Source organism: Bubalus kerabau, chromosome 13 (genome assembly GCF_029407905.1).
Source record: "Bubalus kerabau isolate K-KA32 ecotype Philippines breed swamp buffalo chromosome 13, PCC_UOA_SB_1v2, whole genome shotgun sequence".
Taxonomy (NCBI): domain Eukaryota; kingdom Metazoa; phylum Chordata; class Mammalia; order Artiodactyla; family Bovidae; genus Bubalus; species Bubalus kerabau.
The window spans coordinates 67,722,042-67,776,895 of NC_073636.1; the positions used below are offsets into that span (position 1 = coordinate 67,722,042).

The 54,854-nt window shown below is 46.7% G+C and overlaps 1 protein-coding gene across 1 annotated transcript; it reads left to right on the top strand.

The window, feature by feature from the left end:
* Positions 1-23,658: 23,658 nt before the first annotated feature.
* On the top strand, positions 23,659-52,776 carry BPI (bactericidal permeability increasing protein). Its single transcript, XM_055543237.1, has 15 exons — positions 23,659-23,785; positions 26,980-27,094; positions 28,361-28,489; positions 30,290-30,451; positions 31,903-31,966; positions 33,524-33,587; positions 35,026-35,117; positions 38,430-38,606; positions 39,623-39,682; positions 41,490-41,657; positions 42,711-42,778; positions 45,333-45,375; positions 49,449-49,512; positions 50,746-50,822; positions 52,440-52,776. The coding sequence occupies exons 1-15, from the start codon at positions 23,659-23,661 to the stop codon at positions 52,476-52,478; spliced, it is 1,449 nt and encodes a 482-aa protein (XP_055399212.1). The 3' UTR covers positions 52,479-52,776.
* Positions 52,777-54,854: the final 2,078 nt, after the last annotated feature.

Here is a 54,854-nt window from a genome sequence, read left to right on the forward strand (position 1 = left end):
CCTGTGGCCACTGCTGAGTTTTCCAAATTTGCTGGCATACTGAGTGCAGCACTTTCACAGCATCATCTTTTAAGATTTGAAATAACTCAACTGGAATTCCGTCACTTCCGCTAGTTTTGTTTGTAGTGATGCTTCCTAAGGCCCACTTGACTTTGCATTCCAGGATGTCTGGCTCTAGGTGAGTGATCACACTACCGTGATCATCTGGGTTATGAAGATCTTTTTTGTATAGTTCTTCCATGTATTCTTGCCACCTTTTCTTACTAGTCACCTAACTCAGGTGGAGACTCCATCTGAGAAAGGAGCACCACTTGCTGGGCTTGTCATGTTGCTAAGTGCTTTTGCATATTGCCCTCTCTGCAGTGTGTTGCCTGCGTAGCTAACCCAAAATGCCAAGGCTACTGTAATCATCCAAAAGGTCTCCCCAAAGCAGCATGATCAAGGCCATATGGTTTAAAGAGACAATTAGGCCACTAATTACAAAGGCTTTAATTGACTATAAATGTGCGTAAGGGCCTTCTACATCTCAAGGCTAAGAGGAGTTAAGGAGGAGGGGATTGGATCCCAGGGCTGTTGTCACTGCCCAGGGAGAGGCTCTGGGCTACATATACCAAGAAGAAGAGTCCCATAAGTAAGGGGGGCAGGGAAGGTGGGAAAACTCAGCCTGCATGGAGTCAGTAAGTTGTGCCTGGACTGCATGTCCTAATCCGGAAGTAAAATAGTCTCGGAACCAGAAACAAATGGCAACACCATAAGGAAAACGTAACGGGCCTACGGGCTCTGGGCCACCACTTCACCCACAATCATTATTCTTTGTTGCTCTTCTGTTTACTGTGGATTCAATTTCTGATATGATGTGGCTGGCAAAAGCCAATCCCTAAAAGTTCTCTTGGGACATGCTGGGGAAAAAATTGTTGCCACCTACAAAGAGGGCTCACAGTGACGTCATCCAAAATTTGCTGGTAGCAACACAGAAGATTAAAGTAACAGGAAAAATCATATAAAACTAGGGATTCCCTGACAGTCTCGTGGTTAGGAGTCTACACTTCCACTGCAGGGAGCATGGTTCAATCCTTGGTTAGGGAACTAATATTGAGAACTAAGATTCCAAGAGTTATGAGACACAGTCAAAAAAAAAAAAGAGAAGTAAAAACTGAAATCAGAAGCTATATTATTAAAATTCAAATCTTTCTTAAAGGTTTTATGCAACAGGAAGGAGGAAAAGGAACTAGGAACTCATTGACTATTGTGGGGTTTTATTTGTTTGAAGAGTCTTCCCAGGTGGCTCAGTGGTAAAGAATCAGCCTGCTAATGCAGGAGATGTAAGAGACATGGGCTTTGATCCCTGGGTCAAGAAGATCCACTGGAGGAGGAAATGGCAACCAGCTCAGTATTCTTGCCTGGAGAATCCCATGAACAGAGGAGCCTAGATGGGCTACAGTCCACCGGGTCGGAAAGGGTCAGACATGACTGAGCACATGCATTATAGATACTGAATTATTATTCTTGGCTTCCAAACACATTGATCAACGGGTATCTCTGAGGACCCCAAGTTTCATAAGTTCCATTAAGATCTATCCAGGCTACATGCTCATTGCCTTCAAGACACCAGAGATCCTAAGTCCCCTCATCTTTCCCTTGAATGGGACAAGATTAAAAAACACACCTCATGAGAAGTCCCTGCCACCAAGGGAAAAGCTGACGGGGTTTTTGAGGCCTTCAATGAGGATCACTGCTAAATATCTCAGTGAATGAAAAACGTTAAGATGAGACCCATCTCCCATTCCACAGAGTTGACCTGATCCAATGGGTTTATCTTTTCCATGACCACAGTGACCCAAAAGACCCCCTCCTCACTTCCACTCCTGAAGAGGCCCCATTTGACCTTGAATCCAAGGAATTATTTTAACAGAAAGTAAAAGTGTTAGTCGCTCAGTCATGTTGGGCTCTTTGCAAAACTATGGACTGTAGCCCTCCAGGCTCCTCTGTCCAAGGAATTCTCCAGGCAAGAATACTGGAGTGGGTAGCCATTCGCTTCTCCAGGGGATCTTCCCAACCCAGGGATCAAATCTGGGTCTCCTGCATTGCAGGCTGATTCTTTACCCTCTGAGCCACCAGGAAAGCCCTATTTTAACAGAGACCTCCCCTAATTTCAGGGCAATGCTACTACATTTTATTGGGACTGCTGAAATCATCCAAAGGGCATGAAAACTCCTAGGAGAAAACTTACATTCTTTCCCTGTCCCTTGAAGCTGTAATTCTTAACATGTCTTTGAACAAACAAATGGAGATAAAATTAAACACCCTAGGAGGTAACTTAAGATTATAAATGGATCCACAGAGTTCAAACTCATGTTGGTCAACTGAATTTTTTTTCTCACTACTGATCCCTCCAGCATTTAGAAACTCTTATTAAATATTCTTATGTTCACAGCAATATAATTATTTGCCTAAATTCAATAAGAATCTGTTCTCCTTGTGACAGGACACAATTGGAATCATTGGGCATATTACCAAGGGTTTGGCTGGGACATCATATTTGAGAATGTGCATAAACATACATACAACCAGGGTTAAAGAACTAAGGCTGACTCTGTGGAGCCAATAAAGCCAGAAACCAAGTTCCCTTAAAACCAAGTGCCCTTACTGAGTGTATGATTAATTTCTCTATCCAAAACTTTATTCCCTTGCTTGTCTCCTCTGACCTCAATCCCTTTTTGATCTCCTCTGACCTCAATCCTGTGCTGACTGAACACTAATCAACCAGAATCAGATGACTAAGATTGCTGTGGTGGATAACATCATTAATGTACTAAAATTGCCATTATTAGATATAATCATTCATATACAAATTCAAGTTGTTTCTCCAAGGCAAGATGACCTAAGAGACCCCCATTTTATGGACCACCTGGCCTGAGAATTGTAAACGGAAGAATTCCTACTCCCGAAACTATAATTAAGAAATGTCACAGAATTGCTTAGATGCAAGTGATTTTCTACATTCCAAAGAAGATCCCATTAAATCCAAGTTAACCCTTTATGTACTGATGCAAACATTAATTTCATTCCCGGATAATTGGTGGCTATTCACTCACATTCCTCTGTTAGAATCTAAAGAGGGTCAGGAGGGTCAGCTCACCCTGTCAGGTATATTATCTTCCTATTACCAAATTTTTTTGTATTGTATGATTTTGCTATAACCAAACTTATTGTAACTCTATGGTTATACAAATATTTTTCTTATCTCTGTTTAAAAAAATTAATTGTCAAAATAAAATAACAGATAACCTTTTTAAAATAAAATGTTTATTTTGAAACAAAAAAAAAAATAGAAATGTCACAGAAATGTCTCAAGATGATGATCACTCCCAATTCCTTTTTTCTTCCCTTTCAATACATCCCTAACTCAAAGACCAAGTTGGAGTGGATTCGAGACTTGTTTCTCACTCACTTGCTGGGTGTCCTGCAAATAAACCTTTACTTTGTTGCAAACATTGCCTGTTAGCATTTGGCTTTCTGCACTAGGGGTACATGAGCCCTTGCTCAGTAACAGCCACTTGGGAAAATCAGCCTGACACATATAGATTTCCCAGTAGCCTTACCAGATGAGTAAGAAAGGTCAGGCCCAGGAACCTCAGGGTATTTGGAAGACCTTGAGAAGAGAGGAATTCATCTAAATCTATAGGTACTGCAGGCAAAGTTTGATGGTAAGTGTTTGGCATTGCTTCCTAGATTCTTTTTTTTTTTTTGGCTGCACTTCAGGGCATATGAGATCTTAGTTCCCTAACTGGGGATTGAACCCACACTCCCTGCAGTGGAAACACAGTCCTAACCATTGGGTCACCAGAGAAATCTAGCCTTTAAAAGTTCAATCCGAGATTCCTTATGAAAAGTTTCAGCAAATCAGACATAAAAGAGTCTGTATGGTCAATCACTATTCTTACTGCATTTGTGTGAATAATAAGATCAAGTTTAATGAGACTAGATTTCTTTTGCAAACAAAGTAGTCTTACTTCGATTATCTCTGATAGAAAAGGGGTGACTATAGAGGGGAAAAAAAAAAAACTATGTTTCAGTAGAAACTATAATACACACTTGTGGATATTAGAGTCTAGCTCTGTTAGTGGTCTTTGTGGTTTTGTTTCCTACCTGTAAACTGGACTAGATATGAACTGTTTTCATTTTCTCTGCTCTCTGGCTCCAACTCTCCAAACTAATGTTTCCAATATCTCTCCTTCTTTCTTACTTGGAATCACTGAGAACTAAAACTGCCCTTTTCCCAAAGGCATGAAAGCTAAAGGGAAACAACTTGAAATAAACTTTAGAGAAATCACCACACCAGCTCATAAATGGAGGATCTTCATAGTTATTGCTGTGTGGGACCCTCAGAAAGATCACCAGTGGCATTCAAACTGCAAACAAGGAAATTCTATTAGATCATCACTGCCTGCCCTCACTCCATCTGAAGATACTTCAAGCGTGGCATCCAGAAATCTTCTCAACTGATTGCCTTCAAAACTCAGAATCTTTTGCTTCCATAGAAATGCCTCTTACTAAATAACCTGATGCCAATACATGCACTGTGTAGGCCTAACCTGGAGAGCTCACCTTCATTGTTCAGTTCAGTTCAGTCGCTCAGTTGTGTCTGATTCTTTGCAACCCCATGGACTGCAGCATGCCAGGCTTCCCTTTCCATCACCATCTCCCTGGAGCTTGCTCAAACTCATGTCCATCGAGTCGGTGATGCCATCCAATCAACTCATCTTCTGTTGTCCCCTTCTCCTCCTGCCTTCAATCTTTCTCAGCATCAGAGTCTTTTCCAATGAGTTAGTTGGTCAAAGTATTGGAGTTTCAGCTTCACTATCAATCCTTCCAATGAATAATCAGGACTGATTTCCTCAACTGAAATAAGACACAACCCTTTAACTAATGCAACTTGTCAGGATTAAGAGACCAATTCAATGACATATGGAGCAATCTACCAAATCAGAATAGATTCAAACATATTTATACCAAATGGCTGAAGATGTTAAAATATTTCATGCGTGCGTGTGTGCTAGGTCTCTTCAGTCTTGTCCGACTCTGTAACCCTATGCACTATAGCCTGTCTGGCTCCTCTGTCTGTGGGATTCTCCAGGCAAGAATACTGAAGTGGGTTGCCATGCCCTCCTCCAACAGATCTTCCTGGTCCCAGGATCGAACCCTACATCTCTTATGTCTCCTGCATTGACAGGCAGGTTCTTTACCACTAGCACCACCTGGAAAGCTCAAAAATATTTCATAATATGACTCTAATCTTTGAAGATATTGCTAGGGCTCCCAAATCACTGACTTGGTTTCATCATGAGGCCGTTCAAGTGTGAGACAATGGCCATGAAGTGGGTTTCAGACTATTGCCTATACAATTATTGTAGGCTCTGCTACTATGATCCTACTTAGGTGTGCAGTTTCTGGGTTACAACTTGACTTACCCTTAACTTTTAGCAACTGTCTACCCAGGCAATTAGTTGACTTACCTTTAATTCTGTTGCCTCCACATCACAGGGTAGATTGTAGTGTAAACCTTGACAGATGACTTTTCCTTTTGGAATGGAAGTGTTTGCCTTAAGCTTTGATTACCCAAGCACCCACTTCAATCAGGTCTATCTTGAAGAAGCAATTAGGTGAAGAATCAAGCCAGCTTTCCCTAATAAGGGACCTTTGTTTTAGAGATCTTGGTTGATTTTAATAAATGACCGTTTGGGCCACCTGTTTTTTCTCTTCCTGCACTTTAGATTCCAGCTGTTATATTTTAAATTTGCCAATAGAGAGAGAGCCCAGGAAACCCAAGAGCCTCACACTCTTCTCCAATAAAAGCAGCACCCCCAGCTCCACATGCATTCTCTCTTCTTTCTACTTGCAACCTTGCTGTGTGGCCTCAAGTGTGCTGTGTACTTTCCAGGACTTGTAAGTATTAAACTTTCATTTTTTTCAAAGTTTCCTAATGGCTATTGCTTAAGGGCATCTTGTAATCATAATAAGAACCACAAAGGCCGTTCCAACCACATTGCTTATTGATAGACTGAGATGAGCACAAAATGGGTGGAGTGTCTTTACTCATGTTTATGGATCATTTCTGCTTCCTTTTTGAAATTTCTGTTTGTATTTTTGCTCATTTTCTATTGTGTTATTTATTAGTCTGTTTTATTGATTCATAGGTGTTTGTTTACATATCTTAGAGCTCTTTGGTTAGTTCTATGTGTTACAAATATAGACAATTGTGACTTGTCTTTTCACTCTCTTCATAGGGCCTTTTGATGAATGGAAGTTCTCAGTTTTCAATTAGTCAAACTTATGTATTTCCTTTATGGTTTAAACCTTTTGTATCTTGCTCTTAAAAGCTTTGGTTAAAGGACTTTTCCATAAAGATGCTCTTCTACATTTTATTTTAAACTTATAAGATTTACCACTTACATTTAAATTCTCAATTCACCTGGAATGGGTTTTTAATATATGACATGAGATAGAGAATGGTTTTCGTTTTCTTCCTTATGAATAGACAGCTATTCTGGCAGTTTATTGGAAAGACCAATATTTCCATCTGCATTTGCAATGTAGGCTGTGTTATATACCAACTTTTCATATATGCATGAGGGAAAAAATATTAAGGAAAAGGTAGAATGAAATAAAGTGGCATGGAGGTCTTTGTCCAAGCAAGTCCGTGTCTATGTGTTTATCCTAAAGGAATACCTATAAATGCAAAAAAAAAAAAAAAACTTTTGGCTCAAGGATGTTGTTTATAAGATGTAAAAACAAAACAAAAAGTCTACTTATATATCCAACAAGAGGGGATTGTTTAAATAAATTATTGTACATCCATACAAAGGAACACTGTAATCTAAGAAGATGTAGTAGGTTTTAATGTGGTGACATATGGTGACTGAAAAAAAATGCACAACCTAAAAGCTGAGAATTCTGTTTTATTCAGCAGATTTGCTGAGGACTTAAGCCTGGGAGGCAGCCTGTCAGATAGTTCTGAGGGACTGCTCTGAAGAGGTAATGGAGAAACCAGGATATACAGGAATTTTTGCAACAAAAACCAGGTAGTCCGAACATCAAAAAATTACTGTTAATTAGAGAAAATGAAACATTTCAAGTTAATGAATTTAGCAGTTTATGTGTTTTGTTCACGTTTTTCATAGTGATATCAGAAAAACATAAATAAAACACAATTCGCTTTTCCTATGTTAAAAAATAAATAATATTGCATACATTAATGGGACCCAGAAATTCTACTCTTAGGTTCTTATCCAAGAGAAACAAAAACATAATTATGTGAATGTTTATAACAGATCTGCTCATAATGACCCCAAACTACAAACAATGCAGGTTACTTCATGTGGTGAATGACAAACTGTGGTGTTTCCACACAATAGAATATTACTCAGCAATAAAAAGACACTACAGATGGACGGATATGCCTCAGTGCTCTGTGCTCTAAAAGAAGCAAGACTCAAAAGGCTGTATACTCCATTGATATGACATTTGGGAAAAGGCAAACATACAGAAAAATAAAATATCATGGGTTGCCAGTGGTGGGGGTGGTGGGATCGGCTGACTACAAAAGAGGACAAAGAAGCTTTTGGGGTTGAAGGAATGTGTATGTTGATTACTGGGGTGATTAGACTATGGGTTTGTCAAAACTCAGATATAAACACTATAAAGTGTGACTGTATGCAAAGTGTTCCTATATGCAAACTACACCTCAATAAAAAAATGCAAAGTATAAAAGGTGTAATACCTTTACAAATTAAAGCAAGCCAACCGTGTGAAAGCTAGAGAAAAATATGCTAAGAATATTTAATGATATGGATAAACATTCCCAATATTGCCAAATGAATATCCATGCCACGCAACTGTGTAACAGACTTCATCTGCTTGTGTGTGTGTGTATATACACACATGTGCATGCACACACATACACACACACACTGGTAGGAAGACTCACTGCTAGCTAAACACCAGAAATGGTGTCTACATCTTTCTGAGTGGAGGGATCACAGCTGATCTTTATTTTCTTTTGCTCTTCTTTTGGTTGATTTTCCCACAAAGACCACACTTGGTCCTGGCTCCTTGGAACTGCTGGAGTCCAGGGCTGGCTCTGGGAGCCTGGGAGGAGGCCTCTACTCCACAGCTGGGAAAACAGCAGCCCCCAGATGAACCCTGAGCCCTGTCCCGTCAATGTTTATTTTTCCTCCCTGAGTAGACAGAGCAGGAGACTGCGAAACAGTGGGCAGGGGTGGGGGGGGTGCAGTAATTCAGACCCAGAAGCCCCCCTTCAGTTGCCACAAGGCAGCCTGACCATCTCAGAGGCAGTGGCTCACACCTGCTCACCCCTTCCCCATGACCTAGGCTGTAGTACATGAGGGGTATGGTCAAGAGGGTGTGCTCTGGTGCCCCCCACCCCAATTGATGCCCAATTAATCACTTATTAATTAATTAGTCACTTATTAATCACTGTGTCCCTGCATCAGGGACTCAGCCTCTCTGTGTCTCTGTGTCCTCCTCTGGTAACATGAGGATAAAGATGGAGGCTAGCTCATCAGGATGTCGTCTGTGTATATGAGCATGCCTGCCACCTAAGTGCTGGGACAGATGATTAGCAGCATTGCTGTGAAAATCCTGCTGATAGATGTATGAGCCTACTGGTCCCATCTCAGGGCAGGTGGCGCTCACAGGGTCACTGTCCTGACACCCCCCAAATAATTTTTAAACAACTCAAGTTCTTCACTTGTAATTTAGAGCATTCTGAAAGGAATAAGCACCACCTCCTGAGGCATTTCTTTATATATATATATAAAATTTCATTTATTTCTTTCTTATTTTTGGCCATGCTGGGTCTTCACTGCTGCTAGGGCTTTTCTCTAGTTGCAGTGAGCAGGGGCGACTCTCTAGTTGCAGTGCACGGGCTTCTCTTGCTTGGAGCACAGGCTCTGGGGTGTAGGGGCTCCAGTAGTTGCAGCCCGCAGGCTCTAGAATTAAGGTGCACAGGCTGAGTTGCTCCTCGGCATGTGGGAACCTCCTGGATCAGGGATGAAAGCCACCCCTCCTGCATTGGCAGGCAGATACTTTACCACCGAGCCAACAGGGAAGCCCGAGGTATTAATACTTCTCAATATTTCCCTGTCCTCAATTGTTCATATCCCTCACGACCATCACTATCAGCTTTTTGGAGGTCTCTCTTCTCCAAACTCCCTTAATTCAGCCAACAAGCACCTACTGTGTGCCAGAAGCCAACTGAGATACCTGGGAGCAAAACACAGAAGAAACTTCTTTATCCATATGTAGATTAAGAGCCAGCCCCCAAAGCTAGCCCTGCCCTAGAACCTCTATCATTTCCCTCTTTCTCCCCCCACCCTCCCTTCTTCATTGTTTTGCCACTCAGAACTCCCAAACACCTGCAGCCCTCTCCGTAGAGAGTGGGGGGACGGAATGAAGCTGAGCCAGACTCTCCTTAGTGGGCAGGACTGGGCACTTCCAGTCATCAACAGCCATGTACATTACAAATGGAGAGTTCCAGGTCCAGCCAACACAGGAGGGGCTTAGCCATGGTGGCCTCATTTTGCAAAGGTCATCTCAATCCCATTTGGATTGGCAGCAACTTCCAGGCAGCAACTTCCCCACTGTTGTTCACTCCTCAGGGAAGGTACAGCATTGGGCAAAATGTACAGTAGGCTCTTGGTGGCTAGTAGAGCCCCCGAAGATGCCCCCTGGACAGATCTCTTTCAGGGGCCGTGGATGGCCCACATCGGAATCCACTGATGTGCTGGGGCGGCGTGTGGAGCAGGGGTTTGCTGTGTCTTATAGAGATCAGTACCCCATGCTGGCAGAGCACTCCACCCCTTTTGAAGACCCCCAACTGGCCAATCTCCCACTCATTTTGAGCTCCAGGGGAAAGGCAATGGGTAACAGTGGGAGGGGGCCAGGGTTTGAACTTGTCCTCAGTTCCACCCCTTAGTAGCTCTGAAGCCTTGGCAGCCTTCCAGACTCTTGGACCCTCGGTGTCTTCTGTAAAAATACAAATGTTAACTCCTTCCTGAGTGGACAGGATTCATTGAAATGTAGTACCTGGAAGCATTTTGTTAATGCTTATCTGCCCTTTTCTCTGAGAAAAGAAGCCTCCACTTTCAGACTATCAGACACCTGGGAACAGAATCTGAGACACTGACTCATGTGGTTCTTATCACTGGGATCACTGCATATCTACACATGCAAGCTTGTGTACAACACACACACACACACACATGTATGGGTATTGTTCTAACCAGTGTTCCTAATGGCAGCAACAAAAGCAGCTGTGCTGATTGGAGCAGGAAAAGAAATGTACAGAAAAGAGAGAAGTTTGGCTTATGCAATCACAGGAATGTCTATGCCTTAACTCTGAAGGCAGAGTGAATTAATTAATTACAATTAATTGAGAGGCACACATAGTATTGGACTTCCCAGGTGACACTGAAAGAATGAACGTGAAAGTCGCTCAGTCCTGTCTGACTCTGCGACCCCATGGACTATACAGTCCACGGAATTCTCCAGGCCAGAAAACTGGAGTGGGTAGCCTTTCCCTTCTCCAGGGGATCTTCCCAACACAGGGATTGAACCCAGGTCTCCTGCATTGCAGGTGGCTTTTTTACCCTCTGAGCCACAAGGGAAGCCTGGTAAAGAACCCACCTGCCAATGCAAGAGACATGAGATGCAAGTTTGATCCCTGGGTCAGGAAGACCCCCTGGAGGAGGGCATGGCAGCCCACTCCAATATTCTTGCCTGGAGAGGCCCATGGACAGAGGAGCCTGGCGGGCTACAGTCCATAGGGTCACAAAGAGTCAGACACGGCTGAAGCGATTTAGCACACACACACAGTATTATGCCGCTCGCAGTGCTCCATAACGGCTAAGAGAAGAATAACCTTTTCATGTGACACCTCTGTTCAAAATCCTTTAATAGCTCCTGTCACCAACGTAGTCCTGGCCTCAGGCTGTGGTGGGTGGGGTGGAGGATCTGAATTCTTTCAAAGGATCTAGGAATCCAAATAGCTCAGGAAGGCTTGTCTGGAAGCCAGCACACATTCCCCAGGAGGGTAAGAAATGCTCTCAACCCCACCTGCTTCCCTGCTCTCACCATCCTTCTCCCCTCCCGCTGCTGCTGCTAAGTCGCTTCAGTCGTGTCCGACTCTGTGCGACCCCATAGACGGCAACCCATCAGGCTGCCCCGTCCCTGGGATTCTCCAGGCAAGAACACTGGAGTGGGTTGCCATTTCCTTCTCCAATGCATGAAAGCGAAAAGTGAAAGTGAAGTCGCGCAATCATATCCGACTCAGTGACCCCATGGACTGCAGCCCACCAGGCTCCTCCGTCCATGGGATTTTCCAGGCAAGAGTACTGACCCTCCCCCTAGGAATCTGGAATTGCTACTCCAATTGGCTGGATTCTAGAACGCTGATGGGTTCTTGTCTGATAGTGGGCAGGAGTTTCGGGGGGCTAAAGGGTACACATCCAGGTGCCCATTTTCAGTTCTTCTGCTCTGTGCTATGTGACCAGTAAGCCTAACCAAAGCTCACTCTGGTTTTCTCCCTCTCCCTCTCTCCACCCAAGCCAGCCATTGGGGTTTCACCCCCACGCATTCAGCCAAGGGCTGGGAGGGCATGAGACCTGCACCCCTACTCCCGCTTCTGTGTTCCAGGCCAGCCTCAGCCACTGGCCACTGGCCCAACTGACGATGAATCACTACTTTGCTTCCGAGTGTGACAGTCTGAGTTCAGTTCCCCAGGTGCAGAGGGGGCCAGGGGGCGGGGAACTGGCCGCGCAAGTTTTAGTCATTTAGAGGCCCCTTAGCCTAACTATCGGAGAAGGCAATGGCACCCCACTCCAGTACTCTTGCCTGGAAAATCCCATGGACAGAGGAGCCTGGTAGGCTGCAGTCCATGGGGTCGCTAAGAGTCGGACACGACTAAGCGACTTCACTTTCACTTTTCACTTTCATGCATTGGAGAAGGAAATGGCAACCCACTCCCGTGCTCTTGCCTGGAGAATCCCAGGGACAGGGGAGCCTGGTAGGCTGCCGTCTATGGGGTCACACAGAGTCGGACACGACTGAAGTGACTTAGCATAGCATAGCATAGCCTAACTATTAAATATCATCCAAATGTGCCCCTGCCTCTTCATCTCGAATGTCTCTAAATCCTGAGTTCGAAAAATGCAAATTCATTTAAAAAAGTCTCTAGATATGCAGTGGCTTTTTTTCAACTTACTGGATGCAAACTTAATTATTATCACATGAAGATTCTCATACTTGAAAAACTTAGGGGACACTGGGCTCTGAGAACAAGACCACAACATGCCTTTGCTTACCTCCACCTGGCCTACCCTTCCCCCCCACAATTCATGGAGGATGCCCAGGGGATGTGCTTCTGCAGAGTCCTGACATTTCAGAGTCAATTTCATCATGCAACCTAACAGGACGTGCTCCCTTCCCTCTTTTTGAGGTCCTCTATATCCACATGCCACTTCTCAGTTGTGTGGCCTTGGGGAAGCTACTTAATTTCTCTGAGCCTCAATTTTCTCATCTGTGAAATAGAGCCAATAATACCTACTTTCAGAGACAGGTGAGGATTATTAAAAGAGAATGTTAGCCAAGGGTTTGGCTTGGTTGTTGCCGAGGGATTCGTTTACACCCTCCAAAGACAGGGCTGCTCTTACAGATGAGGACTCTGAGACCCAGAAAGGTGCAAAGACTCGTCCAAGTTCACATAGCCGTGTAGAGGCAAAGCCAGGGCTAAAAGCCTGGCCCCGGTCCTCACTGGCCACCCCTGATCACCACCTGCCCAGGTCTCCAGCCCCGTGCTCTCACCACTACCAAGCAGGGCCAGGCTGGCAATGTTTCTTTCCTTACCAGCAGCAAACTCCAGGGCTGGCTGAGTACACACCTATTTCCCAACGTGGCTGGGGGGAAATGGCTCTGGGTGTTCCTTGGACATTTGGCAACTATGTGTTGCATTACTTCCTGTGATCGTCCCTGGGGCTGGAGGAGGCCCAGCCTGCTGGAGCCAACACTGTAACCCTGGCGAAGCGTTTCAGCTTCCAGAGAGAAATGAGAAGTGAGAGGGACACACTCCCTCCCCTGGGCTCCCTACCAGAACCTCTCTGCTTTCTGTTTCCCTTTCTCACGGCCTTCAGCTCTCTCCAGAAACTGTCCTTCCTGCAAAGCCAATACCTTCAGGCTCAGAAGTGGCCTGCTTCTCTCAACCCCAAGGCTGCCCCTCCAGGGCCAAGGTCAATTCTCACCTCCTCCAGGAAGCCTCTGGGGATTGTCAGGCTGCACTTGTCCTCCTTAGGCTCCAAACAACTTATTGTCTGGAATTTATGCTCTGGGCTCTGACTCTTCTTTCATTTATTGACAATATTTTTCTTTTAATTTAAATTAAAAAAATTGCTTGCAAGGATCTTAGTTCCCCTACCAGGCTTGAACTGGTAGTCCACGCTGAGTCCTGACTACTGGGCCATCAGGGAATTCTCCTAAACTTTCAATTTTTATAAAATTTTAAAGGTTGTGAAAGGTTGTTGCTGAGCCATGAAATATGCTGGGATTCTTGGCCTCCAGAGGAGAGGAATCCAATCTGGGGCCAGGCTTGATTGCTCAGAGCTTTTGTGTAATAAAGTTTTATTAAAGTATTAAAGAGATAGAGAAAGCTTCAGACATAGACATCAGAAGGGAGCAGAAAGAGTGCCCCCTGCTAGCCTTTCAGTTCAGTTCAGTTCAGTAGCTCAGTCGTGTCCGACTCTTTGCGACCCCATGAATCGCAGCACGCCAGGCTTCCCTGTCCATCACCAACTCCCGGAGTTCACCCAAAGTCAGTGATGCCATCCAGCCATCTCATCCTCTGTCATCCCCTTCTCCTCCTGCCCCCAATCCCTCCCAGCATCAGGGTCTTTTCCAATGAGTCTACTCTTCACATGAGGTGGCCAAAGTATTGGAGTTTCAGCCTCAGCATCAGTCCTTCCAATGAACACCCAGGACTGGTCTCCTTTAGGATGGACTGGTTGGATCTCCTTGCAGTCCAAGGGACTCTCAAGAGTGTTCTCCAACACCACAGATCAAAAGCATCAATTCTTCAGTGCTCAGCTTTCTTCACAGTCCAACTCTCACATCCATACATGACCACTGGAAAAACCATAGCCTTGAGTAGATGGACCTTTGTTGGCAAAATAATGTCTCTGCTTTTGAACATGCTATCTAGGTTGATCATAACTTTCCTTCCAAAGAGTAAGCGTCTTTTAATTTCATAGCTGCGATCACCATCTGCAGTGATTTTGGAGCCCCAAAAAATAAAGTCAGCCACTGTTTCCCCATCTATCTGCCATGAAGTGATGGGACCAGATACCATGATCTTCGTTTTCTGAATGTTGAGCTTTAAGCCAACTTTTTCACTCTCCTCTTTCACTTTCATCAAGAGGCTTTTTAGTTCCTCTTCACTTTCTGCCATAAGGGTGGTATCATCTGAGGTTATTGATATTTCTCCTTTAGCAGGATGTTATATATCTATCAGCAAGCTGTTAATTAGAGAAAGGAGATGTCTCAAAACTCAGAGTGGCACTAGGCCCTAAACCCACAACGTGGACTTTGAGATAACACTGGCACCAGGTGAGTCATCCCTGGCCTTAAAACGATTGACATAAATCTTGAAGAAAGGCAGGTTTCCAAGTAAATATGGAGATTCATTAACATAGATTAGGGGAACAATGTATGAGTAAAACAAACAGGTTTGTTGGGCCCTTATTGGTTGAACATTTCATACAAAGATGGGCACAATAAAGGACAGAAATGGTATGGACCTAACAGAAGCAGAAGATATTAAGAGGAGGTGGCAAGAATACACAGAAGAACTATACAAAAAAGATCTTCACAACCCAGATAACCATGATGGTGTGATCACTCACCTAGAGCCAGACAATCCTGGAATGCAGAGTCAATTGGGCTTTAGGAAGCATCACTATGACCAAAGCTAGAAGAGGTGATGGAATTCCAGTTGAGCTATTTCAAATCCTAGAAGATGATGCTGTGAAAGTGCTGCACTCCATATGCCAGCAAATTTGGAAAACTCAGCAGTGGTCACAGGACTGGAAAAGGTCAGTTTTCATTCCAATCCCAAAGAAAGGCAATGCCAAAGAATGTTCAAACCACCTCACAATTGCACTCATCTCACACACTAGCAAAGTAAGGCTCAAAATTCTCCAAGCCAGGCTTCAACAGTATGTGAATCGTGAACTTCCAGATGTTCAAGCTGGATTTAGAAAAGGCAGAAGAACCAGAGATCAAATTGTCAATATCTGTTGGATCATTGAAAAAGGAGAGTTCCAGAAAAACATCTACTTCTCCTTTATTGACTATGCCAAAGCCTTTGCTGTGTGGATCACAACAAACTGTGGAAAATTCTTCAAGAGATGGGAATACCAGACCACCTGCCCTGCCTCCTGAGAACTCTGTATGCAGATCAAGGAGCAAAGTTAGAACTGGACATGGAACCACAGATTGGTTCCAAATAGGAAAAGGAGTACATCAAGGCTGTATATTGTCACCCTGCTTATTTAACTTATATGCAGAGTACAACATGAGAAATGCTGGGCTGGATGAAGCCCAAGCTGTAATCAAGATTTCTGGGAAAAATATCAATAACCTCAGATATGCAGATGACACCACCCTCATGGCAGAAAGTGAAGAAGAACTAAAGAGCCTCTTGATGAAAGTGAAAGAGGAGAGTGAAAATGTTGGCTTAAAACTCAACATTCAGAAAACTAAGATCATGGTATCCAGTCCCATCACTTCATGGAAAATAGATGGGGAAACACTGGAAACAGTGACATACTTTATTTTGGGGGGCTCCAAAATCACTGCAGATGGCGACTGCAGCCATGAAATTAAAAGATGCTTACTCCTTGAAAGAAAGGCTATGACCAACCTAGGCAGCATATTAAAAAGCAGAGACAAAAGTCCATCTAGTTAAAGCTATGGTTTTTCCAGTAGTCATATATGGACATGAGAGTTGGACCATAAAGAAAGCTAAGCACCAAAGAATTGATGCTTTTGAACTGTGGTGTTGGAGAAGGCTCTTGAGAGTCCCTTGGACTGCAAGGAGATCAAACCAGTCCATCCTAAAGGAAATCAGTCCCGAATATTCATCGGAAGGACTGATGCTGAAGCTGAAACTCCAATACTTTGGCCACCTGATGCGAAGAACTGACTCATTGGAAAAGACCCTGATGCTGGGCAAGATTGAAGGCAGAAGGAGAACGGGACAACAGAGGATGAGATGGTTGGATGGCATCACCGACTTTATGGACGTGAGTTTGAGTGAGCTCCGGGAGCTGGTGATGGACAGGGACACCTGGTGTGCTTCAGTCCACGGGGTCACAGAGAGTCAGACATGACTGAGCGACTGAACTATCGGTTCTGTGGCTTCCCTTGTGGCTCAGCTGGTAAAGAATCCACCTGCAATGCAGAAGGCCTGGGTTCGATCCCTGGGTTGAGAAGATACCCTGGAGAAGGGAAAGGCTACCCACTAGTATTCTGGCCCAGAGAATTCCATGGGCTGTTGGTCCATGGAGTCTCAACGAGTTGGACGTGACTGAGCCACTTTCACTTCACTTCACTTATGGGTTCTGCATCTTAAGCGGAACTGACTTGGAGAAAGACAGAGTCTAGGGTAAATACATGCCCACTCCAGTGTTCTTGCCTGGAGAATCCCAGGGACAGGGGAGCCTGGTGGGCTGCCGTCTATGGGGTCACACAGAGTCGGACACGACTGAAGTGACTTAGCAGCAGCAGCAGCAGGGTAAATACCTAGTTCATTAACATAGATTTAAGACAAACATTTCCATAAGAAAGACACACATTGGTTAGCTCAAGGTTTGAGAAAAGTTAAGTTCAGGTGGAGCCAGGTATCATGGCAACACATATTTTAAGAGAAACCTCCTTTTAATTTTGTATAGAGAAGGGGAAAAAAAATCTGATATTTGTTTTTTTCCTCCTGCCGCCTGAGAGAGAGGTAAAAAATGTCTGACACTTGCAGCCTATGTCCTCTGTTTGGAGACCCCTGGGCTTCCTGCATGTTACCCTCTCAGTTGCTTTCCATTTACAGCTATGACAAAATATTGGCTAGATTTGCCATGTTGTTCAGCGCATCCTTGAACCCATCTTACACCCAGTAGTTTATGCCCCCCACTCCCCCACTCTCTATTACCCCTCCTCCCTTCCCACTGGTAACCACCAGTTTGTTCTCTATGAATCTGCTTCCTTTATATTATATTCACTAGTTTGTTGTATTCATTACTCACTACTGAATATATCTTGTGATCTACTCTAAGAACTGCACTAGTAATAAAATAATAAGAGAAAGATTTACACTCACCTCTAAGACAAGGTACCCAAAGGGGCCTTTTTATGAGACTCAAGGCTCTGGAAGAGACTTTTGTTAGCCTAACAAGATAGGGGAGACACCCGCTCAAAAGGTTGTTGTTGTTATTCGGTCGCTCAGTCATGTCCGATTCTTTGCAACCCCATGGACTGTAGCCTGCCAGGTTCCTCTATCCATGGGATTCTCCAGGCAAGAATACTGGAGTGGGTTGCCATGCCCTTCTCCAGCAACAGGTTATCGCCATAGTACAAAACATCTTTTTTTTCTTTTGGCTGCTCTGGGTCTTAGTTTGTCACGGTGCAAGGGCTTTCTCTAGCGGAGCACGGGCTCTAGAGAGCCCAGGCTCAGTAGCTGCAGTGCACAGATTTTAGATGCCCCTCAGCACATGGGATCTTAGTTCCCTAACCAGGTATCAAACCCCTGTCCTCTGCATAGGAAGGTGGATTCTTGACCACTAGGCCACCAGGGAAGTCCTATGATTGCCTTTTAGATACTACACACCCTAAGGCCTGATCTCCATGAAGCCCTATTCCTTACTTCCCCTCCACCCCCCAGGACCCTCCACGAACCCCTTCCTGTTCCTGCACCCCAAATCCAGGGTCAGTAAATAACTGACAACATACACGGGAAGCCAGACACCCAGAGGATGTGGGGCCAGGAGGGAAAGAGCTGGAGGATCAGGGGCAGAGGGGGAGGGAGTCGTTTCCGGGACTTCCACTAACCACAAGGGTGGCTTCATCCTAACACTGGGCGGGGCCTGAAGAAGAGCTGCCCCCGAGGATGGAGTGTGGGGACGGAGACAGGTGCAGCAAGGTTAAGCGACAAAGTCAAGCTCACAAAGCAAGTAAGTGGCAAGCTGGGATCTGTGCCCCGGTCCGTAAGGTTTCAGCCCACAGTCCTAACTGCCTTGCTGTGCTAGGAGGGAGCGTTCCTCCCCACAGTGCCTGGCTGAGTGGCAGCTTACAGAGGCCACGGGAGCACTAGACCTTTCCCTCTGCACAGGTCCAGCCCAGACCCAAAGACCTGACGACCGAGGGCTCAGTGCGTGGTGCCCTAGTGTGTTTTCCTGGGAACTCCAGGACTCTCCAACCAGCTGGCCATGATGGTTAAATTAGGACTATTTCTTGAGCACTTTCTCCATGCCAATCGATTCACACCTATTATTTAATCCCCAGAACAACCCCCATGTTGGGCATTGTTTCCCATATTTAAATGAGGAACCCAAATTTCAGAAGGGTCAAATAACTTGACCAGAGCAAATAACTTGGCTGGAACTATAAAATCAGGGCTCCAAGCCAAATGCACTTTTTTTTTGGAAAAAAAAATCAACATCCTAAGGAGCATGGATTAGAAAGGTGGAAAGAACCAGCCCATGAATCATCCACTCTTGACCCATCCCACCTCTAAATTTCTGCTGAGGTAGTGTATTTTCCTATGTTGTGAGTTGGGACAACAGGGCAGAGTTTGAATGGATGACAGAACTATTCTATATTCTTATGGTGATCCTGGTTATGCATAGCTGTACATGTATTAATGATTCATAGAGCTAAAAGAAACTATATGAAGTAAATATGGCATAATGTTAAGATTTTACAAATTTGGGTAGTCTGTTCTTACCTTTATATTTGAAAGATTTTACAATAGTAACAAAAAGGCCAAAAAAGAGGAAGAAGGAAAAGAAGAGGAGACGGAGGAGGAGACACTGGAAAAAGCCTGTTTAGGTGCAATGGCTGGAGCTGCTGCGGTCATCTTGCAACTGTCAATGAAAAATTACTCAGTCAATCTAAGAAAGAAATGAAATTTTTTATTTGCACCAAACAGAAGATTATAACCCAGGAATATGAGAAATTAATCTGTGAACTTAGTTCCCCCTTCTCCATCCATTCTTTGGCCACTGAATAAAACTTGTATTGTTTCAATCTCAAACAAAAACAGGAACAGCATCTCAGAAAGCTCCGAGGGCTGTTCTACCATGAGAAGTCAAGACACAGTTACATACGTTTTTTGAGACAGAGGACTGTAAATTACATGATGAATCACTGACATTTTACACAATCCAGATATGCAAGTACAAGGTGGTGATGTGATCCCCTTACAAGATCAAGAAGGAATGTTACCTTTCCATCAAGAAGAGTTGTCTTCTTGATGCTGGGAGAACGCTTCTCTTTAGGGCTGAGCTGGTATTTCTGCCAACAGCGAAGATTTAGTCGATGCCTAACACAGATACACAATGCACAGTAGAAGGGAGAGATGAAGCCAAAGGACAGAAATACATTTTTTATGTTTACATTTTTCTTGTCTTGCCATAAAATATGAATTTTATTTCACACAACCATGAAAGCAGCCAGTTTAAGGGTAAATCTGAGATACTAGGGTGGCAGAGCAGACAGGTGTGGAGAGATGGTAAATGTCTGTTAATTAATGAATTTTTTAAATTCGCATTTTTGTTGCAAATTTGGTGGGGTTTTTTTTCCTGGCCAAACAGCATGTGGGATCATAAAGGTGCCCCATCCAGGGATCAAATCCACAGCTCCTACAGTGAAAGTGCAGTCTTAAGCACTGGATGGCCAGGGAAGTCTTGTTAGCTGTTGAATTAATCAGATCCTCAAACCTGCTCTCTCTCTGGACTTCATCTCTGAGATATGGGTAGACTGTTGAAGCCAATGTGAGCTGGGGATTTCTGTTGCTTGGGTTGAAGACACTGTCACTCACACCAAGTAAAGAGTCAGGTCTGAGGCAGTGGGGCCCCACCATGGCCAGGGGCAGAACCAAAAAGGAGGTCAGAGGTTTGCTGATGGACTCATCTGGATTTGACTGAGCATAAGCATCAGAAGCCAGTGGGGCTGGCTTATTGCCAGTTGGTTTTAAGATTCTTACGTTGTGGCACTTTAAGTTATCATTCTGTGAGTTTCCTTGTAATACCCCTTTCCTGTCTGATATCCTCACAGAGGTACTATCTGCCTGGACCCAGCGAACTCTGGAATTTGGGGCAGTTAGAGCTGCAGGTATTCCAAACTGTGTAAGATAACTTTTCAAAAAATGGATTTTCTGACAAGTCATCAGTCTGTGTGTTTTGGCCTGTGTCTTCCTTGTATGGATACAGACACGGGAATATGGGGGCCCAGGAAGGCAGAGCTAGGGTGAAGACCCAGGGTGACAAGTTCTCTTAGAAACTACCCCAGGAAGAGAGGAGAATATTTCTCTCCATGAAAGGCACTGCGACCTTGACAGGGACATAATTGCCTTGTGACTCAGTTTCCTTATCTTCAAAATGGAGGATAATTATTCCTCTCTCACAGGTTATTTGGGGTTTCCCTGGTAGCTCAGATGGTAAAGAATCCACCTGCAATGCAGGAGACTCGGGTTTGATCCCTGGGTTGGGAAGATCCCCTGGAGCAGGGAATGGCAACCCACTCCAGTGTTCTTGGCTGAGAAATCCCATGGACAGAAGAGCCTGGCAGGCTACTATCCATGGGACACACTGAGGGATTAACAATTTCATCACTTTTCACTGGTTATTTAAAGGCTTGAAGACAATATATATAAAATGTCATAGTAGATGCTCTGTCCATAGCCACTGTTTTCATTCTACAGCAAGCCAGAAGGATTCTTGGTTGTGGTGGGTGGCGGCAGGAAGGGAGATCCTTTCAGAAACAGTGGAAAGAGAAGAAAGAAAAAAAACTCAGAAAGTCTCATGTCCTCCAGGCTCAATGGGCTTCATTAGATTTTCATCAAATCAGAGTCAGGGAGACAGGGCGTCAGGGGGCTGATGAGAACCCAGCAGGAGAGAAGCTGGCCTTCCTCTCTGCAGCCCCGCCCCTCCTCTCATCACCATGGAGATGGTGCCATGCTGCCTGGTGGGGTTCCCGCCCACACTGGGCCTGAGGCTGCTGCAAAGGGAGGGGCAGGGGCCTAGCAGACAGAATTCCATCTGGAAAGTTGGAGGGAGGGTGGGGAGTGTGTGTGCTGATGCCACCCCCACCCGCACCCCGCCCCAGCTCCCAAGATGCTGAAGGACTCAGGTTGGTGTGGGATGCGTCTGCGCTTGAATCCCAGCTCTGCTAGCAGCCTAGCTGCGTGACTGTGGAAAGAACACTTCCCCTCTCGAAGCCTCAGGCTTCACATATGTCAAAGGAAAGGGGAAAAGGTATAAGAACAAAAGCCTGGTGAAGAAAACTGTAGGGTAAGGAAGCAATGAAAAACAGAGAACCGCACATACTGTTCTTAAAAAAGGGAACTTCACAAAACCGGCGTTGATTACATATTTCTGTGTTGAAAGACACACCTAATCTACACTTACCAAAAGTGGGGAGCGAGGAGAGAAATACTCTAAAATACACTTCTGCTTGCCCTCTCTGGAACTGGGAATTGCACGTAATTTTCATTTATATTTTTTTTGGTTCTTTCTCAAATTTTGGCCCATGAACATGGATTGCTTTGAAAGTCAGATTGACAGTAATAGCTACCATTTGTGAGCATATTATGCATGGGGTATTGTGTTAAGTGCTTTACATGATTTAAAGCCCTTTATGTCTTCACAATAACCCGAGGTGGGGGGTGTACTCTGGTTATCATCACTTTACAAAGAGGAACTGAGGTTCAGAGAGGTTATGTGGCTTGACCAAAGTCAAACCACCACAAAGTAGCAAAGCTGAGCTTTAAAACCAGTTAAAATACCAGACTCAAAATTCAAGCATTTAATTATTACCACTATTGCCTCTCAGGACAAGAAAATGGTTCAGGCTCTGTTTCCTTAAAGGTTTTACTGTGGAAAATACCAAGGAAATCAAAAGTAGAAAGAAAAATACAATTCTCAGTTATAAAATGAGTAAGTTCTGGGGATCTAATGTATAGCATGATAATTGCAGTTAAGAATACTATATACTTGGAATTTGTTAAAAGAGTAAATCTTCATTCTCCCTACACACACCAAATGATAACCACGTGAAGAGAAAGATGAGCTAATTAGTTTGGTTGTGGCAATCACTTCACAATGTATACATATATTGAATTATCACATTGTACACTTTAAATGTACATTTGACCCTTAAACAATGCAGGGGCTAGGGGTGCTGACATCCCAAGCAGTCAAAAATTCGAGTATAATTTAGTGTCAGACCTCCATATACGCAGTTCCATCATATCCAAGTTCCCACATCTATGGATTCAACCACCCACAGGTGGTGCAGGACGGCAGTACATATTTATTGAAGGAAATCCATATACAAATGCACCTTCACAGTTCAAACCTGTGTTGTTCAAGCAGCAACTGTGTACAATTTTGCCAATTATACCTCAGTAGAGCATAAAAAAAGAAGACAAAAAATATAATCAACTCTGATATACCTACCACCCAGCTTCCAGGAAGTCCTTGGATGGAGGGATTTGGGTGGAGGGTTCAGGGAGGGGGGAAGGGGAGGGGAATGACGCTCAGAGCCAGGTCTTGACTTACACATACCACACACACCACACACACACACACACCACATATACATACATACACATACACCACACAGAACCACGCACCACACATACATACACATACACCATACCACACACACCCTAAACATATACACACACACCACATACAAACACATCACACATACATATATACAACATACCACACCACATATGCACACACACCAAACACAATCCCACACACAACACACATACATGCACACTGCACACCACACATACATACACATAGACCACACATACATACACATACACCACACATCATACACACATCACACATGCATACATACACACACCACAATACGTACACATATACCATACCACACACACCCCAAGCATACATACACACACACCCCACACACAAACACACCACACATGCATACACGCATCACACATACATACAACATACCACACCACACACACACACACCAAACGCAACCACACACACAACACACATACATACACACATGCCACACATACACACACACACAGCACATGCACACGCGCACACACACACACACAGGGCTCCCAGGCCCCACTGCTGCCTGTTCTGGGGCCGTGGCCCCACCACACGGTGGGGAACCGCAGGCAGGCAGCCGCCCACCCCCTCTTCCGCCCCTGCTCGTGTTCCTTCCTCCTTTCTCCATTCTCCTGACTTGCATTTCCACAGCTGCCTCCTTTATAGGTCCCTGGTTCCCCTCCAAGACCTCGAGGTTTTGGCAGCTCTGCAGGACGAAGACATGGCCAGAGGCCCTGACACCGCGCGGAGGTGGGCAACCCTGGTGGTGCTGGCCGCCGTGGGCACGGCTGTGACGACTACCAACCCTGGCATCGTGGTCAGGATCACCCAGAAGGGCCTGGACTATGGTAACTGGCTGCCTTCCTTTCCTTCTCTCCCATCACTGACTGAGCACCTGCCGTATGCAGCCCTTAAATCCAGGGTATGGCCTGCTCACTGCTCCTTCAAGGTGGCCCTCTCACCCCGTCTTACAGAGCAAGAAGCTGGGCCAGGGTGAGTTACCCAAGGTCACAGAGCTGGGAGGCCGCAGCGGGGGAGATGGAACCCTAGTCTGGAGGACTCTGAGTCCAGTGCTCAGGCCCCTCATGGTCCCCCTCCCTCTACCCAATAACCGATTCGGGCTTGGGCCCTTCACTTCCTTCCTAGCTGGTTCTCAGCCCTGATACTCGTCTGGCAGCCCCTGGCTCAGTCCTCAGCGTGGGCCGAGCTCAGGCTCTGTGAGGAGCGGTGGTGCTTGGCAGCCACACTCTGCACAGTAGCCACCCGGGTGCCACAGAGAGGATCCCCCCCCAGGCCACTCCCTCAGGCCCAGACACAGCAGAGAATGTTATGAAGCAGCCTCCTGACCTGCTCATATCGGTCTAGGCACTATGCTAAAAGCACAAAATGTTACTAGTGACCTTTACAGATGAGCAGACAGACTGGAAGGAGGGAAGGGGAAGGGGGTGGCCTGATCTGAGCTCTGGTCTGTGATGTATCGGCGTGGGGCTGCTCAATGCTGCCTCTCGGTGGCAGAGAGATGACCTGCAGAACAGTGGGGGACAGCCGGTGCCCGAGACATCAGACCCAGGAGACGGCAGGCTCTCAGGGGCGGTGGACCCCCGGAGGAATCAGGACATGACCGAAGTGAAGTGATAGTCGCTCAGTCATGTCCGACTCTTTACAACCCCATGGACTATACAGTCCATGGAATTCTCTAGGCCAGAATACTGGAGTGGGAAGTCTTTCCCTTCTCCAGAGGATCTTCCCAACCCAGGGATCGAACCCAGGACTCCTGCATTACAGGTGGATTCTTTACCAGCTGAGCCACAAGGGAAGCCCAAGAATACTGAAGTGGGTAGCCTATCCCTTCTCCAGAGGATCCTCCTGACCCAGGAGTCGAATCAGGGTCTCCTGGATTGCAGGTGGATTCTTTACCAATTGAGCTATCAGGGAAGCCCCGGACAGGACCAAGGAGACCTGGTATTCCATCCCTGAATTCCTACCCCAGCCCAGGCAGGATACCTGTGAATCCCAGGGTTGCAGATGGAAGGCTCCCTGTGAGCTAGGAGAAAGGATTATGCCCCTGCCCTGTACCCAGACCTGGGGTGCCTCTGGTCGCTTCCCGGGAGCAGAGACTTGGGCTCAGCCTTTAAGCCCAAACGTCTTCACATTCTGTCAGAGCAGCCTCGGTCCCTCCTTCTACTCACACCCCATTCAGCCATCAGTGAGTGTCCTGAGGTGCAGCATATTGGTTCAGGACCCTCATTACTGACACTATTCAGCGGCTCCCGAGTGCCTTCAGAAGGCGTCCTGGGCTTGGTATTAGAGACCCTTCGAGACCCAGCCCCTGCAGATCCACAGACGGTGGCCATCCCACATTTTAATTTCTCTCTGGGTAGTGCCAGTCTGTGCTTGGTTTACTTTTGGACCCCCAGAAGGGCTGTCCCAGGGCATGGGCTCTGGGAACAGAAGGCCTGAATTCAGATGCTGCCTCCCTCATCTGACAGCTGTGTGGTCACGTTTCTGAGTCTGTTTCCTCGTCTGTGAATTGGGAGGTGTAACAAGACCCACTGGGCTTCTTCCCTGGTGGCTCGGTTGGTAAAGACTTCCTGCAGTGTGGGAGACCCGGGTTCCAAATCAGTTCTTTTCAACAAGACCTACTACCCAGGATTGTTCAGATTCGCGTATGTTCAGTTACATGTATGTAACTTAATACATGCATGGAGCCCAGAACTGTGCCAGGAACAGAGTAAGAACCTGATAAATGTTGTTGTTGTTACTATTATTATTACTATTGTTATTATTAGTATGCTTAACTGGCTCTTGGAAAAACGCAAATCCTGGGATCCATCATTTTACTGCTTACTCTTCTCATTTAACGTGTTTGCCATCTAACTGGTTCTCTGACGCTGTTAACTATGTAATAACAGATGGCAGAATTCCTGATCCTGGGGACATTCATTTATTTAGTCATCCATCAGGTATTAGGTTCTAGTTCCTGAGGTAAATGTGGCGGATGTCTGTGACATCCGTCCCTGGCCTTGGGCGGCTTACATCTAGTAGGGGAGAGAGATATTAATCGGAAAATCACATGAATAGTTGCATAATTACAAAAGGTAATGCGAGCTCCAAAAGAGATACCCACAGCATTGTGAGAATGATAACAAGCAGGATCGCACTCTTCTGATAGACCAGAGAAAGTTCCTAGAAGAAATGATGACTAGAAGCTGACCAGGTGAAGATGAGAGGAAAAGGTTTCCCAGGCAGTGGGAAAGGTGCATGCAAAGATCCTGTGGCAAGAGAGTCCAAAACCCAGAGAGACGCAGTATCTGTGAAGGCAGAGCACAACGCAGATGATCAATAAACACCCATAGGATGCATGACTGGGTGTTTGAAGGGGGTGATATTTCAAACTAAGTGTTGGCAAACAATAGCCCGTAGGCCAAATCTGGGTCACCACATTTTTGTATGGCCCAGGGACTAAGCATGGCTTTTACATTTTTAAATGGCTGGAAAAAAAATCAAAAGGAGAATCTGGTCTCAGGCCGTGTGAAAATGATGTGTGTGCTGTGTATGCTAACTCACTTCAGTCTTCAGTGTCCAAGTCTTTGCGACCCCATGGACTTCAGCTAGCCAGACTCCTCTGTCCATGGGTTTCTCCAGGCAAGAATACTGGGGTGGGTAGCCATGCCCTCCTCCAGAGGATCTTCCTGACCTAGGGATCAAACCCATGTCTCTCATGTGTCTTGCATTGGCAGGCGGGTTCTTTACCACTAGTGACACTGATGTGAAATTCAAATTTCATTTTCTATCAGTAAAGTTTTATTGTAACAAAGCCATACCTATTCATTGACTTACTGTCTATGGCTGCTTTTGTACAATAACATCTGAGCTGAGTGGTTGTGACAGAGACAGTAAGATCTAAAAAGCAGAAAATATTTACTATCGGGGCATTGACAAGAGCCCTTAACTGAGCCCTGCTATAGACCCTCCAATCCCACCGTCTCTGCTATGAACCAGCTACATGCCTCTGACCTCTGCCTCCTCTCTCTCCTCTCAGCCTGCCAGCAGGGAGTGCTTACTCTGCAGAAGGAGTTGGAGAAGATAACAATTCCCAATTTCTCAGGAAACTTAAAGATAAAATACCTCGGGAAAGGGCAATACAGCTTCTTCAGGTAAGCCCTGTCCTGCTCAGTCCTCCGTGTTCAGGACTGTCATGCGTTGGGGCCACCAAGACCTAGACTCATAGAGCCACAAATTCCTAAACTCAGAGAGGTTAGAGGATCCCAAAGCTAATGTTTACATCATTCTGAGGGGATACAGTCCCCAAGCTGCGTGTGGAAGAAACCACCTAAACTGTCTTTCAGGCACTCACTGTGACTCCCAAGGGGATGTCATAAATCCCCAAACTCTGTGCCAAGCCCTTATGTTAATTGGGATTAGGGGCGGAGGTGAGGTTTCTATGACAGAAAACCTAATCAGAAATGACCTTAACCAGAATGTAGGGGCTCAGAGGACTCTGGCTTCAGGTTCAGCTTGAGGAAGGCTCAAATATCACTGGACCCTGTTTTTCTCTTGCTATCTCTCAGCATCTCTTCCCTCTGGAAAGGCTAATTCTCGGGTAGGATGTCCCTATAAAGAGGCCATCAGCATCTTCTCAGCACTTCCAGCCCTATAGGAGGAAGGCACCATCTTCTTACCACTCAAGCAAAACTCCTAAGATTCACTCTGATTGGCCCATTTTAGGTCCATACACACTGCTGGACCAATCACTATGGCCAGGGAATAGAAAACACGAATGAGCTTGTACTGAAGTCTCAAGCTCCACCCCCTGAAGATGACCTGTGAAGTCAACTTTCTTGGGAGCAGCATGGGCTAGATGTGGGGAAGAGTTCCTCCAAAGTAAAAATGGCAGTTCTGTTATTAACAAGAGAGGGATGTGGGTGCTGGGGAGAAAACCCATAAATGTCCTCTAACGAATTTTATGCACTCACTTAGCAGATATTTTTGAGCACCTACTATGTGTCTGATTCAGCAGGCTTTGCTACTGTACAATAGTGAAAAAAAGACAGACACATTCTACCCCTTACAGAACATGTAGTCAATGGAATTACATTTGTTATCTTCACTGATCATCACACACCCTGCAAGAGAGAAGTTATTGTGCCCGCTTTACAAATGAGGAAACTGAGACTCAGGATGATTAAGCGATGTGGCCAGGATCACACAAAAGTAAATTGAAGAGCAGGATTCAAATGCAGATTTGCCTGACTTTAAAGCCTAGCCACAGAGTTCCCAAGGCTGCTCTCATCATAACTTTTGGGCTCTCTTAAAATGGATGGGGTAAAGGACCAGGCTGGAGGGGAAAGAGTCTGCACTGACCATTGACTGAGTCCTTGTAGGGACCCCGAGGAGACTAACTGATCGTTTCTTCCTTGCAGCATGGTTATTCAAGGATTCAATCTTCCCAATTCCCAGATAAGACCGTTGCCAGATAAGGGCCTTGATCTCTCTATCAGAGATGCCAGTATCAAGATCAGAGGAAAATGGAAGGCACGAAAGAACTTCATGTGAGTTTCCAAGCTTGCTGTTTATTGAGTGTGGGAGTAAGCTCTTGGTGATACTTGGAAGAGAGGAGAGCCAAGATCTCAAGCATGCCGAATTTTTGCCTGGCCGAATACCATCTGCCCCCTCAGAGCTACTGGGAAATTTTTTCACAAAAGAAGTTTTAACATGCTGCTGCTGCTGCTGCTAAGTAGGTTCAGTCATGTCCGACTCTATGCGACCCCATAGACCGCAGCCCACCAGGCTCCCCCGTCCCTGGGATTTTCCAGGCAAGAGTACTGGAGTGGGGTGCCACTGCCTTCTCCGAAGTTTTAACATAACTCTTGGTTAATAGCTGAGCATGTTTCCATATCTCAATGCAGGACACCAGCAAGGCTGAGTTGGTACATATGGCTTAGGAGGGAAGGCTAAGTGGGACCTTTACTTTACCCCTTTATCAGTTAGCAGTTGCTGTGTTACAAACCATCCCAAACTCAGTGACCTAAAGCAAGTCATATATCTCCACTTATGTATCTATGTGTTGGCTGGGGTTCCCTGCCATAGGTTGGCCTCAGCTAGAGGTGGCCCTGTTCAACATGGATCTCCTCCTCTTCCCTGGACCAATGAATGAGCTACACAGAGCATGTTCTTAGTGAGAGCAGAGGTGCAAAAAGGGTGACCAGAAGCATACTAAGCCCTAGACTTTGAACTGGGCCATAGTCACTTCTACTCATATACCATTGGCCAAAACAAGTCATGTGCCCAAGTCCAAAGTCAAGAAGATAGAAATACACACGTATCCTCCCAAGACAGGCAATGGAGAGGGTATGGATGCAGGGAGGGTGGAAATTGGGGCCAATCATCCAAACCACAACTGTGAATCTAAATATCGGGCTCTCACTGCAGTGACTGTGCAGCGGTGACAGGGGCTCAGGCTGACCTGTCGTGTTAGCAACTTCTCCTTTGTGGGGAATCCCGGAGCAAACAGGCCCTTTGATGAGGACAGAGGCGCAGGTCTGCCCTTCGTTATAAGGACTGCTGATCTGTCATTCCCCACAATAAGCATTGCTTCATTTTTCTTTTTTTTTTTTTAGCTTTTTATTTTATATTAACAATGCTGTTATAGTTTCAGGTGGACAGCAAAGGGACTCAGCCATACATATACATGCATCCATTCTCCCCCAATCTTCCCTCCCATTCCAGGCTACCACATAATATTGAGCAGGGTTCCCTGTGTTATACAGCAGAGGGACTTGCTTAATTTTTCATGTGAGCTCTTTCACATCTATCATTTCACTTACTGATCATAAACAAATAAATAGCAATACTTCCTCACGTTATAGAAGAGTTGACAAATTACATGCACATCCACTGTCTTATCCCAAACTCATTTCAGGAGGGAGTAGTTATTAACCCCATTTAATGAACCAAGTCATTAATTAATTAAAGACACGTCCCTCCCCAAAATTCAGCTTTCTAGTGGCAAAACTAGTGTCCCACTGCTGGTCCAAGGTCTGAGTAAGGAAACTGAAGCTCAGAGAGGTTGAGAAACACTCCCAGTGCCACACAGCACAGGCAGAGGCTGAGGCAGTGGATAAGAGGAGGGTTCTGCCAGGCAGACACGGCTTCAAGCTTCGAGTTGGAATTCTGGTTCTTTCACTCAGCTGCTGTGTGACACTGGGCAAGCGGCCTTCCCTCTCTGAACTCCATCTCCTCATCCTGAGTGGGGATAATAGCAAAACCTACCTTCCAGCATTGGTGTGAAGTTTGACTGGCAGAGGGGAGAAAATGCTTGCTCCAAGTCTCGTCTTTGTGTTTCCCTTCAGCAAACTCGGCGGCAACTTTGACCTGAGTGTAGAGGGCATCTCTATTTTGGCGGGTCTGAACCTGGGCTATGACCCTGCCTCGGGCCACTCCACTGTTACCTGCTCCAGCTGCAGCAGTCGCATCAACACCGTCCGCATACACATCTCTGGCAGCAGCCTGGGGTATGACCTCCTGGGGCTGTGGATGGGAGGAGGGATGAATGTGTATGCGTGCTCAATCACTCAGTCATGTCCGGCTCTTTGCGACCCCATGGACTGTAGCCCACCAGGCTCCTCTGTTCATGGGATTCTCCAGGCAAGAATAGTGGAGTGGGTTGCCATTTCCTCCTCCAGGGGATCTTCCCGACTCAGGGATTGAACACACATCTCCTGCATTGCAGGTGGATTCTTTACCACTGAGCCACCTGGGAAGTCCTGGGAGGAGGGACAGGATTATCCTAATCATTCTTGTATTCAGAAAGCACATCCCAAATGCCACTTCCATGTCAGCCTTGTCCAAAGGTCTCAGATGTAAGGAAGATACAAAGGTTCACAGATGGAATACACCCTCCCTGCCTTGAAGGGTCCCTTGCTCATTCAATATTCATTCAGCAAACTTTCACTGAGCACTTATTATGCTGCAGGCTCTGCACTAAACACTTTCAGTGCACCAAGTTATTAATCCTTATCACAAGCCTGTAGGCATTCATCTCTCCATCCAACTAACAAATATCAACTAAGAAACTGCTGTGCATGAGGCTTGTTCATTGTGTTTAAGACAGAGCAGTGGTCACTAAAAATCTGGCCTTGCTGACAGGGATTGGAGGGCTGATGGATGCCTAGCACTGTTCAGACATGAGCCTTATCCCATCCTGTCCACACAAAGACTCTACGAGGTTAGTCTATTATTACCCCACTTTCAGAGGAGAAGATCAAGGCACAGAAAGAATAGGAAGTAGCCTGAGTTTTCATACCTAATGAGAATTGAGAAGGGATTCAATCCAGGACTCCCAGCCCCCGGATTCTTAGCTTCACAGTCCCGGTTCTCTTGAAGTTGCAGCCTGTGGGGAAGACAGATATTAATCAAATCATTGCATTAATGAATGGCTCACAAGGAATTACAAAAGGATATTAGAAGTAGGAAAAAGAGGTACAACGTGTGGTGAACACATAGAACAGAAGGTTCTGACCTAGTCTGGCGGTTGCCCAGTTCTTTGATGAAATGACATTTGAATTGAGATGAAAAGAAGTAGGAGTTAATTAGACTGGGGAGTGGGTGTTTTAAGCAGAGTGAACAGCGTGTGCAAAGGTCCTGTGGTGGGAGGAAGCAGAGGACACAGGAGGACATGGCCGAGCTGTGGGGCTGGAGGACAGAGAGAGAGGGAGTGGTGAGGAATGAGGCTGGGACGTGGCAGGGTTCCCGCTGTGCACCTGTGTAAGAAATAACCTCATGACCAGTCACTGAACACAGCAGAAGAAGGGTCTGATGGGGGTGTACAGAGTCGGAGCCCAGGGATGAGGGCGGTTGGGCCTCTTCGGGAGAGGGAGGAAGGCTTCCCAGATGAGGCAGCCTTCTGAGCAGAGCCTGGGGAGTACCTGGAAAGCCTCACGCCTGTCCCTACATGTCAATCCAGGTGGCTGATCCAACTCTTCCGCAAACGAATCGAGTCTTTGCTGCAAAAGTCCATGACCAGCAAGGTAGGAGGGGCTTAGAGTTTCAGCCCGCCCCCGTCAAAGTGGGTGGGGCCCGCGGTGTCCGCAAACCTCACGCATGGCGGGACACTTTCGCTCTCATCCAGACCTCTTCAGCAGTCCCCTACAGCCCTTAGGGAGCGCAAGTCCAGCTCTACAATGTGTCATGTCAATTTTCCTGGGAATCTAGCAAGAGACTAAGGCTCATGTCACGCACCCTCAGCAAACTCCCCCACACTTGAGCCACCTCTGCCTTCCCCGACGTCGTCCCTCTTTGCAGAGAAACTACTGTTCTTTCCTGCTGAACCCTTATATCCCTCCGGCCTCCCTTCTCATCCCCCACCCCAGAACCCCCTTGGTGGTGGTGGTGCTGCTGCTAAGTCGCTTCAGTCGTGTCCAACTCTGTGTGACCACATAGATGGCAGCCCACTAGACTCCTCCTTCCATGGGATTTTCCAGGCAAGAGTACTGGAGTGGGGTGCCACTGCCTTCTCCACCTTGGTGGTGAGCCCCACCCAGAAAACGTGCAGCTGATGAAGCTGCTAGACTAGAGTGTAGCCAAGCTATGTCCTGAGGCCGGAACTGGTATGAAGGACAGACACAGACCAGTGTGTTCCCCCAACCCTGCTTTCACTCTAACCCCCATCCCCTACAAGCCAACCTCTTCAGCTGAGAAAAGGGGTGGTTTCTTGGGCTAGCTTCCCATTAATAAACCATCAGCTTCCAGGAAACCCCAGAGCCTGTCTTCCAAGCCAAGTGAGCTTGGGTTTTCTCCAGAGGGTAGTGGGGAGCCATTGAAGGTATTAGGCAAGGGGATGACCTGGCCAGATCTGTGCTTTAGATCAATTAGTCTGGCTGCCGTGAGAATGGCTGGAGGGGCCAAGAGCAGGGCAGGAGTCTTGGGGAAACCAAGGAGGCTTGTGCAGTCTTCCAGATGGGAGACCTTGGTCTTCCAGTCAAAGACACTGACAATGTGGGTAAGGAGATATCAACCATCTATCTGAAAGCACTCTGTCAAATATTAAGAGAAAAAAATACCCATGCATGGTAGTCAAAATACACAGCAAAGTAGATTATAAAATGGGTTTTAGAATCTGAGTAGGAAATAAAACGCAGATATGCATCTCATACAGTCATATGTGTGCTCAGTTGTTCAGTCATGTCCGACTCTTTGTGACCCCATGGACTGTAGCCCGCCAGGCTCCTCTGTCCATGAGGTCTTCCAGGCAAGATAACTGGAGCGGGTTGCTACTTCTTTCTCCAGGGGATCTTCCCAACCCAGAGATAGAACCCACGTCTCTTGCACCTCCTGCATTGGTAGGCAGGTTCTTTGTCACTAGCACCACCTGGGAAGCTCCCATACAGTCATATACAGCTACTATTTCCAAGCTATATGTTGGACTCTGAGCTTCCTGGTGGCCAAAGAGAAAAGGGAAAGCTTGAGTAGCTACATGATTTTCAAGGAAACATTCAAGACAAGCAAAACCTGTCCAGATAATTATTCCTAAAGGACACTGTCCACTATGGGAAGCCTTCACTGATCTTTTCTTTTATTCTCCCAAGATCTGCAAGGTGGTGACTAGTACCGTGTCCTCCAAGCTGCAGCCTTATTTGCAGACGCTGCCAGGTAAGAAATGGGCAGGGCTAAGAAGGCTGGGGTGGAAGGGGAGGGGGAACCTGGGGTAGAAGGGGGAGGGGGAAGTTGGGATAGAAGGGAGATAGTGAGAGTGTGATGGAGCCAGCGAGTTTCCTAGGCAGGCCTAGGCTTGGGTGGGAATGAGTAGAGCAGGTTATTTTCAAATGGTAATTAGTATCAGATCCCTTGGGGCCAGGTCCTTGTAGCAGGTCTGGGAGTTAAATGGAAGAGAAACCCTACAAGGTTTCCCTACAAACAACAAGTACCCACAGCCCCCTGAAGCCAGAGATACATAGCTGATCTGAGATCTAAGGTTGGTCACTTGCCCTCTCAAGGACTCAGTTTCCATATCTTTAAAATGGACACAATCTTCTCTTTCCCCAAGTGCTCAGTAAATTGTGAAGGGTTGCAGAAGGTGCAGGAAGACCCATCTGGCAAAGTGTCAACATGTGTCATGTACCCAGCAGTAATGTTTGCTCTTGGTCTCCCAATGCCGCATTGAGATCACTGTTTTCTGCCAAATTTACACCAGGAAACAGGAGCCATGACTTGCCCAAACTCACAGGGCCAGTAAGAAGCAGAAATATGATCCAAATTCAGGTTTTCCTACTCCAGAGCCTGTGCCCCAAACTTCTACCAGGGCTGCCTCCCCACAGAGCCTAGTGTGACCTGCATGTGGTACTTGTCCATTTCAGATACATTTCCTTCTTCTGGGCACTGTCCCAGCCCCTCCAGGTGCAGAGCTCATCCTGGGTGTATTCAACGCAGTTTCAGGGTCCCAGGTTTAGCCTCACCGGGCAGGAAAAAGATTTTGGTTTGAGTCCCAGCCTTGTCACTCACAAGCTTTGCCATCCAGGACTAATTACATATTCTGAGACTCAGTTTATTCCCTCTAACATGGGAAAGCAGGGCTAAAGGAGAAACCAATATTCATTTAATCCTCATTGATTAATGCTGGAAACAGAGAAACCGATCAGACTTGAAGCCAGTTTGGGCTCAGCCTGGGATGTTATCACTGCAATAATGACTCTTTCTGGCTTTTGAGCCCCTACCATGTACAGGGCATCTGCAAAGTCGTTAGTAGTACCCCATCCTACAAATGAAAACAAGTGGCTCAGAGGAAGTGAAAGGACTTGCCCAAGGTCACACAGAGTTCAATTGAAGCCCAAGTCATTCTGTTCCTTGACTCTGCTTTGGCCATGTCTCAGGGCTGTTGGAAGAAGGGAGGGAACTGATGATTCTGGGAATGTAGGGTGTGGGCTCATTTTCCTTTGAGGGGCGCGCAGGGAGGAGGGCTCCTTGGAGGCAGTGGGAATGGAATTAGCACTGCAGGTCTGTATTTAACTTTAGGAGATGCTGAGTCTGCATCCCAGGCTCCAAAGATGCTGCCATGGGGAGCCAGCTCATGGCCCATCTTCTTTCCCCCTAGTGACAACCAAACTAGACAAAGTGGCTGGGGTCGATTACTCGCTGGTGGCACCTCCAAGAGCCACAGCCAATAACCTGGATGGGCTGCTGAAGGTGAGACTCATATCAAGAATCATACACCCTCATGCCTTTGCCTCAGAACCCCCACACCTGGGGGCTTCCCATCGTCCTTGGAAACAAATCTTACAATGACCCCACCCCCTTCCTATGCATCCTCACCACTCTCCCCCGTCCACCTTCCATGCCTTCTCCTGGCTCCAGCCACACTGACCTTCCTGCTAGTCCTGAAATGCACTATGACTGCTCCCTCCCCAGGACCTTTGCACTTGTTGCTCCTTCTAGCCAGGAGGCTCTCACCCAGATATCGACAGCAGCTCTCTCTTCCCTCCTTCAAGTCTTTGCTCAAGTATCCTCTCCCTAGAGAAGCTCTCCCGGACCAGCATTGCTAAAACAGTACCCTCCTCTTCCCCTATATCCTGCTTTATTTTTCTCAGCAGCACTTATTACTCATGTACACACACAACAGTCACAAGCCTGTCTCCCTCAATACGATGAAAGATAAGGGGCTGTGATTGCTTTGTTCTTTACCATACACAGCACCTAGAACTATGCTTGGCGTGTAATAACTGTTCTGTAAATGCATATTGGATGGATGGATGGTTAGATGGTTGGATGGATGGATGGTTGATGAGTGGATGGTTGGATGAGTGGATGGATGGATAGATGGTTGGATGGATGGATGGAGTGAGTGAGTTTCATTTCATGCCACTTTCCCCCTCACTCTCTATCTACCCTCCAACCAGGCTCACTGGCCTTGCACCTCCTCAACAATTCCAGCTAATTTCCGCCTCAGGGCCTTCATCTTGTCCATTCCCTCTGCCTGGACTCCCCTCTCCTCCTTCCCCTCCTCTTCCCAGCCATCTTCTTCTTATCCTCCAGTGGGTCTGGGCTGGGATGTCACTCCCCAAGCAGCCTTCCCCCATCTCAGCTGGAATAAGTCCCACTTTCTGAATCCCCTCCGGATGTACCTCAATCCCTCCACAACTGGTGTGTCTGTTTACTATTTTTGCTTGTTTTCTCTAAAACACATTTAAAGTCTGGAAGAAAATGTAGAAACCACATAGGAGCAGAAGAAATGAATAGGGAGGAAAGAAGGGGGGAAGGAAAGAGAAATTACCCTAATAATATGACTGAGACCTGTATGTTGACTCACAAATTACACTTCTCCAAACCACCAATCCTTTCCTCTGCTCAGACACAGAAAATCACACACACACATGCACACATGTAAAAGAGGCAGAAATAAAAATACACACATGTAGGCCTGGAAACAAATACACACAGAAACAACATATATAAACATATATATGTATACGTCATGTTTTACAACTTTTAAAACCAGAACGGTGCAGGTATACATCCGTCAGTGAAATGTCCTCCCCTAATCCTTTCACTGGCTCTTGGGTCTTTCAGTGGACAGCTTGTGATAAGCTACGCAGACAGTGCCCCCTCTTGGGATGTCTGAGCTCTTTCCATTCTTTCCACAAGTGTAACCAGAACTGCCATGAGTATCCTTGTAGCTGGGTCTCTGCCCATCTTTGATTACTTTCTGAAAGTGAAATTGCTGGACCAAATAGTATACTTGTAAAAAAAAATCTAAGTGATAAGATGGAACAAAGGATTAAAACAATACCTGATTATCCCTAGCGAATGAGAATGTCCTGTTTACTGGCCCCCCCACCCCCACTCAGGGCTCCTGCCCAGAGGTGATAGCTGTCAGCCATGGCGGGTATTAATCTGGTCCTGAGCATTCATATACACTTACACGAAAGCCCATCTAGTTTTACTGAGAATCTGTTTGCATTGTTCTTCACTTGCTTTTCTCACCTAGTGATATATATTAAAGATGGCTCCTGGTTGGTACATAAGTCCACCCGTTATTTTTATTTTTTGTCTTTTTTGTAGCTATTTTTAAGAGTTGTTCATGATATTTACTCTATAAGATGGGTGTCATGATCATTAACGGCAAATAATGATCCAAAAGTATAGAGAATATTACACATTATCACATACCCACTACCTAGATTTTAGAAGTGTTACTATTTTGTCATATTTACCTTTAATATTTTTTGAGATGAAATATTGTAGAAGTAAATAGCTGAGGCCCCCTTGGGGACCCTCTACCCCGCAGGGAATCACGCGGATGATGTCCCTGTGCGTCCTTCTCGCCTGAGTTTTTATACTTTTGCTATCTATCTCTGGTGTCAATAATTCTTATATAGTATGTTTTCTAGGCCTTTAATTTTACATAAATGGCTTCCCTCATAGCTCAGTCGGTAAAGAATCTGCGTGCAATGCAGGAGACCCAGGTTCAATCCCTGGGTCGGGAAGATTCCCTGAAGAAGGAAATGGCAACCCACTCCAGTATTCTTGCCTGGAGAATCCCATGGACAGAGAAGCCTGGTGGATTATAGTACATGGGGTCGCAAAGAGCCAGACACGACTTAGTGACTAAAGCACAATTTACATAAATGGTATTCTAACATATGTATCCATCGACAGTTTGCTATTTTATAACGCAACATTATTGTTTTTCAGCTAAGTGAATGATCTGGTTTTTGCAATGCGTAGCCAAATTGCTCTTCAGAAATGTAAACATATTCCCCAGGAGCCCATGAATACTCTCACCAAAAACTGGATAGTATCAGTTTAAAATACATACACGTTTAAAACAATTTACCTCTCTCTTGAATATTTTGCTAATTTGATAAGTGAAAACAAACAGAATTCTCCTTGTTCTTTTAGGAGAATTTCTGCGCTTATTGCAAGGTTGAGGCAGAGACCATGGCATGGTCAGGAATGTGCTTGCCAGAATCCAGATGTCTGGGTTCAATCACTGACTCTGGCACTCACCCTTTTACATGAGCTTGGGCAAGCCACTTCACCTCCCCAAGCCTCCGAGTGCGTTTGTGTGCTCAGTCACTCAGTCATGTCTGATTCTTTGTGACCCCGTGGACTGTAGCTCACCAGACTCCTCCATGGAATTTTCTGGTCAAGAATACTGGAGTGGGTTGCCATTTCCTTCTCCAGGGGAATCTTCCCAACCCAGGGATCAAACCTGCATCTCCTGCATTGGCAGGCAGATTCGTTACCACTGAGCCACCTGGGAAACCAGCATCCTCTCTTGTAAAATGCGGGTGATCTCGTCTACCACACAGCCTTGGTGGGGAAGCACTTAGAAATTAGCACGAGGAGGCATGCAGTTCTATTGTTAGTCTCAGGCCATGGCTTTCTCCTCTGTGAATCCGGGATTAGTATCCTTAGCGCATCTTTTTCCTGGAATGGAGACATCGAATTGTAATTCTTGACGGATGCCCAGGCTCACTCTGCTGCCTCTGCCCGCAGGGGGAGTTTTTCAGTCTGGCCCGCCGTAGCCCCCCGCCCTTTGCCCCGCCAGCGCTGGCCTTTCCCTCAGACCACGACCGCATGGTGTACCTGGGCATCTCTGAGTATTTTTTCAACACGGCTGGGTTCGTGTATCAGAAGGCTGGAGCCCTGAATCTGACCCTCAGAGACGACATGGTAAGGCCAAATGGGAGTGAATGTGGGAAGAGAGTGCAGTAGATGGTCTGGATCTGAGTCTTGGTTCACAGCCAGGAACATCAAGGTCTGAAATCTGGAGTCAGCCAGACCTGAGTTCAAACCCCAGCTCCCCTCTTTTCCATCCTGGTGACCTTAGGTTGGTTATTCAGCCTCTAAGAACCTCATCTGTAAAACACCAATAATAGTATCTTCCTCCAAAGAGTGTAAGGAAGGTTGAATGAGATATGATTACTTGGGCAGCCCCAGCACAGGCTTATGAGTGTGGAGGAAGTCCCCTGCATCCTAATGATAACAGCTAACATTGACTGCGTCCCTGCTGTGTGTCTGTCTGTAATCCAGTCTTGCCATCGTATCAACATTATGGTCATCATCCTCCATGTCTTTGTCTCCATATCTGTGGCTGAGTCCTGCTCTGGGCCTCGGTTTGCCCATCTATAGAATGAGGAAATGACCATCCTCCCCAGAGTCTAGGGGCAACGGGACCCACCCTGCTCACCAGCCACACAGGGTTCCTTCTCTGCTGCTCTCAGAAGAGATGCCAGATCCTCCCCCTCTGTAGAGGCATCAAAGGGATGCTGAGCCCTGACTTGTCCCCCTGTGGAGATAAACAAAGACCATCCCAATGAGAACTCTTGCCTTTGGCAGACTCAAAGGCACACGGGGTGAGAGGGGTGGGGGGTGGGAACGCTTTATATTAAATAAAGGGAGGGCGCTGGGTAGGCTCTTACAGAGGTTGTCGGTGTGGGCAAGCTGGAGGCGGGGCTAACAGAAGCCAGACATCTTATGTGATCGGTTTGAAAAGCATATCTGATTTTTCCAGTGCAAAAGTTAGGGAAGCTGGCAGTCACTGACCATTCTGGGTCAGCATTCTTCAGTCATACGTGATCTGGCCACGGTTTGTTTATGTATTCATTCTCTCACCCCTCATATAGAATTTGTTCCCCAATCTATAACATAATCTTCCAAGATCCTTTTCTCTTCCTCCCTCGCTACAGATTCCAAAGGAATCCAAGTTCCGCCTGACAACCAAATTCTTTGGAACGCTGATACCCCAGGTGAGAAAGGACTTGTTCCCCTTTAGTCATCTCGTGAGGAGGCCTGGGGGGAGCTGAGAACAGCTCTGCTGAGAGCTGCCCCGTCCAGATCAAGAGGCAACCCAGCCTGAGCCTGTGGACACAGCTTTGTGCAGCTCATCCCCAGTGCGGAGAAAGGCCCCAAGCACTCATGTGACCAGGTGTGAGTAGATCCTAAGGGCGCATCCATTCAACAAATAGTTTCTGAGTGCCCACTGCATTTCTGGGGCCCTGTGCAGGGCATCCAGCAAAACAGACCATATCCCAGCCCTCCTGGAGTTCCCGTCCAGTGGAGAGAGAGAAAATTATTGTTCAGATGCCCGAAACAATAAAGAAAGAAAACAGACTGTGATAAGTGAAAAAGTGAAAGTGTTAGTCATTCAGTCATGTCATATTCTTTTCAACTCCATGGATTGTAGCCCGCCGGGCTCCTCTGTCCATGACATTTCCCAGGCAAGACTACTGGAGCGGGTTGCCATTTCCTCCTCCAGGGGATCTTCCCAATCTAGGGATCAAACCTGTGTCTCCTGCAGCTCCTGCTTTGGCAGACAGATTCTTTACCGTGGAGCCACCTGGAAAGCCCACACTGGGGGTTAGGGCTTAAGTATATGAATTTGCTGAGCAGGTGGGACCCAAACATTCAGTCCATAATAGCCTCTTTAATGGTGACATTTCCAGAAATTTCTATATAGACAGTACTGGTGTGGAGGAGCTGCAACGTGTAGAGGGATCAGGGAAAGGGAAAGGGAAACTTCATTTGCATAGCAATTGCATTCCTTTTACTCAGACTGTGAGTTTACCTGGAGGAGGACTGCAGGATAGTCAAGATGGGGGTGTTGTCAAAGCTCTCCTTTGATCCTCCTTGAACCCACCACTGCTCTCTAGACTTGAAGGAAGGGAAAGAGCCAAGCTAAGGAGGAATACAGGATAAACACTCAGGGAGAGGGAACAGAGAGTGCAAGGAGTTTTAGACAGAAAGAGAGCAGAGCGCAATTTTTTTAGTTAATTTCAGGATACTTTTATTCCATCCAAAAAGATGTTTTGAATTATAAATCTCTTCCTGGGATCTATCTGGGTTTGAACTCTGGTCCTTATTTACTAGTTTTATGTTCCTGAGCATGTTCTGCCTGTATCTCTGTATTCTCATACATAAAATGCAGTAATAACAACTTCACCTCATAAAGCTGCGATTGATTAATTGAGTTGATGTATACAAAGACAGCAAGTCACATTTGAGGAAAAGAAGTCCCTTGTGGGTGGAGTTAGAGGGCAAGTGGTAGAAGCGATGGAGGGGGTGGGCATGGGGTGAGGCTGGCAGGGTGCCAGGTGTTGAATTATACAGTCTTTACAATTTATTCCGAAAGCAATGGGGAGGCTTCCCTGGTGGCTCAGTGGCAAAGAATCTGCCTGCCAATGCAAGAGACACAGGTTCAGTGATCGCTGATCTGGAAGAGCCTACGTGCCACGGAGCAGCTCAGTCCGTGCGCCACAACTACTGAGCCTGTGCTGTCGAGCCAGGGAGCCACAGTACTGAAGCCCGAGCGCCCTTGAGCCCGTGCTCTGCAGCAAGAGAAGCCACTGTAATGAGAAGCCTGCATCACAACTAGGGAGTAGCCCCCACTCACCACAACCAGAGAAGTGTAGTTCGTGCAGCAATGAAGATCCAGGGCTGCCAAAAAAACAACAGTGGGAAGACATTGGAAGTGCTTCTGCAGGACAGGGACACGATAGGATTTAGACACTCTTTAATCAAAGGCCTCTTTTGTTGGTCGTCCCCTGTGGGTTGCAGGTGGCCAAGATGTTCCCTGACATGCAGATGCAGCTCTTCATCTGGGCCTCTTTGCCTCCGAAACTCAACATGAACCCCAGCGGCCTTGACCTCATCTTTGTCCTGGACACCCAGGCCTTTGCCATCCTCCCAAACTCCTCCTTGGACCCCCTCTTCCTGCTTGAGATGGTAAGCCGATCCCAGGTCTGAGCAGACAGGCAGCCCTGGACAGGGCTCAGAGCACTGCCCTGAGAGCCAGGGGGATTGGTGTAAAGCCTACCCAGACTCAAACCTGCACTGTGTGTGTCCAGAGCCACTGTCTTCTGACTTCTTCATTCATTCCATTATTCATTCTGAGGTTGGCTTGAAATAGGTATACTATTTCCAGTCTGTTCATGCATATCTTTGGCCATTCAATTATGCACCTGTGGGTTTGTTCATTCATTTATTTAGTCATTCAATTATTCATTCAACTGCTAACTTGAAATCTACTGTATCTTTGCTGGTTCATACATGCATTTATTCCATTATTCATTTATTATATCTTTGTTCAATGGATCATTCCTTTGTGTATTTGTTCATTCATTCATTAATCACTTATTCATCCATGCCTAGCTTTATTTATTCCTTCCTTTGTGCATTTAAGTTTTCATCCCATGGTTGACTTGTACATTCATTCATTTGATCACTCTGTCACTCCACAAACATTTGGTGGTACCCACTCTGACCACTGGAGGTGAGGGCCAGACTCTCCCCAACAGCAGGTACTCAGGTCTGTCCAGCCTCAAGTTGAGACCCATTTTCCTCACTTTGCAGATTCAGTGGGTTCTGAGGGGGTCACCCAAGGTCACACAGACAGTGGACAGGAAAGCTGAGGTTGGGAACCTTGGTTTTCTGAGTAAACATTTGTTGAATGACTCAATGAATGAATGTGAAATAGAGCTGGCCTGGACGCCTACCTCACAGCCTGTCTCCTACAGCCCATGGGAGTGGCCTGCGAATCTGAACTGGTCCCAGAAGCAAGGGGAGAAAAATGGTAATTGTTTGACAGTCCAGGACTCATAACAAGCACAAAGTTGGCAAAAGGAAGACTCCTCCCTTCCGTGGGTTCTGTGGGTCTGACCCAGCAATGTGGGCTCTTCTGCTAGGTCTTCATGAAGCAGACCTTTTGGTCTTGGAGGCTTTGCGGAGCCCCAGGATTCTGGGTCAGTGGACTTCACTCCCTGGCTTGTTGCTTTGCAGAACTTGAACCTTTCTGTGGTTGTTGGTGCCAAGTCCAACAGACTTATTGGAGAGCTCAAATTGGACAAGTAAGTGGGCCGGTGGGCATGGGAGGAGAGGACTGCCCATCCATTCTTTTTTTGGCTTGGTTACTGCAAGTGTGCTTTCTCTAATTGCGGCAAGCATGGGCTTCTCTCTAGTTGTGGTGTTCTGTCTTCTCTTTTTGGGGAGCACAGACTCTAGGGCATGTGAATCAGTAGTTGTGGCTCGAGCACAGGCTCAGTAGTTGTCCCATGGCATGTGGAATCTCCCTGGACCAGGGATCGAACTCATGTCCCCTGCATTGGCAGACAGATTCTTATCCACTGGACCACTGGGGAAGTCCTGCTCATCCAATCTTGGTGCCTGTGAGTTCACAATGACCTTACCAGGTTCCAAGCTTTCATGTTCATTCATCCCATTTAAACCTCAAATAGGGCACAGTAAGTACAATATCCCCATTTCGCAGATAGTGAAACTGGTGCTCAGAGATGAAGTGACCCACCCAAGACCACACGTCATAGGGTGATCAGCCGTCTCGGCTTGTTGGCAGTGAGCCAGCTTTAGCACTGAAACCCCCGCATCCCAGGTCACGCCCCTATCCTAGTCCATTCATGACTGGGCAGTGCCAGTTGATAAATCTGCTCCAGCCTCCAGCCACCCCACGTCCATGGCCTTCCTTGACACGGAAACCCACTTCAACTTCTTCACACCCCATCCTTGGGGCTTCATCAGCCACCTCCTGCCAGGAGACTCTGGAATCCGTGCCTGGGTTTGAATCCCAGCAGAGGAGGTGGGGGTTAGGAACATGGGCTCGGAGGCTGAGGTGGCTGCTTTTCAAATGCGGCTCACCTTTGGCAAGCATAGAACTCTTCAGACTTCAGCCATTTTCCCTGGCTGGTAAAATAAGTCCAATTACTGTTCTTTGCTAGCCACATCATTGTATTAATATGTGTTGTGATGTTTAGAACGCTTTGAAGGGTATAATAAGTGCTCAACAAGCAAGAGGAAGAAAGAAAGACAGAGGGGCACACAGAAGAAGAGCAATACAGAAATGGGGGAGAGACAGAAAGAGATGGGGAAACAGAGAGACACAGTAAGGCAGGGAGAGACACTGAGAAATAAAGTAGAGCAAGACAGACAGATGGACGCAGAGACACAGTAACAGGGAGACTGTCAGAGAGACAGAAAGATACCAAAGGAGGCAAGAGGGAGAGAGAGGGAGACGAGCACAGCAGACGTGATGACCCCTGAATTCCGACCTGACGTCTACCTCTTCTTCACTTTCATTCACTCTGCTTAAATTGAATCTTGACCCATTACTGCCTGTTTCTGCCTTCTCTCTGGCACAGAGCTGTCCTTCTTAACCTTGAGCTTGGCTCTAGAGGTTTGCATGCTGCTTATTTCTCCTGGCATCATTTTGACAAGTGTTACTGCTTTGGAAACATGTGGATTTCATTTTCCTTGAACCACCTGTGGGCCTCTCAAGTAGAGGAGCTGGAGAAAATACAGCTGGGTGATGGCTGAGCACAGACTTCCTAAAATATGCAGGAATGAGGGGTGGTGAGACTCCACAGGGTAAGAATTTTCAAGCTTTGCAGGGTACTGGAGACAACAGAAGCTTTGGCATCAGGGAGACCTGGTTGAAATTCTACTTGGCTGATTGTTAACTGCGTGCCCTTGGGCAGAATGCTTGTCTTCTCCGATTGTCAAGGACATCATCTGTAAAATGGGAGTGTGATGGCCCTTGCCTCTTGGGTGTTACAGGAATTCAGTGAGATATAGCATCCAACATAGTGAATAAAAGGGATTCATTAAATAACTATTTATTTACCTTTCTACTGGATCATTGTTAAGATGTCAAGAAGTCCATAAATAGGGGATTGTTTATGGGCTCAAATTATTCAAAAGTCTGAGGGTTTCAGACACAGGTAGACCCAGGTGCTCAAAAGATATCCTTAGGGCTCTGACTCTCTTCTTGGCTCTGCTCTCCCCCATACTGGCTTCATTTCCCAGCAGGCTGTCACCGAGTGGTGGCAAAAATGGTCACCAGCTAATTTTGCTGGAGAAAAGAGAATACCTCACTCCTAATATTTCCAGCAGAAGTCCTTGGACCAGCATGGGTTAGTGGTCAATTCTCGAAGCAATCACCATGGGCAGCGGAGGTAGACTCTGCCCTTTGGCCAGCCTACCCCAGAACCCAGTATTAACAATGTAGGGAACAGATGACTGTCCCAAAGAAAAAAGCAGGGAGCTGTCACCAGAGGAAGGAGGAATGGATACAGGATGGGAAGAGCAGACAACACCCACCAGTGAGTGTCCCTTCTCCTCAATGTTGTGCTAAGTTGCTTCGGTTGTATCTGACTCTGTCAACCCAGGGTCCTCTGTCAGGAGATTCTCCAGGCAAGAATCCTGGAGTGGGTTGCCATGCCCTCCTCCAGGGGATCTTCCCAACCCAGGGATCAAACCCGTCTCTTATGTCTCCTGCACTGGCACACGGGTTCTTTACCACTAGCGCCATCTGGGAAGCCCTTCTCCCCAGTAACTGAATTCTAATATGGTCAGGCAAATGGTGGTCTCAACTTTCCCCTCCCCTTCTCACAGGCTGCTCCTGGAACTGAAGCACTCAGACATCGGCCCCTTCTCGGTGAGTCTGAGGCCCTTGGTGGCTCCTTCCTTCCTCTGATCTTGAGATAACTGTCCTGAGGGCCACCTGGGCTCATAACATCATTTCAACAGACCACTGATTAGTTTGCATATAATTTGCATGTGAAATAATGAGGGGAGGAGCACTGTGGATTTTGTGTACAACTGCCTTCCATGTCTCTACGACCAAGTAGAGACAAGTACATTTGGAGACGTAGCATCATAAAAGATATATACTGTCATTCATACTGCCTTGGAGCAAAGTGGGATAGTCTAGGTTTTTGTCACAATGAATTGTGTGATGAAATCTTTATTTCCTCTTGAACAGCTTAACTGAATACAGTAGTCCTCCTTATTCACAGCAGATATATTCCAAGACCTTGGGGTTGCTTGAAACCACAGATAGAAGGGAACTCTACATATACAATGCTTTTTCCTATACTAAGGAAACACAGGAGATAGGGTGCTGACCTCTGGGTTGGGAAGATCCCCTGGAGGAGGAAATGGCAACCCACTCCAGTATTCTTGCCTGGGAAATTCCATGGACAGAGGACCAGATGGGTTACAGTCCATAGGGTCACAAAGAATCGGACATGACTGAGCACGTGCACGCGCGCGCGCGCGCACACACACACACACACACACACACACACACACAATTGCAGGCACAGAGACCTGAGCTAGAATTGCAGCTCCAAACCTACTAACTATGGGCCCTGAGCAAGTCACTTCCACTCAACAAATTTCATACCTTCCCTACAAATCAAGGATAATAATTTCTGCCTGAGTTAGTGCAGTGAGTTTTAAATGGGATTAATTGTACACAATCAGGTACAGAGAATCTGCTCAACAGATGTGTGTTGAATGAGCAAGTGAATTACCTTCCTGAGTACCTACTATGTGGCAGGCCCTGTTCCATGGATGGGGATGTGCTGATGAGTTAGACAAGAAAACAACTCCTCTAGAGCTTCCATTGTAGGGGAGAAACAGACAATGAGAAATGAAGATCATTTCAGTCAAGATCAATGCTTTGAAAAACTAAGTGGAGGTGGTGTAGAAAGTGATGGGGCAGGTTAAGGGTTAGAGCCTGTGATCAGGAAAAGCCTCTCTGGGGAGGTGATATTTGGGCTGAAGGAGTCCACAAGGTGAAGGTGTTGCAGGAAGAGGGAGCAGCAGGAGCAAAGGCCCTGTGGTGAACCGCTTGGCTTGTTCGGGCAGTGGGGGCAAGCAGTGTGGCTGGAGAAACAAGATGAGAAGTAGGGGGCACAGAGAGGCAGGCAGGCAGGGGTGGGCCCACCCTGAGCCTTCTAGGCTATAGTAGCTTGTGTTCAGAGGGCAGTGAGAAGCCAGTGAACTGTTTCATGCAGGGAGGGACATGATCCATTTCCACTTTATAAAAGATGCCCCTGCAGAAATGAGGGGAATGGACTATGGGGGATGAGTCAGAGCATAAGGATCCTTGCCTTGGGGAGGCTGGTGTGTTTGTCCACGTGAGAGATGATGGAGGCTGGGACGAGGCCAGGAAGGAAGAGAAAGATGGCAGATGGGAGACAAACTTTGGAAGCAGAATTAGAACTTGGTGAGAGATTTTCTGTGCATGGTGGGGGGGAAAGGCAATGAAGAATGACTCCCAGATTTTTGACTTGAGCAGCTAAGTGAATGAACGGTAGAGTCACTTACAAACAGAATAGGGCAGATGGGAGGGAGATGACAGGTATCTCGCCAGCCCACAGAGATGATTCCACTACATGGAATCATTGTCATCAAATAGACTCACCACTGGGAGTTCCCTGGCGGTCCAGTGGTTACAGCTTCACCTTCCAATACAGGGGATGCCGGTTCAGTTTCTGGTCGGGGAGCTAAGATCTCACGTGCCTCACAGCCAAAACAAAACAGAACAAAATATAAAGCAGAAGCAATATTGTAATGAATCCAATAAAGGCCTTAAAAATGGTCCACATCCCCCCAAAATCTATTTTTAAAAACAGGAGGTTCACTGCTCCCTCTCCTCCTACCATACCCTCTGGCCCTGATGGGGAGCTGCCCCTGTAAACAGCAGGTCAGATGCTCTTCAACAGCCGACCTGAATGAGCCTTGCTCTTGTGACTTCCACTATTGCTGTTATTTAGTTGCTAAGTCCTGTCTGCTGAGTCGTGTCTGACTCTAAGTGACCCCACCAGACTGCTCTGTCTATGGGATTTTCCAGGCAACAATACTGGAGTGGGTTGTTTACTTCTCTATTAAAAGATGCTAATTCTGCCCACAATGTCTTACTGCTCATGGTCCAAATCTGCCAGAGAGCCTCTTGCCAAACCTCTGGAGAATACTTCCTTAGATCTCTGAAATGCACCCCCATCACCCAACCCTGAAGTCAGTCCCAACATCCCCTCCAAATCCGATGGAAATCCAGCCAGCCATTCCCATCTGATAAGATTACAACAAACAGAAAGACCCGAAGCAACCTCATTGTATTTTCATGGATTTACTGATGCCAGGGCTCTCGTAGCAGCAGCTGGACTCAGTCAATAACTAACTTCTGCTTCTGCAGAAAATAAAAATTTAAAGTTCCCAGATTCATGGGAAGAAGGGCACCACGTTTGATGAGCCCCAGGAATTACAGCCCGGGGAAGGAAACTCAATTGTTCCAGAAACAAAAATGTACATATTGACAGGTTGTAAATGTCACCACTACGGGCCATCATCTTGAAGGTGTTACGTTATTTTTGAATTTTTTTATTATTGCAAAAGCAAAACATGTGCATTATAGAACAGTCAGAACCTACAGATTTGCAAAACAAAACATAAAAATCACTCCTGTTTTCATCACTTACTTAATAATTTGGTGTATATCCTTCCTGACTTTTTTCGATGCATATTTAATAACAGGATGGAATTATGTGGTTTCTGTAGCCTGATTTTTCTTTTTTTAAAAATTTTTATTGGAGTGCAGTTGATTTACAGTGTTGTGTTAGTTTCTGCTGTAGAGCAAAGTGAATTAGTTATACATTAGCCTGCTTTTTTTAAACTCAAAAATAGATCACAAAAAAGTCTATGTTGATAATTCTCGGGTGGGCCAAAAAGTTTGTTCAGGCTTTACTGTAAGATGTTATGGAAAAACCCAAATGAATTTTTTGGCCAATCCAATATATTTCTGTTGTTGTTGGTTCAGTCACTAAGTCGTGTCCAGTACTTTTCTACCCGATGGACTGTAGGCTCCTCTGTCCTCCACAATCTCTCAGAGTTTGCCCAAAGTCATGTCCATTGAGTCAGTGATGCTATATTTCTGCCAGATCATTGTTAATAATTACACATGAAAAGTGAAAGTTTTAGTTGCTCAGTGGTGTCTGACTCTTTGTAACCCCCATGGACCAGGCTCCTCTGTCCGTGGAATTCTCTAGGCCAGAGTACTAGAGTGGGTAGCCATTCCCTTTTCCAAGGGATCTTCCTGATGCAGGGATCTAACCTGAACCTTCTGCATCGCAGGCAGATTCTTTACCATCTAAGCCACCAGGGAAGCCCTAAATAGTTACATAATATCTCTTGTTATCCAAGTGCTACCACGCCCGCCCCCTACCCCGCCACCCCGCAGATGATTCCACAATTGTTGGACCTGCAGGTTGCTTTTATTGTTTTGGTTCTATTTATTGCACTACCTCATTTCTTTAGGATAAATGCCTTGGAGGCATGTTTGCTGGCCCACCTGGCGCACACATTGTTAAGGCTTCTGATGAGCATCACCAAATAGCCCTCTGAAAGGTTGAATGAATTTGCCCCCCTAGCCTGCGATGTCTGAGAGAGTGCATTTTCTTACACAAAAGTTTTCACATTTCAGTGCTCTGTGATGACCTTCCTTGCTTCCGCCTTGCCCCCTACAAGTCTAGAATGTGATTTGCATCTGGAACCTTTAAAGCAAAAGAGATCGCTTTGGTGGCCTTGAGCTTCAGTGTTTCCAGGTCACCCCTTGGTCCGTCTCTCAGCGGTTCTTCCTGAGGTTGTTCTGGGTGGGAGGGCGGGTGACAGAGGACGGCTGATGCCCCAGTGCCCTGACGTGGGTCCTCTCCTCCCGATCCCCAGGTTGAGTTGCTGCAGTCTGTCATCAACTACGTCATGCCCACCATCGTGCTTCCCGTGATTAACAGTAAGGAGTTTTGGAGAAAGGATTGATTTTCAGTCCCAGTGAGGGGGGTGGATCTTAACCCAGTGAGCCACGGGTTATCCGGCCCCCAGTGTGGAGGCTGGAGGTGGTCTCCTCAAATGTACCTCAAGTGACACCTGGCCCAGAAAAGGGAGGGGAAAAGGATTGAGTTCCTCCTTCGTGAACTATGAGACCGTCCATTGAGATGGAGAATAATACCTCCAGTTTTCATAGGAGGAAATGGGAGATCAGAGAATGAGTGGTTCTCAGGTCACAGAGAAGGTAAGAGATGAAGCTGGAATTTGATCCCAGCTCTGAAGCCAGAATCTTTGGTCTTTTTCCAAGAGAGAAGGGCTAAGGAAGAAGGGCTAACCTGGGCTAACAACACTTCCACTCAGCTCACTCACTGGTGAAACCCCTGACCTTTGCAGAGCCGGGTGCAAGGGTGCAAATAGAGGCCCACCCACCCTACGATGAGAACATTTAGGCCGGCGGCCCCCACCCTTTTGGGTACCAGGGACTGGTTTCATGGAAGACAGTTTTTCCATGGACGGGGTGGGAGGGGATGGTTTCAGAATGATTCACGCACATTACTTTTATTGTGCACGTTATTTCTATTATTATTACATCAGCTCCACCTCACATCACCAGAGGTTGGGGACCCCTGATTTAGGCCACTTAGAAATTATAAATGAAGACAACGGATTGTTACATATAGACTCTGGCTTCTCTTCCTGCCTTCACAAGTGCAGCTTCATAATGATCTGAGGGACTAGGCTGGAGCTTAGAATTCTCCCGAGTTCCATGCCAGAGTGTGGTGGGATGGGGGAGCTGGCTCCTGGCTACCACCCATTTCTGGTTTCATCCGAAACATCGAGGGGCTTCATGTGCATATCCGTCAGGTGTCTCCAGGCCCCCAAGCCCCAGCAAGCAGTTGCCCCGGCTGTCACTCGGGCCAGGGGTGCACCAGCAGAGCCGGTACCCTCGGGCGGGCGGTCTTGGGGCTGAGGGGGCGGGAATTCCTGTGTCCACAGTGTCCAGAGGTTAGTGGAGGAGAGAGAAGAGGAGACTCGGGGCAGACTCTTCCTGCCTAGGTTTCTTCCCAGAGCCCGGAGGGCTGGTCCAGGGAGGCTGAGGACTGGCTGCCTGAGTCCCGGCCCCACCCTCTCCCTCCCCCGGCCCCTCCCATCAGAGGTGGTACCTTCACCTTAACCTCTGCCTTAACCTCCAATGCAGAGAAGCTACAGAAAGGCTTCCCTCTCCCGCTGCCCGCCTACATCGAGCTCTTCAACCTGACCCTTCAGCCTTACCAGGTGAGTCCCCAGGGTCTCCTTCGCCAAATCTCCTACTTCGATAGCCACCTTCCTCCAGCTCTGGATCAAGCGCTGTCGACCTTTCCAACACTCCCGCAGGGTGTGTTGCTAAACAGTAGGGAGGATAAGACTCAGGGGCGCCACACCGCCATTAAATGAAGTCCAAAGTCAAAGCCAGGTCCCGGTTTTTAACCCCTGACTTGTACCACTCCCACACAACACTTGGTAGAAGTGGAACTCACTTAGTGGCCCCAAGCCTCCTTTCTAAGGTGGATGCATTTAAATATTTGACAGATATGTGACGCATGCCTTCCTTTGCATCCAGCATCCTTCCAGGCCCTTGGTCAGTGTCTGGCAGATTAAGACACCAGAATGGACAGCCTTCTCTTCCCTTTTCCCCGGTCTGACCCCAACAGCATCTGACACTATTTTCCCCATCCTTGGAACACTTTCTTCTCTTAGCTTTGACGATTCTCTCTCCAGGTTTTCCAGCCACCTCTCACTGTGTTATTTGGTCTCCTTTACTGGTTCCTTCTTCCCCTCCCAGAGAGAGTTCTCCAGGGTTCCTGCCCCGGCCTCTGCCCTTCCCCCACAATTGCTTTCCCTGGTCACTGTCGTCTTCTTTTTCTTAATGTTTATTTATTTGGCTGCACCGGGTCTTAGTTGCGGTATGCAGGATCTTTAGTTGCTGCGTGTGAACTCTTTAGTTATGACATGTGGGATCTATTTCCCTGACCAGCATGGAGTTTCAGCCACTGGGCCACCAAAGAAGAAGTCCCTCCCCGATCACTTTCATCAGCATAAGCACAACAGTCACCTCCGTGTGACCCGGCCGAGGTTCCAGTCTCTTCTATGTGCCCAAAGTATACATACTGGCTTCTTCAGTGTCTCCACTCTAAAGCTCCTTACACCCACTATGTCCCAAAGAGCTGATAACTCTACAAGGAAGCCATCACCCACTCTTGCATTCCTTACCTCAGTCCAGGGCTTTCTGATGACCCTCATGGGAAACCCCCACCCAGATTCCTCGCTCTCCCTCACCCCCAACATCCAGTCCACCAGTCCCCAATTCTTTCAACCTGACGGGAGAACTCCCAGGGCTAAGAGACAATAGAGAAGTTAATTGAGTGAGCAGAGGAAACACATCCCCCACGTCCCCCACATCTAACCCAGTTCATCCTTAAAATAAAAAATGATCCCCTGGGCACAACTGAATTCCTTCCTTTCTGAACATTCTTGAGTGAAGGGCAGGAAGAAGCCAAAAAGAAGTGGTTTTGCAGCCTTGATGGCAAGGAGGGCTCCCTGGAGCTGCCAAGAGGCAGGGATGACAAATGAAGGCCTTCACGGCAGCCCGGGGTCTCCACGTCTGAGCGGAAAACAGCTGCCAGGGAAACTGCTGACAGATTCTCGGGCATGGGCAGCCGCTAATGTGCAGACCGTAGGGGCGGGATGCCAGCCCCCTGCCCCCACTCACTCTTGCCTTTCTGTCAGCAGAGAGGCTCTCTCTTTCCCAGCAGGCAAGCTCCCAAAGTTTTCTTCTAAAAACCCCAGCATTCCCACCCTCACAAATGAGGGATACTCTTCCGGCAGATGACGGCGTTCTCATCTCTCCCCCAGGATTTCCTGCTGTTCGGTGCAGATGTCCACTACAGCTGAAGACCCCATGGGTGCCGGGGGCTGTCAATCAGGAGGTGCAGGGTTGTCAGCACCCGTTCCTGACACGCCCATGGGGCACAGGCTGCCCCCTCTCTAGGCTTCCCTCTCTAGCTCGGGACTCAGAGACTCTTGCAAACTTCTCTGAACTCAGATTCAGAAATGATCCAAACATGAAACTTGGTCCTTTGGAAAACTGAGTGGTGTGTATTTTAGGAATTGTTTCTTCCAAGGGCTAAGCTGCAGGGACATTTCCTCCAAGAATTGCATTTCAATGGTAATCACAATATTTCTTTGTGCTTCATACTACATTAAAAAACAACAAAAAAATTTTTTTTCTTTGGAATTCTGGTGATCATGTTGTTTCTTCTTGTTTTATGTCCATTCATTCATTTATTGCCTGTACCTGGTGTGGCCAAGATACAATCATCTCTTTTTAGTTCTCTAATAAACCTTTTGAGCTCCCACATGCCTTCCTGAGCAGAAAGCCCCACTGTCCCTTTTTGAGGACACCCCTCATTCCACACTGCCCAAGAATAATTGGGATTTACTTAGTCCAAAAGGAGTGCGTCTTGCTTTCTAATGTCAGGCGGCGGTCCGTAGTCTGTTCATTGGGGTGTTGTTCCTGCCACTGCAAGATGGTGTCGCTGTTGAGCAGTGATTCCTCACAGTCCGCCGTCCTTCTGTGTATTTACTGCGACTGCTGCTCTTCTCACCACCACATGGTGACGCTGTTGAGCAGCTAGCCCCCACAGACTGTTCTCTCTGCTCCATACTTCGGCTCCACCTTGATGGCTCCCTTAGTCCATGCTTTCTGCCCAGCCATTGTGCCTAAAGCAGAATACTAGGCTAGGAGACAGAAGCCATTGGAGTTTTTAGTCCTTCACATCCTCAGCTAAAATTAACATTTTCCCATGACTCTCCAGATGGGGATTCCTAGGTGGTGCTAGTGGTAAAGAATCCGCCTGACAATGCGGGAGTCATCCTGGGTGGGGAAGGTTCCCTGGAGGAGGGCATGGCAGCCCACTTCGGTATTATTGCCCGGAGAATCCCATGGACCGAAGAAGAGCCTGGCGGCCTACAGTCCATGGGATCGCAAAGAGTCCGACACGACTGAAGCGACTTGGCACGCACGCATGACTCTCCAGGCTGGTGAGAAAGCAAGATCACCAGCCCGGACCGTCCTTGGACTCTTGGTGAATTTCTTGGAGACCATGGGCCATTTTCTGCTGTGGGACACCAGGTGTGGCCGTCTTAGGCCATTAGATGGATTCTAACTTGAAAGTGATAAAGCGGTCCTCCTTAGCTGCTGACATTTGGTCTGAGACCAGAAGGATGAGGAAGAGTTTGACACAGGCAGTAGGGTTTAGCATGACATGACCAGATTTAGTTATAAAGTTGTGACTTCTGAAAGCACTGGAAAGGCAAGAGTGGAAAAGGGCGGGAACAAATTAGGAGTCTGTTGTCATGCAGACTTCTTCCAGGCTGATGGTAGTAAAAACAGAGAGAAGCATTTGTATTGAAAAAAAAGCAGATAAAAGTTTTTTTTTTTTTTTTTTTTAATTTAAAAAGAAAAATGTACATGCTTCTGCTAACAGCATTGATTCTCCGTTAATAGAGGTAGACACTCTGGGGCCACACAGCGGAAGGGAGGGATATTGATCAAGCACAGCACACTAATGATTTCATTTAATCCTCACAACACTTTCCATCCCCCAGAGTGGGACCTGTTCAATCCTTTTCGATTGAGTCATGTCCGGATTACACATCTGGCAAGTGGCAGAGCTGGGATCCCTGCCCTTTCTGCCATCAGAGCCCAGGCTCTTTCCACTCCTCCCAGATGTCCAAATCTTGACTGTTTGGGGCATGGCATGTTAAAGGCAGGACTACTGGGCTCGGTGGCCTAGGTCGTGCACTGTAAAAAGGCACCAGGCTGAAGGAACAAAATCCTTTCTCTAATATATCCCCCAAGAAGGTGCACCTTTTTCTATTTACACTTAATGGAAGCACTGAATAGGAACAGAAAAAAGCAGCGTGTTAGGTTGGAAGAAGAGGACAAGTGGGAGCACAGCATGGGATGAGGCCAGGAGGCTTTTAAGACTGTTAAGGGCTCAATAAAGGACAGAAATGGTATGGACCTAACAGAAGCAAAAGATATTAAGAAGAGGTGGCAAGAATGCACAGAAGAACTGTACAAAAAAGATCTTCATAACCCAGATAATCACGATGGTGTGATCACTCATCTAGAGCCAGACATCCTGGAATGTGAAGTCAAGTGGGCCTTAGGAAGCATCACTACGAACAAAGCTAGTGGAGGTGATGGAATTCCAGTTGAGCTCTTTCAAATCCTGAAAGACAATGCTGTGAAAGTGCTGCACT

Coding starts and splice junctions, on each gene's coding strand:
- BPI (XM_055543237.1), top strand. CDS start 23,659: ATGGCCAGAGGCCCTGACACCGCGCGGAGGTGGGCAACCCTGGTGGTG. Junction 28,490..30,289: donor AAGGCACGAAAGAACTTCAT/GTGAGTTTCCAA, acceptor GTTTCCCTTCAG/CAAACTCGGCGGCAACTTTG. Junction 38,607..39,622: donor TGACCCTCAGAGACGACATG/GTAAGGCCAAAT, acceptor CCCTCGCTACAG/ATTCCAAAGGAATCCAAGTT.